Raw genomic sequence first — 67,670 nt, forward strand, 5'->3', positions numbered from 1 at the left:
GCAGCCCATCTGGATGTTTTTGTCTTTGCCCTGGTGCATCTTTTGAGCATGTGGCAGCTCTTTTCAATTTGTTGAAGAGGAGGAGGCAGAGCTCAGGGTATGCAGTTTAAAAGATAGTGCATCCCTTTGCCGGGTTTAGTCTGTTTTAGCCAAGTCAGCGACAGACCAAGTTTACCTCTGAGCTGAAAAGATTAGTATTTTTGTAATACATTTAATTTGTTGCCTATTCCTTTGCAGTATAATGACCAATGGTGTGACCGTCAGTGGGGTTGAGTACCATTTTTTTTTAGGAGTTTGAGAGAGAAACTGTTGTGCAGGGCTGGTTCTGTTCGTGCAGAGATGGCGTTGTGTTGTGTTGACACTTTTGGAGTTGATTATTACTTGCAGGGTATGTAGGTAACGTGCCTTTGATGAGAATATGATAATATGCAACTTGCAGTGAGGCACTCAGCAACACTAATAATGTCAAACTTTTGTCACTCTTGGGACTTGAGCTCAGGGTCATAAAATGTTGAAATGATTATTTTATGGTTTCGTATTTCTATTGACTGACAGTATTTAAAAAAACAACACACAAACATAACGTCTAGCTCAACAAGGCTTTTTTTACCCACTAGTAAGGAACATCTCACTTGTAAATAGGAGATGGGTCAAGTTTCTGGTGTTGGTTTTGGTCTTTAAACCCGGGAGACACGGCTACCTGAGAGGTGATGGAGGTGAATTAAATAAATGCCTGTCCATTTTCATGACAAAATGAACTGACAGTTTTTCCAGCCTGTTACGTACTACGCTATGATTAAGATATGAGTGATTCCTAATGGAAAACATGACTTTATTCTTCTATCTTATCTGCTTCTGAACTTTGAGCTATATTGTTTTTCAGGAGTGACTATAAAAGTTCTTCAGATCTCTGTCCTTACAGTCTGATGATGTTATTTTTTTAATGGGCATATAATGCTTTTCTTTTTTTTTCTCTCTCTCTCTTTTTTTTTTTTTTTTTTTTTTTTTTTTTAACTATCTGGGGGGGCATAGTATGTACTGCTGAGCAGAAACCTCACGTCAAGTTGAACCCTGGATGTGATCTGCATCCAGGTTAGAAGAGCATAGAATGGAGGTATGTTAGAACTGATGGCCACGTGGCTTTGAAGGATGATATTTTTATGTTAAAGGCAGTGAGTCTGGCACTACGTGTTCTCCTGAGTAGTTATAGATTACCTTATCACGGACTACTTCTAACAATTTGGAATTGCCGTTCGACTTTTCAGACATCAGCATCGTTGTAACTTCTTTGGCTTGGAAGTGGTAAATGCCATACCTCTCTAGACTATGTAGTAAATCTTCACGTACTTCAAAGGCAGGAGAAAGGTACATTGAAAATGAATGACGATCAGATGGTTCACTCTTCCGCAGTTTAAACTTAAAAGCACGAGTGTCACTGTGCAAGTTTTGATGTGGGCATTAACATTTAAACAGTCTTTCATAGCACATCGCTTGCCGGCTTCCATCAAATGAATTTGCCTTTTACCATAATGGTTATTTTACTCCTATCTTGAAAACATTTTTGTACTATTTCACCATTTGATTTCTTCTGTAGAGTGCTCTTTCCCGTCAATGCCCAGGGAGCGTTCTCTTCCAAGGGTGCAGGTGGGGAAGAAGAACACTCACTTTCCCAGGGCTCGTGTGCATGTGAATGAAACTTGATGACTTTTTGTGGAGAGTTAAGGGTGATCAAAACTGGAATTAAACTCAAATTAGCAACTTCCACTGTTTAAGCAGACAGAGGGCAGTTTTTTGAAGTAATCTGGCACTAGTAAGTGGTATTGTCTTGCTGGCCTTGGGAGGGATAAATTAATTCATTCCTGTATTTTGATTTTAGCACATTCATTGTGCTACAAATAAATGAAGTAATATATTGGAGGCGTGTCAGAAGAATTAAAATCCACCCTTAAGGAGAGAGAGGTTCAAAAGAAAGGCAAGCATTTGCATTTCCTATAGAGGCTAGAAGAAAGTCTACCTTAGGGTTCACAGATATCCTTAATAAAGATTTTTATTCTGGCAGCAACAAGATTTTTTTGCAATTTTTAAGCTTCTAATATAATTCTGAATGAGAAATGAGGATTACATTAATTTCATTACCGCTTTCTGACCCAGCAGGGTAATTTCTGCCCGAGTTGACCTGCCTGAATTTCTGCTGGTGCTTAAGAAAAAGTTGGTCGTGGATCGAAGGGGGCACCCTCTGCTCTCGGAAATAAATCAGTGCTTTTCTGGGGACAGTGCTGCCGCCTTCTGTCTGCTTAGCTGTGCCTTTTTAAATGAGGATAAAGATTTGAAAGGGATGTGGTGGTTTGGGGTTTGGTTTTTTTTTTTAATTTCCATTTTTAAAATCAGCCTGTCCCTGTATTTTTATTTTTTTTTTAATAAATCCTCTTGCTTTCTGAACCTGTTGCTGCTCTTACAGATTGTAATTAGCAGATATCTTCTGATGAAATGTCTTTGAATATTGGGAATAGCTGCCTTTGTACCGAGTCATGGCCTACGTGTATGTACGGAGTGGACGTACTTTGCGACACAGGCCGTCTCTGTGTGTACTGAGAACGTAGGTACACAAGCACTGTAGTCAAAGGAGGCTCCCCGAGAGCGGCAGTTGGTTTAGATGTTTGCAATCTGTCCTCTTTTTTCATCACATATTGCTAAATATTTCATTCACCCGTGTCTTGCTGATCCCTCTAATTTAGCATGAAAATGGGGGGGTGTGATAAGTGCTTGCGTTTATAATTCTTACGCTGTTTTCCATGGTCTAAGGCTCTTCACCGTCTACTGCGGTGTAAGAGCCTTGTGATGCACAAACACATTGGAAGGTGAGAAATTCTCTAAAATTTTCCACCAGAAAGGAAACACAGCTTTTGTTTGAATTCCCTCTCCTGAAAAACTTGCCAAACTCCTGGGCAGAGTGCGCAAGCAGACTAAAAGTCCCCTGTTGAAGTTGTCTATTAATTATTATCTTTCACTTGGAGAACTCTGAACGGGGTCATTACTGTTTATTTTAATCAACATGTACAGCAGTACATAGTTCCCGGAGATATTTTTAATCATGTTTCTGCACAAAGGAGAAATTTGTAATAATGCTGACACGGATCGGTTGAGGATGTCTTTCCAAGAAACTACACATCTAACTTTGCCTGAACCAGGTGTCTGGTTTCCCAAAGGGTCGTTAAAGCATTTTAAGCTGAATTAAGCAGTTAGAGAGACTTGGCTTAATGGTTGGTAGGGAAACACCCCCACCCTTTCGGGGATTGATTGATTTTTCTGCTAGCCTGAGCTAATGCGCTTGCCTAGGATAAGAAGAGGCATTGAGGGCAAAAATGAAAATCTAATGAACAGTTTAAAGACACGCACGCACGTAGCCTGTTCAGAGTTAATGCTGTTGAAACGATTACCCCTACAGAGAGGGCAGTTATCGATCCTGCTGGACAGGTGGACCGAGTGCGTTAGAAGTACAGGAATAAACCATGGTATGGCCTGGAATAATACAGAAGGTCACTGCTTTGGGGGGATTTTTTCATGCGCGTATCGCCTCTAAACCCACAGAAGAAACACAAAGATTTGATGGAGGTTCTTCAGGTGAGCTGCAAGAGAATGAAGTTTTCTTCCTGGTTTAGAGCGGCAGGTATCATGAAACCATCACGAGAGCAGAGATTCTGTTTCTCCTTGTTGTTTACCGTGGTCCAGCTGGGAAAAGCGGCTGTAGGCAGTGTTCAGGGAGCCACTTGGCTGTTCCCAGGCATGTGCAGGCTGTCTCGGGGCTTTTTTCCCCTAACACGACTGCAATTTGAAACCCAAACTTCATTTGTTAAAATGGAAGTTTTGCGGAGCGCTGCTTCACTCCGGCTGCCGTGCTGCTGATGCAGAGCTTGCAGCCCTCCTGCCCAGAGGGTCTGGCGGTGTCGCACCTTGCATTCTCCAACCTGCAACTGCAAAATCAGTCGTGGGAAAATTTTGGAGATTTGTCATGCGTGTGGTTTGGGAGCTTTTTGTTCGGGTTTGATTTTGTTTTTAATGAAGCAACAACTAATTAGTAAATATCTTGAGTAGCATGGGAAGGTTATGAAAATAAGTTGTTGCTCCATTCGAAAGTCATAACGTAGCACATTTCTCAGAAATGCATAGTCATAATTCTTCCCTCCGTGAGAAGTTGCATAGCGCGAAGAGAAAGGGGAAGGATGGGTGCGGAGGGAGCTAAAATTTTCCGACTTTCTGCTTTCTTCTGAACCCCCGTTGGGGTTAACGCATTGACATTTCTGATGAGAGCTGGTACTAGCAAGGACTAAAAGGCATTAACAAAGTGAAGTCGGGAGAAAGCTGCAGCGTAGACCTCACGTAGCCGAAGTGGTGACAGCCCCACGCCACCGGTGACGTTGAACCGAGAAGTGAGGATGTGCAGTTGCTGCTTGTACCCGTCGTCTTATTTGACCTGAACAAAAGCGCGCGTGTTATGGCTAAGTGCTGTTTCTGTTTACAGTCTTAATTTTGCAATCAGATTGCCTCAGCTCTGTTTTGCCTGTAGTCTGAGAATAACGATCAAGGGGCAACTGATAGCGGAACGTCACTTTGTCCTTCTGGGTCTTTCACGTGTGCTGCCACCACGCGCCGCATGCTGGAGGGGACACGGGAGTTAAGACTGTGGGATGTCGTGCTCGTGTCTGTGAATTGTGAGCCGCAAAATAATTCTGCGGCCCTGCGCTGGCACGTCTGAGAGCTTGCAAAATGAAAGACTGAGGCAGCGTATTGCAAAATAGTTTCCAGTTTTGCTTTTCAGACAGGAATCCAGCCTTTCTTCCCTCAGTAACTCGATGCAGGGCGATGAATTGAAGTGGTGTTTGCGTACTTTCCCTATAAAATATTGGTATGCTTTCATCTCCGTGATTAAAACTCTCAGCCTCCCTCCTCTCCTGCGAGAATTACTTAATACCTTTACCAGGAAGACAACTTGCTCAGTAAGCTCTGATAGAACTAGGAAGCTTATTAGAAAAGAACTGTCGTAAAAGAGAACTTACTATTTAAGGGTTTCCAGTGGTGGTTACTTGTGTGCGTACTGGAGCAGCCTGTGTGATTAAATTCAGTGTATTACAGTCAGATGAGCAGATATCCCTGTTCTGCAGGTGCGGAGCTGAGACCTGCCTGGCTTTATGTAAGCGGGTGGCAGCTGGGATCAGCGCTCCGGGTTATTTCTGGTCCGGACTGCGGCCCTGGCCACAGGATCACCATTTCCCTGTTCAGTTCTTTCTAGATTTTCTACATATAAGGTTCTTCAGACAGTGGATAGTGTGTATTATAATAAAGGAGATAATCGGTCGCCTCTCCGTGGCTATACGGAAGCTACTACATACAGGCAAAAAGCTGTGAACGCAGAAAACAGCAATTGGGAAATCTTACTCATCTCACGATGTGTTTCTGATGGCTTAAGCTGAGCAGGGAACAGAACGGAGCCAGCGTTTCAACTGGAGACGTCTCCGCATAATGATCTATAAAATTAGTTCAGACTGAAAAATGATTCCTTCCCAGACAGCTCAAGCACGAAGGGATCGGCTTTCTGTTAAGCCTCAGATATCATTAATAGTCCAAAGGTCTTGTGACGCTTAAAATTGCTGCCCGTGTCCTGTTCAGCCGCGGGTTTGGTAACCGTGCTCTGATTCTTGTGTAAACCCTGTGATTTCAGCAGGTTACGGTGTCCTCGCCTCCCTTTACGGTCGGGTTTCCGGCGGGCACTAAAGGGCGAAGCGCCGTGCGTCAGCGGAGGGGTTGAACTTGATCTTGGCTGGGGCCGACCCAGTTCCTGGGGCCAGGAGGAGGAAGCAGCGCCTGGGGAGCGAGAGCCCCGAGGGAGCAGGTGATCTAACTGCCCGTTGGGGCTGCAGGTTTGTCGGGGCAAATGGTTCATCGCCCATCACCGCGGAAACCAGGGAGTGTGTCAGAACATACTACTTTACCTGGAGTCGGAGTTTGTGCCCCTTTCTGTGAGAAATCGGGTATTTGAGGGGGTTTAATTCATAGGTACTCGGCCTGAGACGTTGTCTCATGTTCTGTGAAAATGTGAGCTTTTTGCTACTAGCAGAAAACTGGATTTTATTATACGGTGTCTCAAAGATTTTAATTTACCCATTTTAGGCATATATGTTCACTGATTACGGTAACCCACCCTGCCTACTGTTTAAAGAAAGTACAGAAATAATGTTAGATTGTCACGGAAGGTAAATTCAGTGGCTTAAATCGATTTAAGCTAGTGCAACTCGCGATGCGTTCTGTTGCTGTCGTAGCTCTTGGCCTTTCCCATCCCACGGAGAAATCATTCCCCAGAGGGCTGCGATTTAGTCTGGGTGCTTGCGGATGTGGAGGAGACGGCCGTGCGGGAGGAAGGGCCTGCGGAGGGTTAGCCGGGAGATGGCAGTGGAGGGGATGAAGGCAGGCAGCTTGCTCCGCTGACGGTGTCAGTGCTGGAATCTGGGCGTGCAGTAACTTTCTGGATTAGAAATCGTTTCCAGCTTGTTTCTAATTAATTGCTAATGTCTCTGGTCCCTCAGACTTTCACATTGCTTAAAGTTGTATTTCCCTGACTAGAGGCACTGAACGCCGTAAGTCCGTCCGTGTTGTGGTTGCAGCGACTCTTCGTCGTGGCTCTCGCCGGCAGAATTGTCCGAGCTCCTTTGAGTTGTGCTGAGACAGAGCCCGGGGAGTTTTGTTCTCCAGTATTTTCTAAATCCGCTCAGGAGCTTGAGGCTGCGGTGAGCAATTTGTCACCTCTGTCAGTCTCTTCACAAACCGTTGCGGTGGTTGGTGTCAGTTGGGTGGGATGACTGGCAAGGAGTAGGAGGATTTTTAGGCTTGGTTTATGACAAAGTAGATGGAGATTGAACTCGCTTCCCTGCGCAAGGGTTGGGTTTCCAGCTGAAGGAGCGCAGCGTGCTTCACAAGGTGGGCTGCAGGTCCCGAGAGCATCGCCTGGCCCCGCTCACCAGCGCGGTGGTGGGAGGGCGGCCAATGCCGCTGGCCTGGAGTGCGTGGAGATCGTTGGCGTTATCCGTGCCTCTCCTGTGCCACTTCAGCAGAAGCTTATCCCACCTGATAAAAGCCGTGTCTTTCCTGATTTCTTCTTGGCGTATAGAACAGAACATATCAAATGCTTCGACTCCTGGTGGGTGGTGACTCTTCTAATGAGTTTAGGACAGGGAACTGCTGGAGAGGGGACAGCAAAGGGCTGCAAAGCTGATGAGGGGACTAGAACCTCTCTTACGAGGAAAGGCTGAGGGACTTGGGTCTTTTCAGTCTGGACAAGAGAAGGCTGAGGGGGATCTTATCAATGCTTATAAATACTTCAAGGGGGGTGTCAGGAGGATGGGGCCAGGCTCTTCTCAGTGGTGCCCGGGGACAGGACAAGGGGTAACGGGCACAAACTTGCCCCTGGGAAGTTCCATCTCAACACAGGGAGGAACTTCTTTGCTGTGAGGGTGGCAGAGCCCTGGCACAGGCTGCCCAGAGAGGTGGGGGAGTCTCCGTCTCTGGAGACATTCCGACCCTGCCTGGCCGCGTTCCTGTGCCACCTGCTGTGGGTGACCCTGCTCTGGCCGGGGGTGGGACTGGGTGGTCTCCAGAGGGCCCTGCCAACCCCTACCAGTCTGTGACTCTGTGAGTTGCTCTTTCTTCCTTAGTGACTTTTAGCAGTAAATACACAACCGAAGCCCACGCGGAGAGGAGGAGCTCGGGGAGCCCTCAGCTTGGACTGGTGTCACCCGCACTGAGCAAAGTTGGCCATTTTCTGTGCCGAGTGTCCCGACTGCCGCACCGGGGGGGGACACAGAGAGCTGTGTGGGGAAGTCACCCCCTGCGGTGAAATGAATTTAAATAAATGGAGTTTGCTGTCGCTTTGCTTGTTGGCTCTTGAGGGTTTTCCTGAAATTGACTGTGTAAATATTACTCGGCCACCAGAAATTTATTGGTGTTTGCCAGAGTACTGTGTTGAGGAGGTGGCAGGAGGTGAGCAGCGGGGATGGAAGTTTCCTTGTCCAGGTGCCGTAGGGATTAGCTCAGCTCCTTGTGAGTAAAGGAGAGCTTCGGTTTTACTCTGAGCTTCCCCGAAATACGAATCGCAGACCGTGGGCGCCAGCACGAGGAGGTCTGATGAGGGCTACGGAGCTCGTCTTAACCCAGGTTCTTGGTGCGGATGGAAATGAAGCATGGGGGGGACGGGACGGCCAGAGGGACAGACGGTTACGTGGCCATTGTGGGCTCAGGGTTGCTTCTGTGCCGATGCCATCCGCTTGGTGGTGAAAACACCAGGACAGCCTTGGAGAGGAGCGTGCCCCGGTGTATTTCGTGTAGCGCGGGGCTGTTACACCCATTGGGAGGGATCCGGGTGCTCATGGCAGGGTTGTCGTCTATTCAGGGGTTGCCAGGAGCCAGGTCAGGCCAGTGCAGAAAGCGCTGTCCTCGCTTGCTCTCCAGGGTTCTTCACAGTGGAAAATCACTGGGATACGGGATCACCCTTGCCAAACTCCTCCGGCTGTGATGTTTCTGGAATGATCTTTGCCCCGCTGCCTTTCAGTGGGAAGGAGACAGAAGGCAGCGGAGAATTTGCCCTTTTGAGTTTCCCACTTGCCTCGTACCCACTGACGGATGCCTCGGACGTGGGCTGCTCTGTTCCCGGGAGCTGGGGGGGACTCCGAGAGGGAGGGGAACCGGCAAAACCCACGCAACGGGGTGCGCTCTGCATCAAAAAGCCAGCGTGTCTCAGACAAAATAGTGGATAAAACATTTCCTTGATAACCAGGGCTGTTTCTCAGGAGAGCTGGTGCCTGCAGGCAGCTATCGGCACCTAAAGGTCCCTGTCCTTTAACCGGGAGGAGCCGGGAATGTTGGGAAAGGTCCTGGAATAGCAACTCTGGCTGCAGAAGTGCTCCCAGCTCCGCTTGGACTGCGGCTGGACCTGAAATTTTGCCGAAACGGGGAGATTTTAGAGCGTTGGGTGCCAGGGCTTGAGCGCTGGGCCGACGTGGCGCTCCCCGGAGCAGCCGGCACAGGGAGTGCCCGCGGTTTTTTGCAGCCCGTTTTAAATCTTGTTTGCCCCTTTCCATTCTTAGCCACTTATAATTAAAAAGCAAGACAAAACTCAACCTCTGGTGGTCTCTTAACTATGTGTTTTTAAGGCCACGCTGCTCCGTCCCCTCCCTGCCCACACCCTCTGCCTCCAGCCTTTCAACAAGCTGCCCTTATTTTAGTTTTTTTTATTTATTTTTTTTTATCACAGGCGACTCCAGTAGAAATTAGACGTCCTGCAAAACCAAAGATACCACTTAAACACCGCCCAGGAGGGTATTTCGGGGTGTGGACACGTCTGTGCACCCTGCAATTCCCTGGGCCAGGGCAGAGCCAGCCCTAAAATTACCCCCCGGCTCCCCCCCCCCACCCCCCAACAAGCGTCCCCGGGGGCCGGTGGCTGCCCGGTAAAGGCTCCTTTCCCTGCACCAGTTAAAGCCCCCCCCGGGCTGTGGTTTGGGGAGCGTTCGTGCATTTTTGAGGTCCCTTGGCATCAGGGGCTGCCCCTTTATTGGGGGGCAAAATCCTCCCCCCCCCCAATGGCTAAATTACAAAATTGGCTTTTTCCAGGAGGAGGTTTGTTCCTTATTGCCCGTTGTTCAACTTTTGGGAGCAAATCGGGCCGCGGCGCTACCGCGGTATCGGCGTGGGGGGAGCAGCGCGTTCATCCGCCCCCGCCCCGGGGCTGCATTTTGGGGACCATTTGTGCGTTTTTGGGGTCCCTCAGCCTCGGGGGCTGCCCCTTTTTTGGGGAGAAAATCCCCTCCGAAGGGCAAAATTACAAAACTGGCTATTTCCAGGAGGGGTTTTGTGGCTTATTGCCGTTTTCCAACTTTCGGGAGCAAACGGGGCCGCGCCGCTACCGCGGTATTAGCGCGGGGGGGGGCGGGGGGGGGCAGAGCGCTCCCCTTCCCCGCGGGCTGGGGGCGTGGCTCCGGCGGGCCCCGCCCCTCTGGTGCGCGCCGGCGCGCCTGCCATTGGCTGCGCGGGCGGTGACGCGCCGGGACTGCGGCTGTTCCGCGGGGCCGCGCGCGGCCCCGGCTGCGTCGCTTTAAAGGGGCCGCGCTGGCGGCAGCCCCGGCAGCGGCCCCACCGCGCCGCCACCCCGGCTGCCTGCGCCCCCACCGGCGCCAACCGGGCGCTCCCGGCAGGTTCCCACCCGGTAAGGAGGCTCCGGTGGCCCATCAAGCGTGAGTCTGCACCGGGGCGGCCGGTACCGGGAGGTGCCCACCCGGTCGGGGGGTTCCGCTGACCGGTACCGGGAGGTGCCCGCCCGGCGGGAGGCTCCGAGGACCGGTGCACCGGGTGTCGGCACCGGGAGACGCCGATCCGCTACGGCTGGTGGCGGTACCGGGAGGTGCCCACCCGGTGGGGGTCTCCGGTATCGGGAGGTGCCGGTCCGGTAGGACCCCGTGGGGACCGGGGCGGCGGGTGCCGGTACCGGAGGGTCCCCACTCGGTTGGACCCTGCGGGGACCGGGGCGGCGGGTGCCGGTACCGGGGGATCGTTGTGTCCCCCCGCCGGTTGGACTCTCGGGGGACCCGTTGCGGCTGGTGCCGGTGCCGATCGGGCGGGAGCCTCCAAGCACCGACGGTGCATGAGTCAGCCCCGTTGCGGCTGTCGCCGGCACCGGGGGGACCCGGGGAGCGGCCGTGCCTGGGTCGGCGCCGGTCCCGCTCCCCGGGCAGCGCGCTGCTGGCTTGCCGGTACCGGGGCCGGAGCAGCAGCCACCGTCGGTGCCGGCACCACCGGCCGCACCGGGCTGGCACCGGCGCCGGTCCCCGGGGGGGCGAGAGGCCGCGGGATGCGTGTGCCCAGCGGCGGAGCCGGGAGCCGGTGCTGGATTCCCGCAAGCCAGCCGCCGATCCGGCACCAAACGCAGCGTTTTGGGGACAAACCCACCTGTTTTAGGGGGTTTTTGGTGGCTATTGCAGAGCCGGGAGCTCCGGCCGCAGCGGGAGCCCGTGACTGCGGTAACGCCGCGGCTGCCGGCAGGAAAAATAAACACCATTAAAAAAATCATAATGGAATGTCCCCGGTAACCCCAGGTGACCGACCGCGGCGTCGCGGCCGTCCGGCGGGACAGGCCCTTCCCGGGGGACGTGGAGGGATGCGGGTGCCGGGGGATGCGGACGAATGGACGTGGAGGGGGTCGGGGACCCCTCCGAGCTCTGCTCGCCCCCGGTTTGTTATTAATTCGCTCCTTTGCTTCTGCTTCGGGAGCTGTGTCGCGGGAGGGCGGCGGGAGCGGGGCGGGAGCGGTGAAATGGCCTCACGATCCCGGGGGGGCCGGGAGGGAGCTTTTCCCTCCTCCGCGCTGGGGGCAGCAGGACCCCCCCGTCCTCTCGTTTTGCCCTTAAAACTTGTCCTAAGGGCTGGGCGAACACCGTTGCCAAAGGTCAGTGGTTGGGTTTTGAGTTAAAATTAAAAAAAAAAACCCAAACGTTGTATGCACCAAAAAACATCAAATTTTTTTTTAAGGTTAAAAATATTAAAAGCAGGCAAGAGCGGAGCACGCCGGGGGGGTGAAAACCAGCCCAGGGGCTGTGCCCGCGATGGGGAAATGCCCCCGCGCCCCATCACTTCGGAGACTCCGCGGGTCCCGGCCCCGAAATGGGGTGCTGGTCCCCGTCCCGGCTCGGGCGCGGCGGGGGCTGGCGGGGGCCCGATCCCGCGGGGGGCGGCAGGTGCGAGGCGCTGCTCCGCGCTCCTCCTGCGCTGAACCCGCGACGGCGTTAAACCCGAAGCCCATCTGCGGAGCTGACGGGGGCGGCCGAGGTTGCTGGGCTCCAGCCTGGCCTCCCTGGGCCTCTGCGGGGCAGAAGAGCCCCAGGGATGGCAGGGGGTACGGCCAGAGCGGGGAAAACGGAGATTTTGGGGATAAACTACCCTGAGGAATCATTCTCGCGGTGAGCCCAGCACCTCCCCGCTTTTATCGGGCATATTTTGACCCTCATCCCAAATTAAGCCCCTCCGTTTGACGCGCTTAATGAGCAAATAATTTGTTTTATTTTCTGTTTTCGACGTTCAGGCTTCGCATGATGTTAGGAGGCGCTTCCGCTTCTCTCTTCTTTTGGAGGGAGTCCCTTTTTTGCAGAAGGTGGACGGACGCGCTCCCGGGAAGCAGCCGCCGGGTGAGTCATCTCGGCGCAGAAATAGCTCTGCCGGCAGCGGCCACACGGTCCTGCTGGGATGGCGCTTCCCCCACCTGGGTTCAGCGGGGTAATTTAGGGCTGGGAGATTTGCAAAGTATATTTTTCTTTTTATTTTTCTCCCCTCCGCTCCCCTCCTGCGCGGGGCCGGGGGTGGCGCTGCCGGAGCCCACGGCTCACCCCGCTTGTCTTAGCCGGAGAGGAGGAGCGCGGGTTCGTGCAGTCGCTCCTAACGCCGGCATCTCCCGTTTCTCTATTGTAAGGGGGAAAAAAAACACATGGGGGAAGGATGGAATTTGCCCAACAGCCCCCGGGGGCGAGAAGTCCCATCCCAGACCTTTATTCACTAAATAACGCCGGCTTAGATTTTAATTTCTCCTTTGAATAAAAGCCACGCGTATTTTGGTAACAGTTAACAGCAGCGTTGGGACGGCCGGGAGCAGAGGGCAGCTCTTGCGGAAGCGTGGCGGGATGCTCCCATCGTCCTGCCGGTACCTGGGGGCAGCGATTGTCCAGACCCACTTCAGGGATTGTGGTTTTCCTTAGAAATCCTTTAAAAACCGGTCCGGTGGCCTCTCTCCTCCCCCACGCCGGGGAAGGAGCCGTCGGGGCCGGGGAAGGAGCCGTCGGGGCCGGGGGAGGTTCTGGGCAGCCAGGAGCCTGGCAGAGGAACCGACAGCATTTTCCAGCTCTTGGGAACGGCTGGATTTACCCCCGCTGGGGCTGCTGGTGGCCACGGCGCTCCGGGGGGAGTGCAGGGATGGCGGGGAGGTGGGACGGGGAGGGGGGAGCTGGCGGGGAGCTCGGGGGGGGACAGGTTAAGGTGAGATGCTGCTTCCGACCTCCGGCTGGTCGGCAGCTCCGCAAGGAGCCCCGGCTAAAACAAGGGAAAAGAGAGCAAAGTGGCTCTTCCCCGTCGTCGGTCAGTTTTTTATGTACGTGACGGAACGTTAAGGGCTGGGGGGGGGAGCTGAATGGACGGCGTTTGGGGAATCTCAGCGGAGAGGGGCTGAAGGGACCGTACGTGGGGCGGAGGCGCTGCTCAGGCCTGTCTTTGACCCCATCTGCCCGGAATTCAAGCCGCGCTGTTCGCCATTCCTGCCTGGCAAAGCGCAAAGCCCTTGGGCCCAGGAGCGCTTTTCCGGGGGCGGGATGGCTCCTGTGTCCCCCGTGTCCCTTACAGCTGCCCCGGTGTGTCCGCGGGGACGACCAGCCCTCCCAGGGCTCCTGCCCCGCGCCGCTGCCCGGCTCCTTCGGGCTCCCGCCCAAATTTCTCACCGCTGGCAGCTCTTCGGAATATAACGACAAAAAAATTACAATTACTCTTTCATCTGTTTCTTTCCCCTGTTTCCCTTGGTTTGGACCTGAAAATGGCGGTGGCTAATCCCGCTCCCAGGCCGGCTGTAGCGTTATTTGGCGTCAAACCACGTCTGTAAATAACCGTCGGCTTTTGGTGGAAGCTTCCGCGCAGAAATAACTGGTGTCTGGCTTGAAGGCTTCCCAAAAGGTCGCTTTTACGAGGTTCCGAGCCGGGGTTTAACTTTGAGCGCCCGATTCCTCCTGCCGTGTGCCGCCTCAGAGCCGCCGTCGGGGTTTATTATTTTAGCAGAGTCACGAATGGCGTTTGTGCCCAAAATAGGTCAGTGCTGGGCTTCAAACCAGGCAAATCCCCCACAAATCACCTTCAGCTGCAAAACTCTTCCTGTTGTCATGCTGGTGGCCAAAAAAGAAAAAAAAAATCAGAGTAATCCTCCTAGCCCCGGCTAAGCCGAGCGACTGGTGCCCAGTTAAAATTTCCCGTGTCCCAGCGCGTTATTCCTCCCGCTGTCCCGCGTTTCCAGCCGGGTTTTGGCTGCGAGGTTGGGGCTGTTCCGAGGTTTCCCATCGCTCTGCTCCCATTGCTGTGGACCGCAAGAGGTCGGCAAAAATCCGGAGCCGTAACCCGGGCGCTGCCTGCGCTGCGGGGCAGCCTGGCACGTCCCGCCTTCGTTCTGGGATAATTACTCCATTAAAAAAAAAAAAAACCACCCCAAACTAATTACACTGGAAGAAAATCAGGGCGATTTTGGAACGGGGCACGTCTGTCAGCGAGCCCTTCTGCTTGGCCGCTTTCCCCTGCGGCAGAGCCCGGGCGCTCGGGGAATTGAGAGGGATGGGAAGCATTAAAGGGGCTCTGCCGCGCTCCCGAAACTCCTTTAATTCCTCCGCTCCTGGCAGGGAAGGTCCCGAGGTTGGGAATTGGCTGCAGGACGCAGACCCTGGCCGAGCCGTGGTGGTTGGTGCCGTGCCCAAAGGTGGCAGCCGGGGAAAACCCAAGCCATTAACCAAAAATCCCCCTTTTTCTATGGTTTGCAGCCCGGCGAGCCCTGAGCGCCGCCGTCAGCCAGGCGCGGCCTGCGGAGGGATGGTCTTAAAATGAGAAGGTGCTGCGAGGGCGTCGGGCTGCCATGCCTGTTTAAGGTCAGTGCCGTTGTCCCCTCTCCCGTCCCCACTCTCCTCGGGGTCGGCAGCGGGAATCGGGTGCCGTCCTGCGATCCGCCGGCCGGGGGGAGCGGGTGCTGCGGGGGCAGCGTGGCCTGAGCCGCGGGGGGTCGGGCTGGGGCTCCCCGGCGCTGCAGAGCGGGTTTGCGTCGGTGTTCGGGCAGGGCAGGAGGCGGCTGTGAGTTATCCCGGGCGTCCCGGGAGCCCGCGGTGCCTCCAGAGCCCGACCCGGGGCAAACTGAGGGGGGTGAGCCCCTGGCCCAGGTTGCCCAGAGAAGCTGTGGCTGCCCCATCCCTGGAGGGGTTCAAGGCCAGGTTGGACGGGGCTTGGAGCAACCTGGGCTGGTGGGGGGTGTCCCTGCCCGGGGACTTCAAGGTCCCTTCCCACCCAAACCGTTCTGTGATTCTCTGATTCGCTGAAACTGCACCCAGGTGATGGAGCAAAAATCAACCTTTTCCCCTTGGAAAAGTCCTCCAGGCTTGTCCTGGCATCAAGAGGGGTCTTCACGGGCACAGACCCCTTTCCAGAGCTGGGACAGGAGCAGGTTAGGGGGTAAATCCAACCAACCCCCGCCCCAGGATCCTCCCTGCACAGCCCCCCCCTGCCCCGAGGTGTCCCCGTGTCCCTGGGGAGGACGTGTGCGGTGGTGGCCCGGCACAGTGACCGCCGTGATTGCGGAAACGGGATTAGCGCTGACAAAATGATCTCTTTATAGGCAGGATAAACGCCTTAGGGCCGGGGCTGAGGTATGTCAGCAGGGGATTAACCCCCCCCAGGCCCAGCTGGGCTAATGAGCTGCCTGGGGGTGAGGTAGCCAAGGAGCATCGCTCTGCGGGGCTGGCAGCCTCTTCTGCTGTGGTTGCCACCGTCGCTGTGCCAGGGCCGAAGCCAAGTGCATTGAATTAACAGCTGGGCATTATCCTTCGGCCTCGCAGGGTGTGGGCATGGCCAGCCCCCGGCCTCCCAGGTACCTCCTCGTCTTCGATTTCGACGAGACCATCATCAATGAGAACAGCGACGACTCCATCGTGCGGGCGGCGCCGGGGCAGGCGCTGCCGGAGCAGATCCGCCAGACCTTCCGCGAGGGCTTCTACAACGAGTACATGCAGCGCGTCCTGGCGTACATGGGGGACCAGGGGGTCAAGATGGGCGACTTCAAGACTGTCTACGAGAACATCCCCCTGTCCCCTGGCATGCCGGACCTCTTCCAGTTCCTCTCCAAGAACCACGAGCTCTTTGAGATCATCCTCATCTCTGATGCCAACATGTTCGGCATCGAATGCAGTCTGAGGGCAGCCGGTTTCTACTCCCTCTTCCGCAAGATCTTCAGCAACCCGTCCGGCTTCGACAAGAGGGGGTACTTCACCTTGGGGCCCTACCACAGCCACAAGTGCCTTGACTGCCCGGCCAACATGTGCAAACGCAAAATCCTGACGGAGTACCTGGCGGAGAGAGCCCAGGAGGAGGTGGAGTTCGAGAGGGTCTTCTATGTGGGAGATGGCGCCAATGACTTCTGCCCTTCCGTGACTTTGACTTCCGCTGACGTGGCTTTCCCGCGGAAGGGCTACCCCATGCACCGCATGACCCAAGAGATGGAGAAGAAGCAGCCTGGAGCCTTCCAGGCCACTGTCGTCCCCTGGGAGTCAGCTGCGGAGGTCGCCCGCCATCTCCAGGAGCTCCTCAAGAAGAAGTGTTGAGGATGGTTCGGAAGAGACCTGCTCACTCTAAGCGGTTGGGACAGGAGAAGCCTGGGGGGTGACACGCTGTGCCCCGCGCTCCTCGGGCCCTGCTCCTGGGTCGCTTTCCTGCCTTTCTCCCCAGTGATTAAAGCACTTTCTCCAGGTCCCCCCTTCTCCGTCCCCTGCGGTGTTGAGCTGAAGCCTTCTCTATGCAGCTTGGACACCGACTCCACTGGGGGTGTTGGCCAACAGCGCTAACGGTGGTTTTTGTTGTTGGGGGCTTTTCTTCCTCTTTTCTTTTTGACTTCGCAAGAGTAATTCCTGAAAGACCCGAAGCCGGCCCCCCGTGGGCCGGGCCCTGCACATGCTTCCGCCAGCCGTCGCCCCCCTCGCCTGCCCGGCCTCCGCTGGCCGCGCCAGGAGCTGCGTCCTGGTGCCTTCAGCCTGGTGCCCGAGGGCTCCCTCGCCTCTTCGTGAGGCCACTGGAAATTCAATCCGGGGACTCGGGGCTCCCCGGCTTGTCCTCCACACCCCGCCTGGGGCAGGGCAGCCCCCCCAGCCGCGGAGCCTTGCGATGGAGCCAGTTGTCCCTTCAGACTTTATTCTCTGAAAAAAGGTGACGCGAGGGACAGGAAACCTTTCGGAAAGTTGGTACCTTGGAAAAAAACCCTCCTCCGGCCCATCCCACCCACTCGCCCAGGGCAGGGGCACGGCGGCCGCGTCCCGCTGCGGGGAGGGGGACCTGCCCTTGCCTTCCAGTCCCATCCTCTGCTTCTGCGCCCAGGGCGAAGTGTCCCCGTGTCGGACAGGTTCCTCCTTGCCCCCAGCCATTACCGGTGTCTCCTCCTGTTTGCTGGATCGTATGGACTGCCTTTTACCCCAGGGGGGGAGGAATTTCTCTCCCGACCTGGTGGAGGGGTGCCGAGCCTCCCCCGGGAGGTTGGTGCTGTGACGCTTCTGACTTCGGGTCCCCAGAGGCCAAACCCCCCCCGTCCCTGTGCCCCCTTGCCCCGCTGCAGTATTAATTACCCCTTCTAATTGCACGCTGCAGGGGGGACCTACAGTATTCGCTGCTCTCTGGTGTTGGCTTCTCCCGGATTTATCCGCAGCCTTACCGGCCCCTGAGGGCAGCTCGTGATCCTCCAAAGCGCAGAAACCCCGGCGGCAAACCCGAGCAGTGAGGAAATAACCAAAGCAGCCCTGAGTTGTTCCTCCTCTATTTCGTTTCCCTTCTCTCTGTTCTTCCTCCTCCAGACCCCATTCAACTGTGTGGAACTTAAAGCCATGGAATTAAAAAAAATACATATATATGTATATAGATAGAATATCTATATATTGCAGATACACGAGTAGTTTGTATCCAGGACATAAACCTGGGTGTGAAACGGCTCCCCGAGTCGCACAGACGTGTTGTTTCTCTTCCTTGGGCTGGGGCGAGGGGGGGACGGTGTTGGAGGGGGAGCAGCAGAGCGGGGCCAGGCTGCAAGCGACGCTCTGCCAGGGACGCTGTGGGGACCCCTCTGGGGCAGGACGGGGCCCTGGCTCATCCCCCGCTCTGTCTCTGATGGGGACAGCAGGCAGGGTCCCTGGGGACGCGGCCGGGTGCGGCTCTTCTTGTCCCTGCGGGTGTTTGGCCCCGTCTCCTGGTCCTGCGCTTTGGTCCTGCGCCGCCCTCGCTCCTCCCGCAGGGCCAGGGGCATCGCCAGGGTCAGACCTCGGCCTTTCCGGCGGCCGCGGGGCCCCGGGGCTAAACCTTCCCCGCGGCAGCAGCAGCCCGTGCTGCCCTCGTGGAAAACGTACGGAACAGGGAGACGGGAGAGCGGGCGGCGGGGGATGCTCTGGGTGACGGATGCTGCCGGGATGCGGTGGTACCCAGCGGTGGTACCCAGTCCGGCTGCCCACACAAGCTGCGCGAAACCCCAGCTGCGCAAAGCCAAGGTTCAAAGGCAAAGCGGAGTCGGAGCAGGAGCAGGATGCGGCCGAGTCGGGCTGGGGGTGCCGGGGGGGGCACCTGTGCCCAGCGCTCAGCAGGGCTCCACGTAGTTGCCGGGGAAGAAACCCGCTTCCTCGCCCATGACACCCTCGCACCAGCCGTCCGAGTAGCGCCGCGTGACGAAGAGGAGGGCGCCGGGCTGGAAGGAGAGCTCGTTGTCCTTCTGCTGCGTGTAGGGGTAGAGGGCCACCACTGCGCGAGGAGGGAGAGAACGGCCTTGGAGCCCGGCGAGGCCACCGCGGGGGACAGGCCACCGCCGGGAAGGGCAGGAGGGGACATGAGCAGCCCACGGCATCGCTGGCCATCCCAGCCCCGGCCACTGCCAGGGCAGAATTGGGCCCTTGGTGCCATGGCTGTGGGCAGGAGCTCAACCAAAAGCACCGTGGGGAGGGGATCTGGGGACCCACCGCACCTTTCCCCAGGTAGCTCTCCGGGGCCCAGGGGGGGTCCTCTGCGACAGGTGGCGGTGGCGGGGCCAAATCCTCAAAGTCGGGCAAAGCTGGCGGCGGCGGCTCGAGGTCATCGGGGCCTGCAGAACCCCCCCAGCAAGACCCATGGGGGATGAAGTGGCTCCATGGGGAGCAGAAGCCACGCGCAGCCCCCACCTCCCCACTGCCCTCCCCAAGCCCAGCATCCCTGGAGCACCGAGCACTCACCTGGGGGCAGGAGGTCCAGCGGGGGCACGGGCAGGTCCCCCGGGGGTGGTGGGGGCAGGTCCCCGGGCAGCGGTGGGGGCGGCGGGATGGCAGCCGCGGGCGGTGGGGGTGGCCCCGGCAGAGAGGGGGGCGGCGGGGGCGCGGGGATGCCGTCACCAGGGGCTGCCGGGGCCCCGCTGGAGCTGGGGGCGGAGGAGCGGCGGTGTCAGGGTGGGGGGCTGGCTCTGCCCCCCGCTTTCTGAACACAGACACTTGCCCCGTGCCAGGACGGGGTGTGTGGTCAGCGTGGGGGTGTGTACGTGCCGGGGTGTGTACCCACACAAGCCCTTTCCCCACTCTGTGCCTCAGTTTCCCCGTTGGGGACCTTCTCTGTAACAGGATTTCGCTCTAGAAATACACACGGCCCAGGGCGGCCGAGCTCCTGCTCCCCAACCCCCTGTTTTCCATATTTGCAGCAGAACGTCCCCGAGCAGCGGGGTGACGGTGGCTGCCCCGGGCCCTCACGACCCCCACAGGCCCTCCCGCCCCCCGGGCAGTGCCGGTACCTGACGGATACCAGCGAGGCGGTGGAAGAGGCCGCGGAGAGCTTGCCTTCGGGGACCACGGGCGGCTGGATGGGCTCGGGGACGCGGGCGCTTCTCCTGCGGGCAGAGCGGGCGCTGAGCCCCAGCTCGGCACGGGGGTGGGGAGGGGACCCCCATGGCCACAGCACTGGGGGAGCCCGTGGTGTCCCTGCCGCCGTCACCCGCTCGGTGACACGGAAAGGCGAAGCGCCCCGCACCCGTCCCCAGCCTCACCCCAGGGTGCCTGCGGCCTGCGCCGCCGACTTGGTGCCCTTCCGCGCCAGGGTGCCCGTGCGGGACAGCTGGGTGCTGTGGTCCTGCGGGCACAGGGAGACACGGAGACGCCACGGGTGAGGGCAGCTGCAGCCACCCCACGAACTCGTTGCACCCCAGAGCGCTGTGCTCCCCCGCCTCTGCGGGCAGCAGCACCCCGAGGTCTCTGCTGGGCCCCCCCCGCGCAGAAGGAGGTGCCGGTGCGGCAGTGCGGAGGCGGCCGAGAGGCGCCTGCCACCATGGGAACCGTGGCCCCAGCGCCGCCACTTCCCCCCTGTCCCTGCGGTGGCTTCGCCGGGGCCCGTGCGGCTGCCGACCCCCCCCTGACCCGCGGGCGCCTTCCTGCGCGGGTGGTTTCGGTGCTGGGAAAGGTGCTGTGGGGGTGAGAGAGTCGCGGTGCAGCGCCGGTCCCAGCGGCGCCAACGGCTTTTGCTGAGCGTTGTGTGCCTCGGTTTCCCTTTGCTGTATTGAACCGTCCTCCCCCCCCCCCCAGGCTGGGACCACCGAGCCCCCGCGGGATGAGTCCCCAGGTGGGCTGTGGGGCAAGGACAGACCCCGCGTCTCCATCCAGGAGGGGTTTGAGCCCACTCGTGCGCCCATCAGTGCAACGCTGGGGACCTCGGGGACCGAGAAGGCCCATGCGAGCCCCCTCACCCCTGGGGGACACCCCCTGAGCCCTGGGCTGACCTTTATGCCGTGGCCGATGTCATCCAGGACGCTGAAGTTGAGGGGTTTCCTGTAGTAGGGCTCCAGGCAGGGCTGGCTGGGGGGGGCCATGATCTTCTGGTAGGACGGGAACCTCTTGCTGATGGTCAACGAGCCGATCTCCCGGCGAGACACCTTCTCCTTGTGTATGTCAACCCTCTGCGGAGACGGCACTGTCCCCACTGTCCCATCCCAGCTTCTCCTCACCTCCCGCTGCCCCCTCCAAGTCCCACCACCCTCCCCAGCCCCCTCTCCCTGCCCGTAAGGGGAGGGCTCGCAGGGAAGGATCAGGATTGAGCCTGAACCCCCCACCCTGGCCGAAGCTGCAGGGACAGATCCCGCTCTGCTCCGTCATGGCAGGGCCAGTGGTGCCCTTGATGCCGCCGCAGCGGATCTGGCCCTTCCTAAAGGAGGGGAGGGGGCAGTGGCGGGGGGATGCACGAGTCTCGGCTGCCCATAAGTTCTTTTCCTGCTGCTTCCAGCGTGACCACAGGGTCCCGTCTCCTCCCATGGCTGGAAAGGCTCCAGGCGCCTTCCAAGTGCCAGGAAGAGGGCGGGTGGCCATGGGACTCCGCATCGGTGTCCCTAAGCTCTGGGAGGATGAGGCCAGGCCCCAGTGAGGGGACAGCGTGACAGCCCAGCCAACGCTCCGAGCCCCATCACTCAGCTTCGGCTCTTCTGAGGTTTCCCGGGCAGTTCCCGCGGTCCCCCTCCATTGGGATTTGCAAGTGCCCAGACTGGGAGAACTCCTGGAGACCAGTTTGGTGGACTCATGATGTGTTGGGTGCCCCCACCATGCCCCAAGCATTCCCAAGGCGAGGAAGGGGATGCTACGGGGGGCCGCCGGGCTCTTGAAGGTGTGAGGAAGGAGCGGCTTCGGCCCCTTCCGGCTGCCCAAACCCCCTTTCCCAGAGCCCACCCCCTTCTCAGCACCCAAACCCCAACACGTGCCAGCCCCGGCCCAAGGATGGTCCCACCTGGGCCACGCAGCTGACGTCGGCCTCCACCTTCCGCAGCTCGGCCGCCTGCAGGTCCAGCAGCCGGAGGAAGGCGGTGGCCAGGCTGTTGATCTGGTAGGTCACGCTGGCCAGGGACTGCGTGCTCAGCGCCATCGTCTCCTCCAGCGCCTTCCGCTTGTCGCTCGCCTGGAGGGGGAAACCCAGCCGGTGGGACGAGCACACCGCCGCTGCCCTCCATCTTCACGCCGGAGTCACACGCTAGCGAAGATGCTTCCTTCTGCTTTCCAAATGCATCAAACTTCCTCCGGCTCTGCCGGCGGGACACAGGGACACCCGGCGGGCAGCGGCCCTCAGCTTTTCCAGCACTGGGGATTCACCGTGATTTCTCCCCGGGATGCTGCCACTGGTGACAGCCAGCCATGCCACCAGCCGGCCATGTGTGGGGACAGCTGGCCATGCCACCAGCCAGCCACGCACGGTGACATCCAGCCATGTGTGGGGACAGCTGGCCATGCCACCAGCCAGCCACACGTGGGGACAGCCAGCCATGCATGGGGACGGCCAGCCGTGCCACCAGTCGTGCTGGGGACGTCTCGGCTCTCTGACCAGTTCAGCGCGTTGCCCCTTCAGCCCCGCTCCGGCGCATCGGCCACCACCAGCCCCTTGGGAGCAGCATCGGGGGCTGGCTCGAGCCAGCAGGGCCACCGAGACAGGCTCTGCAATGCACATGGGGACCCCTCCGGCCAAACATCCCCCCCCGCAAATAGGGCCAGAAGAAGCCTTTTCCCTCCTATTTCATCCAAAAAGCTCTTGCCCCCCACTTTCCCCGGGGGAGCCAGGCAGGGAGGAGGAGGAGGAGGCAGAGGAGGGAGGCTGACTGCGGCAGAGCTGCACACTTGCTCCGCGTGTGCAGGCACCCAGCTCACCTCTGCCCAGCCAGGAGACACCTCCGAAACCCTGGGGACAGCCTGGGGACAGCCCCGGGCAGGGCTGGTGTCCCTGGTCCCCTCCCAGGGCACCTCTGGAGGGACCAAACCCCCGGAGAACTCGCCCTTCGTCCCAAACCCACCCTGAGAACTGAGCAGAAAAGCTGCTGTGGAGCAAAAGGGGAAACTGAGGCACAAGAAAAAGCAACAAACAGCGGCATGCAGTGCTCGGTAGGAAGCAAACGGGGACGGTTGGGCTCCCGTCTCTGAGGGCAGAGCCTTCGTTGCCACCCACCAGCCGCCCCTCGGGGACCACCATCTCACCAGTGGTGGTCCCCCCAGCATCACGCCCAGCCCCAGAGCCACAGCTCGTCCCACGAGGTCCCCTCCCGTCCCTGTCCCCCTCACCTGCAGGTAGTTGCTCTCGCAGTAGTCGGCGACCCTGAGGAGGTTGCAGTGCTGGTCGCGCAGGACCTGCCGGCCGGCTGGGATGTTGCGCTGCTGCAGCTGCTCCAGCTCCGCCATGGTGCCGGGCTCGGCTCCCACTTCCTCCCCGGCCGCCTCGGCGCCGCGTTTTGAAGCTCGCGGCGCTGATGACGCAGGGCCCGCGGGCGCTGCGGTGTCCCCGTGCCGCCCCGAGGGACGCCCCGAGTCAGGCGTGGAGCCCACCCCGGCCACCTGCGCATGGAGGCCCACAGGAGAGCAGCGAGGAAAGGCGGGGGGCTAGCGGGGTGGAAGCCATCGTGGCCCCAGCCCCACAGGGGACGTGCCGGGGCTGCGGCTGGTGGTCACCCCACTGGGGCGGGGGATGAGAGCGGCTGCGACGGTGAAGGATGTGAGTCACGGAGGAACCGGTGGTGCAGGGTGGGGGCGAGCGACCGAAAAAGGTCCTGACCCCTGTCTCGGGACCTCCACGAGCCACTCAGGAGGTGTGGGGCTGAGCCGGGCTCGGGCGCATCCCAGGAGGGTGATTCCCTTCCCTTTGCAGTTATCAGTTGGGCAGGAGATAGAGCCAAGGGCAGCGCTTCGACTGCCAGGCCCTCCTCCCTGGGAAAGCCCCGGGCACCCCCCACGGCATCGCCCCGGGCACCGGGACCTCGCTCAGCTCAGGGGACACTGAGGGATGTGACAAGTGACCCTGCGGAGGTGCCTGTCCTTCCCTCGCCCGGGACAGTGTGTCCTTCTCCGTGCTTTGCTAACAATGATGTTCCACATCCCCGTGGGTGAGGCTGTGCCGAGGGCAGGAAATTCCCACTTCCACAGCGCTTGGAAATCCCCCTCCACCCTCCTCCTCCTCCTCCCGCTTCCTCGGGGCCTCCCGGGCTCAGCCCCAGCGCCTTTGCACCGTCCGGACAGGAGCAAAACCCACGTTAGGGCTTGGCCCTTCCTGAGCCCACGGCCCCACCAGCACAAGGACGAGGGAAATGATGAATTTCCTCCAGCACCGTCCCAGCTCCTCACACCCTGAAGGACCAAGAGCTGCTGGAGCTGCTCCCGGTCCCCGCCGAGGCTGCTCCAGCCCCCGGACGTCCCCTGGAGGTCCCCCCGCCCCTGCTCCCCTCCTCTCCATCCCCTCCTAAACTCTGTGAAAGCTGCTCTGATTCCCACAGGGGTCCGGTCCCTCCATCCCAGCAGGACCCAAACACCCCACAGGCTCAGACACCCATGGCCAGGGGCTCAAGGGCTCCCCGCGTACCCCAGCCACCCACCCGTCCTCCCCCATCCTCACCCTCCCCGCAGCCCCACCACCGATTACCCCAGGGCTTTGAGGCTAATGCCCAACACCTGATCAGCTTATTCTCCTGAGTCTATTATCAGCTTAAGGACAAAAGACATCTGCTCCCCACCGCCCTCCCAGAGAGCTGAAGGAGCCTTCACGCCTGGATCAGGAGAGCGAGGGTCCAGTTGACGGCGTCTCCTCTTGGATGGATCTCTGAGCATCTCACTGTGAGAGGGGCAGCCCCTCGTCCCCGGAGGTAAGTGGCTTCGCTCCCTCCAGGTACAAATGGCATCGTGGGATCCACCAGGTTTGGGAGCCACCTCCTGCGCGGGTTGGTGGCACGGCTGGGCTGTGGCTCTCGGCTCCTGGTGCTCTGCCACAAGCATCTCCCGGGGCATCGGTGGGGAGAGGAGCACGGGGCACACGCCATGAGAGCAGCCGCAGAAAGCCAGCGGCGCCCAGGGCCCACAGCTTGATGCCTTCCAAAGCAGGGCCAAGGCATGTTTCAGCTTAATCACAGTTATTATTTTTTTTATTTAAAAGGTTGTGGCCAGGTTTTCAAACCCAAGCCTAAACACAGGGCGAGATCTCAACCAGCCGTGTGGGAATCTCACATAACCCGTGGAAAAGTGTTGGGTTTTTCCAACCCACGCGGCCCCAAAATCTTTCTGTCGCAGCGAGCAATTTGCCTCTGCGTGCAAATAGCCGAGTCCACAGCAATGATGGGGCCTCAGTCCATGTTAGCACTTACCAGGGGCTGGGGGGGTATAAGGAGGGGAGGGAAGGGGAAAAAAAAAAAAAAGGAAAAAAAAAAGGAAAACCAGAAGATACTAAAGAGATTTAGTTCCTTAGAAAACCTGCAAAGATGCTCTTGCCCAGGCACAGCGCAGAGATCAGGAAGGTCGAGTTTGCAGACGCAGGTTCTCCTCCGAGACCGCTGCTCCGAGAGCCCCGAGGCAGCGGCTCTTCTCCGTGCTCAGACGGCCCCGCTGAACTGGCCACCCCCTGTCTTGGGGAAACAGCCTCTGCGGTAGCAAAAACCTCCTTAAAAACCAGGCTGGATCCTCCTCCGCTGCCCTCGAGCTGCATCTGTCGCTCGACGTGCCTGCTGAGAACTAGCAAACGAAGATCTGGTTACAGCAGATGTTACAAGAAGGGTTTTGAAAGGTGCCTTCAGCCTCGGGTTATTTTTTTAGCATCAGCCCATGTCTCGCCGTGGGGGTAGCCGAGACATCAGCGGTGTTTGCAATATTCTTAGGGCCAAAGCAATAGCCCTCATGTGCCTTAGAAGCCCATCTATATACTACTAATGCGCCGTTTCCCTGTGGTTACAGGGCAAAATGGCTCAGGACATGACAGAGAAGGAGCTGCTGAAGATGGAGCTGGATCAGCTGAAGAAGGAGGTGAAGAACGAGAGGCAAATGGTGAGTTTTTCCCCCAAAGCACAAAGGGGCCATTCCCCGGCGTAACTTCCTGACCCGATTGTGCTGCAAAGATAAAAAAACCCACAACCCCTGAAATTAAACCTCAAATACAGGCACAAGCACGTGTGTTTGCACCTCTCCCCTTGAGGCAAACAGGTCCCTCGGGCTGGGAATTGCAGCCCCACACGCAGCGAGGTGCCCGTAGCACCCCAGGGGTGCTCTCGGGGACACCCCCCGCTGGGTGGGACGGTCACGGCCGCGGTTTCCCCTCTCCCGGCCGCACGAGCGGGTTTGTAGGCAGCCGAGGAGGGCGGCGAGGGTTCGTTCCCGTATCCCACGCAGAGCATCTCCTTCCTTGGCAGGTCTCCAAGACCGGCAAAGAGATCAAGGAGTACATCGAGTCCATGGCGGGCGAGGACCCGCTGCTGAAAGGTGTCCCCGAGGACAAGAACCCCTTTAAGGAGAAGGGCGGCTGTACGATAAGCTGACACCCCCCCGCTGCTGTCACCGCGGGGGACAGGGATGCTCCCGTGCGCAAGCCAAGACTGTCAGAAACCTGCTTTCCCTGTAGTGTGACCTCAGCGCTGGAGAGTTGAGAACCAAAGCGTAGCGCATCTAAAGGATGGTAAAAGGAAAAAAAAAAAAAAAAGAAAAGAAAAAAAAGAAAAAAAAAGAAGAAAAAAAAATGTACCCCACTGCCACAGGAGATGAGGTTCAGCAGCCAGCGCAGCGTCTGCTCTCGTGCTCTCACGGCTGATTTACATTTGGTTTCCTGCAAGCAAAACTTCTGCATTTTCAGCAGCCAGCAGCAAACTGGGCTTTAGCGAAACCGCGGAGCTGTGTCTAGTCTCAGCCTTCTCCAAGCAGCCCAGCGCCGGCGCCGAGCCCTGGCTTGCTGCAGAAGAGCCTCCCAGCAGAACCTTGCTCAAGCCATTTCCTCTCGGTGCCTCGGTTTCCCCATCTGGCACAGGAGGGCGATACCCACCCTGCTGCCTGGAGGCTTCCAGGGGTCTGAAGCTTTCTTCTCTTTATTCCTACACGTCCCTCCAGCTGGTGCCCACCGCTGCCCACCACTCCTGCAGCCCGCGGCTCGCACCCACCAGGCACCCTGCATCGAGAGGCGGGGGATGGCCAGAGCGGGGCTGGGTGAGCTTCACCCGGCGCAGGGCAGGGCACGGGAAGGAGTAAAGCCCCAGGCAGCTTGTTCAAACTCTCACCCCACCTCTCGGTCTCGCTTCCTCCCCTGGAAACCCCCTGGCAGCCGTGGGAAAGCAAGCCCAGGGCTGTCAGGTCCTGCCCGCGACCGTGGTGGCTCCAAGCGCTGCAGCCCCTTCACCATCATCTCCTCTCTGCTGCCACGACCGGGCCCCAAAGCCTCGTCCCACCGGTGACGGGGATGACTGGGAGCAAGCGGTTTGGGGTGGCAGCAGGTCCTTGGAGCAAGACAGGACCCGCCAAGCCCCAGGCGAGCAATACCCCGGCCATGATCCTCCTGCTCCCAAGGGCAGCTTTTTTCTAGGACAAATTTCATCCTCTGCCTGATAGAAAAAAGCACAGCAGCTGGGGCACGGCCCGCTTCTGAGTTCAGCAGGGTGATACTTCGGGGACGATTTGTGGGGTTTGTTGTTCGGGGCTTTTTGGAAGTTTTGGGTTTTTTTTAAATCATACAAGTACTTTTTTTTTTTTTTTTTTTAAAAACATACATATTATCGTTGGGAACTCTCCAAAACATCCCCAGATGGCCAACCCCAAAGGGAAGCAGCAGCTCTTTGTATTTCTCAGAGCCCTCCAGGTCCCACCGAGGCCGCACTCTGTCCCCATCCCGCTTCTGCTTCATGCCAGCCCCCCGGGACACGCTCCCCCGGGCCCAGCCAGCTGCTGCTGGGGGTGACACACGTCCCACGGCTGATTGAGACACAGCAAAGGCACCGGCTGCGAATGGAGGGCAGGAACGAAGCTCCCCCAGCCCACGGACGAGGCTGCTGGGGAAGAGGCGCTGGTGCAGCAGGTCGGTAAGGCCGTGGGTCCATGATGACACTGGTGATGGCTGCCAGGGCTCCGGCAGTGCGTGGAGACAGGCCTGGGAGCAGTTTAAACGCAGGGAAATGGCTTTCGACCCCAACCGGAACGGTGTTCTCCTGCCTTCCAGGCTGCCACTTGGTGCCATCGCCAGGCCGGCCCTGCTGGGCACGGAGGCCTTGGGGCAGAGGGGTCCCAGCCCCACAGACCCCACCATGGCAGAGGAGGGACACAGGAAAAGGCTTTTCCTCCCTTCCCCACCGCTCCCCCGCCGCCAGCGCCTCAATATCACCTCCCTAGCCAAAAAAAAAAAAAAAAAAATTAAAAATAAAGGTGGTTTTGTTCTTGCTCGCAGACGCTAAATAAACCCGCCAGCTCGACCGTGGCCTGTGTCTTTCTTGCGGTGGGGCTGGCGGCCCTCAGGAGAGCGGCTTCTCCTGGGCCCAGGCGGCGCTGGGGAGCCCGGCCTGCCCCTAATCAGGCCGGGGCTCCAGGGATTGACCCGTTAATCGACGTTAAACGGCTGGAAAACTGCGTCAGAGCCGGCTAAACCGCTGCTGAAGGGATTCGGGGCGCTTCAGGCCCAACAGCGGCTTAAACCGCGCCGTTCCGACCCGAGGCCCCTGAGACCGCCCACCCGCGTCCGCGAACCGGCGACACCGGGCTCCGCCGCCCTCCAACCCTATAGCGCAGTGGGAGGCGGGGCTGAGCGCGTTTCCAGCCAATAGTAGCGCCGGGAGTCGAGAGTGTCATCCCGTGCGCCCAATCAGCGCCGGCAGCTGGGGGAAGAGCCCACCGCCCTCTGCCCCGCCTCGCCGCTCCCACGCATGCGCGGTGAAGAAGGGGCGCCCACGCACAAAATGGAGCCCGGTGGGGGCGCTGAGGCCGCCGGGGGACAGACCGGGTGCTGCCCCCCCACCTTCGCCCGCCACCGATTGGCGGCCGCCTCCCGCCGCGTTACCGGAGGGGAAAGAAAAAATGGAAGGCACACCGAAAAGAGGCGCGAGGTCCCACCGAGATTTGAACTCGGATCGCTGGATTCAAAGTCCAGAGTGCTAACCATTACACCATGGGACCGATACGTGTGCAACCCGCAGCTGCACCCTCAGTCTGTCTCCCCGCCGCCCACGCGCGAATTTCCGCCCCCCGCCGGCCTGAATGAGCATCCCCCCCACTCCCCCCAGCCCGTGATAACGGGGCTCTGCTTCCCACACCCCCCCCCCCACTCCGGTGTCGCCCGGTATCCCGAGGATGGCCGCCGCTCCGCTCCACACCCGGCCTTGGCGGGGGGGGGGGTCCTGTATCCCCCGCCGTGGGCAGCCTCCGGTCCCTCCCGGGGGGGCTCAAGGGTACCGAGAACGACCGGCCGGTCGTTCTCGGTACCCTTGAGCCCCCCCGGGAGGGACCGGAGGCTGCCCACGGCGGAGGGGTGGCAGCACCGATGCTGCATCCCCGGGGGATGGGGGCGGGGGGGGGGAGGTTTGCAGAGGGTCCATCCCCCGCTCCCATCACCCCCCGACGAGATAATTATACCAATTATTCCTCCAAACCCTATTAAATCCTCGGTACCGGCCCCGTTCGGCTGCTACCGGCACAGGCCGTAGCATCCTCCGGGATGGCCCCCACCGTCACTGCTGCCACCCCCACTCCTCGGCCCCAGCCCTCGACACACGTCCCCCCTTTATTTCTCTATTTTTTTCCCTCTATTCCCTTATTTTCCCCCACCATTTCCCTCCCCCCCCCCCCGATTTTTCCCTTTCCCCCTTTGATTTCCCTATTTTTCCCTCTATTCCCCTATTTTTCCCCTCTATTTCCCTTTTTCCCCTCTATTTCCCCATTTTCCCCCAATTCCCCTTTATTTCCCTATTTTTCCTCTATTTACCTTTATTTCCCTATTTTTCCCTCTATTTTCCCTCTATTTCCCCTTTATTTCTCTATTTTTCCTCTATTTCCCCCCTTTATTTCTCTTTTCCTGTTTCCCTTTATTTCTCTGCTTTTCCCCTATTCCCCCCTTTATTTCTCTTTTTCCTCTGTTTTCCCCTTCATTTCTCTGTTTTTCCTCTGTTTTCCCCCTTCATTTAATTTCCCTATTTTTTCCTCCTCCCAACTCCATAAAAACACCCAAACACGATTTTTTTTTTTTGCATCTTTGTTTGTTTTTTTTTTCTCTTTATTTTTAAAAATGAAACAGTGGAGTAAAGCGGTTTGTGGCAAAAAAAAAAAAAAAAAAAAAAAAAAAGAAGAAACAACCTCGCTGGAAGAGAAATGGGAAATGGAGCCCACGTCCATCCGTTATCCCAACTCCACCACACCGCCTCGCGCGAGGGGACAAGGGAAGAACACGGATTAGGAGAGGCAAGGAGGAGAGGGAGGGGGAAAAGGCGAAAAGAAACAAATCAGCTGAACAGAGGAAAAACAATATCATTATAGGAAAGTACATTTTTTTTTTTCTTTTCTGAATTGCCTGAAATTGTATTGGGGCGGCCGCCGGGAGCAACAGCACCCTTGGGTGCTCCCGGTGTGGGGGTGCAGAGTGATGCAACACCCCCAGTTCAGCTCGGTCACCCCCCTCCTGCTGCCACCAACCCGCTGCCACCGTCCTGCCCCAAAAACCCGCTGGAAAAAGGAAAAAAGAACAAGAAAACCAACCATCGGCTGCGATTTCCCCCAGCAACAAACGGGGTTCAGCCCCAGCGGCCGGGGGAGCGAGGAGGCTGGAGGTGAAACTGCTGATGGAAGAAGTAAATATCCAAGTCCAAAAGGCCAAAAAAAAAAAAATAATAAAGAAATGGAAGATTGAGCATTAAAAAAAAATAATAAATCAGTCACAACCAAACATTTTGGACTGCTGAGGTCTGGAGCTTTTACAACTAATGGCCACTTTAAAGTGAAAAAGAAAGCCCATAAATTCTATTTTTAAAGAACATTTTTCTTTGGAAAAAGAGAGTAATTTTTAATTTTTTTTCTTCCCCTAAACTACAGCATGTGGAGTTGCCACTACCTAGTTTTTAATCTATTGTTGCTAAGAGGTAGATAAACAAAAATGAATTGGTTATACATAAGGTCGTGCCCCCCGGGTCTGACGTGGGGTGAAGCTGAGGGACTCCATGGGCACCGGCTGCTCAGGGCTCCCGGGAAAATCTGGGGTTTCCCAGGAGGTTTCACCCCCTCTGGAGCCACCCAAAAATTTGCTGCGTTCAATTCGGCCGCAGGAGCCACCAGACACCGTGGTGGCACCAGGGGGGTCGCGGTTTAGGGCCAGATTTCCTCCTGAAGTCAAAGAATTTGATCCCGAGCTGAATCCAGATGCGCTTCGAACGAACCAATGCAATTAAGTGCTGTGTAACGAACGCTCACGCCAATTACGGGCCGTTTTAAGGATTATTTTCTGTCCCCATTCCGGTCAATCCCATCGATTTCCCGGGATGATGTGCTGACAGCGACGGGCGACGCCGGTGCCGGTCCCTGCCTCCCGTCCCCCCCGCGGGCAGCTCTGCCGGGGCCGGGCTCGGATCAGCCCTTCCCCACCCTGAAACATCGGCAAACTCCCTCCCGCCGGACTCGGCGTTGCTTTGCAGAGACCATTTCCCAAACTGGTCCAAAAAAATGGCTTCAGTTGTGTCGTACATCCCAACTCCTGGGGCTGAAATTATTAATTCGTTATTTTTATTTTTTTTAAGCAAAAAAAAAAAAAAAAATCCCTTTCGGTCTTAGCTCGCGCTGATCCGCAGCACCTGGGTATTTTCCACCGTTCATAACCCACCGCTCTGCCGTGCTGGCGGGGGCAGGCTGCTGCCGTGGTATGGCAGAGCATCTCACTGCAGTCCAGCAGAGCATCCCAGCATGGTCCAGCAGAGCATCCCACCACCTTGGCAGAGCATCCCACCACGGTCCGGCAGAGCATCTTGCCGTGGTCCTGCATAGACTCCCACCATGGTCCACCAGAGCATCTCACCATGCCCTGGCAGAGCATCCCACTATGGTCCAGCAGAGCATCTCACTGCGCCCTGGCAGACCATCCCACCGTGGTCCAGCATAGGGTCCCACCACGGTCCGGCAGAGCATCCCACCACGGTCCGGCAGAGCATCTCACTGCGCCCTGGCAGAGCATCCCACCATGGTCCAGCATCCTACCATGCCCTGGCAGAGCATCCCACCATAAGCTGGCAGAGCACCTCGCCGTGCCCTGGCAGAACACCCCACCGCGCCCCGCCGCTGCTCAGAGAGGTATTCGTTCATCTTCAACAAAAAAAACTCTAGATAATTCTGTAACGTACAGTAAAGCAGCAGGGATCCACCGCACACCCGAGTCAGCCTGGGGCTGACCTCTCCAGGGGTCCCACTTGCCCACTAGCCCATCCCGGCACCCCGGGAGCCTTCCTCACCGGCCCTCCTCTTCCTCCCGTACCACGCAGCTCTCCCTAACCGCGGGGAGGAAAGCCGGGACGCCAGCACTGCCCCCCCGGGCGGGCGAGAGGGTCCCTGCTGAGCGCAGGGGGTGCAGATCCTGCCACGGGGGTGGCGAGGGACCCCCCCGTCCGTCCCTCGGGGCTCCCCGTCACCTCTGAGGTAGTTTGCACGTGTACGTTTGCAGCTCGCAGCACCTGCATGGTCTCCAAAAAAAAGAAAAATTCATGATTTAAGAGCCTCTGTCTGGTTTCGCTCTGCTCTGGATCTCATCCGCAATCACAAATGAGTTCAAAAATGAAAGAAACTTAAAAAAAAACCCAACAAAACTAAGAAGAAAGGCTGATTCGACCGAATGGGGACGCGTGCCTCTCCTCCCCACGCACAGCCAACGCGGAGCTGCCGCCGGGCATCCCGAATTAATTAAACCATTCTTGACGAGCCCCCGCTGCGAGGCCGTGCCCAGGCGCCAGGTCCCCGGCCCGTGGCCACCCACCAGCAGATCGACGCCTCCCGAGCTCAAGCGCTGCTCGTTCCTGCTTTCCCGTCGCCATTCCCGGCTCCCAAAAGCAAATCCGAAGCCAAATCCTTCCCTCTCCGACTGGGAAAGGCCCCGGCACAACCCGAGCGGCCGCCGGAAGCCAACGCGTTTGGAAGATGCTTAAATGTTCCCGTGCCCTCTCCGGGGAATACGCGTTTCACAGGATCACACCGATTTCATCCAAACAAAACAAAAAGCTACAACGGAAAAAGGAAATTAAAAACGACCAAAAAAAAAAAAACAAAAACAAAAAACAAAACAAAAACCACCAACCTCAGAACCCCCCCCAAAAAAACCCAACACCTCGGTTACTAAATTCTCCAAAAACAAGAAAGTTCCAAAAATATCAAAAGCCTATGTTGCATGGACCAGCAGGGGACAGGGAGGGAAGACCTACATCAATAAAGAGAAATTAAATTAAAGAAATGTCTTCAACTGTCGTATAGCAAGTCTGCGTTTCTGGTCTTTTCTTCAGAGTCTAGAAAACACTCAAAATAGTTGGAGCTAGAAATTAGAAAAGAATTTCTTTTTCTGACGCTGATTAACTATCTGACTAACTTTTACTGCTTTTTTAATTTTTTTTCTGCGCTAAAAAAATAAAAAGAAACCCAAAACCTAATGCCCAGAAAACATAAAATGTAGCTTAGAGGCAGTTTCTTTTCAGTATTTACAATGGATTTTCCTCTAGTTTGACTCCGTAAAACCCCTCCGCGCTCGTCGGCCGGCTCGGGCTGCAGGGAGGGAGCCGGAGCCCACGGATGCTCTTAGCGGCCGAGAAAACACTCTGAGCTTGGGAGAGAAGAAACATTAGCTGGGATTTGGGGATTAGTATTTTTTTTCTCCTTTTTCTCTCTTTTTTTCTCCTTTTTCTCTCTCTTTTTTTCTCCAGCTGGATGGCAAAAGATGACCCTGCCAGCATTAAAATGAGGCGAACCCCCAAATGCAAGTCTCTCCGGAGCGCGATGCTTCGCATGGGATGTGGCATCCGGGAGCACCGAGTGCTTCCGAGCCGTGAATTTATCCATCCTCCCCCCAGCCCTGGGAGCAGCATCGCCCCATGGGGGGGGAAACTGAGGCACAGAGCTGTGTTTTCGCTTGCTTTCCTTTCCCCCCGGGGCAGGAGAGGCAGCCGGGGCACAAGCTCTGCCCGTGGCTCCTCCCCATGAGCACAAACCCCTTTCCCTGTTCCCAAATCCTGCCCCGAGGCTCCCCATTTTCCCTCTGCTCCAACTTAAAAACCCCACATTCCTCCTCACCCCGCGGACAAGGACATTTTCTTTTGGACAGCATGTCCCAGGATGGGGCAGGGGCCGGGGCTGCTCCTTGCTCACGGGGGAAAAACCTCCAAAATTAAAATTAAAAATAAAACCCAAATTATTTCTGCTCGGATAAAAAAAAAAAAAAAGACAGAGAGGAGGCGCGGGCGCCGCTCACCCTCCGTGAGGGGTTTTCCCCCGAAATTACCTTGTCTTCTGGTGCACGGAGTGGGTACAGCGGGGCCGGGGATCCTTCCTGCTTGGTTTTGGGGTTCACTAGAGCTTTTTTTCTTTCCTGCTTATCCATCCCGGGGCTCCCCCACGCCTCCTGCCACCCATCGCACCGGGGATCCCGCTTTATCCCGCCTTCAACTATTCCCAGCTCAAGCTCGGCTCCGGAGAAACACAGGAGATGCTCAGAGGCGTCTTTTCTTCCTTACTGCAAAATCACTTTATATAAATAAATTCCCTCGGGAAAACAAAGACCTTTCCCAAAACAAAAAGCACCGATCGCTCCTGGGTTACGGCAGCGGGACCGGCTTGGAGCGGGGGGAGGAAAAGCATCAAAGGTTTCCCTGAATCATCAGATTTTAGGTCAAGATCTCACTGCAACAACCAGATGGACAGGACTGGGGGTGCTCGGGGGCGGGGGGAAATTTGGTGTTTTGTTTTTTTGCTTTTTTTTTTTTTTTAATCCCTCAATGATACAGTTTGAACCAGTTATCAAAAATGCTTGCTGTCGGAAAAAGACAATTATAATCACCGATGTCTGAATACATTTGTTCTGTGCAAGGCTGGAATAATATTTATAAAAAAAAAAAAAAAAAAGTAGAGAGCCAGAGATTTCAAGTAAAAAACCGATTTTCCCTAGGACAAATGCCAGTCTTCCTTAAAAAAAAAAAGAAAATTAAAAAAGAATGAGGAAAACCCCATGGAAGTCCCTTTCCCACCACCCCGAGGGGCAGGAGCTGCCGGCCGAGTGTTGCCAGCCCCAATTTTGCTCCTTTGACCCCACATTTATGGGGAAAAAAAGGGGTCAGCGCTTCTCTCTCTCCAGTGACGGCCGGATCCTGTGCCGATCCCTTCCCCACCCCCAAGATTTAGGGGCTGCGGGATGGGGACGGCAGCGCCCGCCGCTCCCAAATTCACCTCACCACCACCAAATTCCTTTGTATTTTTAACTAACGTGCGAAACAGGGTCTTTTACCTGCAGGTACGGTGAAAAATAGCAAAATAGCACTTAAAAAACCCTCCCCGTGAACCTTTTAGAGCGGGCAGAGAAATTCAAGCCCATCGGTCCTCAGGGCTGGATTCACGCTCTCTCCTCAATGTGCGTTTATAATAAAAAAAAAATTGGCTCCCATTAATTTCTCTCTCTCTCCTTCTCACTTTTTTTTTTTTTCTTTTTCTCCTTTTTTAAAATTGCTTGTCCTCGGTAAAACGGAGGCAAATCTCTGTAAAATACTTTAACAGCATCATAGTGGAGAAGATGGTTCGACGCTGCCTCCGTGGCAACACAGGAGGCCGATTCGTTTGGGTTCTGGGATATATATAAATATATATAAATATATATATATATATGGCTTCCAAGTGTTTGAAAAAATATCGCCTGAGCTGGTGCGGTTTGAATACCAGCAAACCCCGTGTACCCCACTTTGCATAGTCAACGCTGCCTCGGAGTCCGTCCTCGCATCCCCGGGAGGGAAAGGTTTCTGATCCCAAAGCTCTTCCATTATTTGATTTCTCGCTGGAGTTGGATTGAGAAAGGCCTTTCAGCCAGTGGCAGGTTTTGGTTCAGATTTTTTTTTTAATTTAAAAAAAAAAAAAAAAAAAAAAAAGAAAAAGAAAAAAGAAAAAAGACAGAAATTAAGTTTTTTTCCAATTGAAAAAGTCGGTGGGCTCCAATTTGCCCATGGTCTCGAAGAGTCGCGACATCTGACAGCTCTTGTGTTCTGGTGAAATTCATTAACTGGCTTGAAAAGGCCAAAAGAACAAAAAAAAGAAGCTGCTGCCATCTTTTCCACTATGTCTGAAATTCCTGTCGTTCTCCATAGAGAGCTCATAACACTTGGTTACCTGCACATAACTCCTGGCTCATAAGAAATTATGAAACTTAACTTCTCTTTTCATTAAAAAAATAAAATATTCAAGACTATCAGCTTTTATATAAAATATCAGCAAGCCCCAAAAAAAAAAAAAAAAAAAAATCAATTGCTGAGGTAACTTCATACCTTGAGGTAGCTTTTTTTTTTCCTTTTCTCTTCTTTTTTTTTTTCTTTTTTTTTCTCTTTTTGTGTTTTTTTTTTCCTCTCGTTGCTCAAACACACAGCAATACCTGGCCTTCCCCCACATCTCCCTGTTGTTGCAATGGTTTAAAGGACAGTAACTGCTGCCGTGGTCCCGCCTCGACGGACCACCCGCCTTCCCGGTGCTGCGCGGGCTGAATTCCAAGCCGGGTACCGGGAGGGCCACTCTCCGTTTCCAAAAATAAATGATTAAAAAGCATCAGTGCGAGGGTTCGGTCCAAATTCCCTCCTTTTAGCCCCAAATTGGCTCGCCCCGGGGACGGGGGGGGGTTGCTCCCGGTTCTCCTCCCACCCAGCGGGTGCGGGATCCGACATCATCCTTCTCCCCCCAGATTAATCCCAGTTTTGCTTTTCCACCCTCCCGCTCCGATTTGCGGGAAAATCAGCGTAAATCCACGTTTTGGCTGGATTCGCAGCAGAAAACCGCGGCGCCGGGGAGGCAAGGCCTTCCCCTGCCTGGAGGAGGCGATGGCAGCAGTTACTGTCCCTTCCAAATACTCAATATTAAAAACAAATCATTAAAATATATCTAAAATATAAAATCCACGTAAGAGTGACGGGAATCAGTAACCATATTACATTCGTTTGACGCGTCTATTTGGTGTTGTCTCATGAGAACGTGGTTGTTCTTCCTGCAGAAAGGAGGGTGGCGGTCGGTTCCTTTTTTTTTTTTTAAATAATGAAAAAAAATACCTTTATATACTATTAAAAAAATGTGCCAAATTTCAAGAATATTTTTTCCCCCACCTAGAGAGATTTGGGGGGGCGGGGGGGAATAAGTGCCGGGCACAAAACCGGCCCCGGATCAGCGAGAAAGCATCTCCCCTCGACCCCCCCAAACCCTTCTGCGTGCATTCAGCTCCCATGATGCGATTACTTGAGACGAAGATTAATTTTTAATTAATTGCGATAATTAATATTTCCTACCAAGCAGGGGGTTTTTTTGCCTTTTTTTTTTGTTTGTTTTGGTGGTGGTTTATTCCTGTTGCTGGAAGGGAGGGAGAAGCGACAGCCCTTCCCTCGCCCCTTCCCTTCCCCGGACAATTCGCCTGGTCCCTGGGACGGGTCGTCACCTCCGCAGCGGAGATCGCTGAGAAAAAAAATGGTCGTGGTGTCCCGCTTCTGCCATTATTTCATAGGCTTAAAAAAAAAATTAAAAATTTTTTTTTTTTAAATTATTTTTTTAAACTAACCTAAAATGAAAAGAAACATTCAAACAACTGAAAGAAAAAAAAAAAAATATCCTGGAAAATAGAGGTGCTCTCCTGGCTTCTAAGGCGTTTCAAGGCACTGCACTGCAGGCAGCGCGGGCAGGAGGAATCCTGCCCCCCCACCGCCGGTTCCGGGACCGGAGCGGTGCAAAGCTCCCAAGGGACCCAAATCCATTTTGGTGCTCAGGTGGGATTTATTTTTTTTTAATTTTTAAATTTTTTTTGCCCACAACGGGTCTCGTTACCAAAGGGGGGTTTGGTAAGAATCCACCGGAATTTCTCTTAAAAAAAAAAAAAAAATTAAAAAAGGGGGAAAAAAAAAAAAAAAAAAATCAAAATTAAATGCTCCAAAAGGCTTAACGTCGCTCTGGGAATGTCCACCAGCCGCGGGGGGGAAGGAGGGAGGGAGGGAGGGAGCCGGGGGTCAGGGAGACGCAGCCCCACTGGGTGCCCCGGCTGGGACGGGACCTCCAAAAGGCTACTTAAATGAGAGGGGCAAATGCTGCACCCGCGAGAGGGGACCCGGCGCCGCCGTCCCCGCGCACCCGGCGCCGGTCTCGGCTGAGCCGGCGTGTGGCTCAGCACCTCTCGCTTCATTTAAGTAGCTGTCCCGGCACCTGGAGCTAAAAACGGATCCCATTTTTGTATTACCCTAGCCATCTACCCTGGAAGCCAATCAAACTGCCCTTTAATCTCGATCGGTTAATGAAACAAATTAGCATCTGTCTACGGTAACTGATTCCCAGCCACTCTTAAGCCCGGCATTGGCTTGTTCCGCGTTTTCACGTTGGTGTCGGTGCCGCTCTTATTTCCTCCGCGCTTGCGTCTGGCCACTCTGTCCCTTCTGGTGCTGCTGCTTCACCTGGGCCAGGATGTCTCGGATCTTGCGCTGAGCCATCTGCGGGGGACAAGAGCAAAGGGGGGAGCTGGAGGGGGGCACCCCGGGGCCGGCCAGACCCTGGGGACGAGGGAAACGGCTTCGCGTCTCGTGAAAGATGAGTTCAACGGGGCTGGGCTGGGCGAGGTGGCTCCTGGAAATCCCGTCCTGCCTCAGTTTTCATAGAATCACAGAATGGTTTGGGTTGGAAGGGACCTTAAAAATCATCCAGTTCCATCCCCTCCCCCTGCCCTTTGGGCAGCCGGGCTGGTTGCTCAACCTGGCCTTGAACCCCGCCAGGGATGGGGCAGCCACAGCTTCTCTGGGCACCCTGGGCCAGGGGCTCACCCCCCTCACAGCAAACAATTTCTTCCCAATATCTCATCTCAATCTCCCCACTTTTAGTGTAAAACCCTTCCCCCTCGTCCCATGGCTCCCCTCCCTGCTCCAGGGTCCCTCCCCAGCTTTCCTGGAGCCCCTTTAGGGACTGGAAGGGGCTCCAAGGTCTCCCCGGAGCCTTCTCTTCTCCAGGCTGAACCCCCCCAGCTCTCTCAGCCTGTCCCCACAGCAGAGGGGCTCCAGCCCTCCCAGCATCTCCGGGGCCTCCTCTGGGCCTGCTCCAACCATTTTAGCGTGGTTTCCTCCACAAACTGGGTTTGGGAGGTCACACTCTGCGTGTGCACACACTCCCACAGCTCCCCCTGCTTCCCCCCCTGTCCCTCACTATTACCCACAGCAAAAGGCGCAGCTCCCCATCAGCCATCCCGCAAACACCACCAGCCAGGCGCGGAAAAAACGTCCACAGGAGAATACAGACATGGACACAACCCCATACGAGCCATCAGAGAATCCACCAGTGCTAGCGCAGGAGCTGCCGGGGCCATACCTGGCTGGCGTAGAAGTGCCCGATGATCTTCACGATGACCTGCTCGTTCTCGTCGGGGGTCTGGTCCCGTGGCACCACCACCTCTGCCGCCGTCAGGTTCTGCAGCTCGTTGACCTGGGCAGAGACCACCCCGTCGTGCCATGCCCCTCGGGAAATGCCCTGGATGGCGCTACATGTCCCCGGCCACCGGCACCAAGCAGCCACCCTCCCAGGGACGTCCCACCCCACCCCAGGGTGCTCCCGTCCCCATCCGAGAACGGCTTCTGCTTACGGTTTTGCCCCCTTTGCCGATGACCCGGCCCGCGGCCGAGGCAGGGACGCGGATGTGCGTCTCCAGCTTCACTTCTTCCTTCGGCCCGAAGAAGTTCTCCTCCTTCAGCTTCCCGTAAATCCTGCCTTGGGCCTGCGCAGGGGAGGGAGCACAGAGTCAGGCATCACCCGAGATGTCCCACCCCTGCGCGTCCCCAGTGGGTCTCCATCCCCAGGACCCGGATGGGACAGCATCCCATAAAATCCCAGTTCCTCAGGGTTTCACACCAGCTCGGCCCCGGGGAGAGCCGATGCCGGGTTTACCCAGCTGCAGACGGGGCTCAGAACTGGGGTCACAGCCCTGCTCCTCCCCTCCCAGCTCCGCGAGGCCGTGGAGAGGGACACCCCGAATCCCCCGCGGTGACGGCAGTGCAGGGGGAACCTTGAACTGAGCTTCTGGAGGGCCCGTGATGACGACCATGCGCACTTTGGAGTCCGGCGTCTCCGGAGGGGCAATCTGGAGGGGGGAGAGAGAGGGCGGCTGCGGCGCGGCACGGGCAGGATCGGGCCCCCAACCGGGGCTTTGCGGGTGGTTTTCCCAGCCAGAACGGCACCCCTTGAGCGGGTGCTGGCAGAGGGAAGGTCCCCATGGGACAACCCTACCTTGATAGAGGCACTTGCGAACCGGGAAAGCTGCTTGATGTGCTGGCCCTTCTTGCCGATGATGGCACCGACCGCCTGCGCGGGGATGAAGACGTGCACGGTCTCCTGCTCCGGAGGCTGCGGGTACAGTGTCACCAGTCAGGCTAGTGTCACCGGCCAGGGCTCGGTGCCACCATGGGGATCAGGCTTCCAAGCTCCCCCCCACAAGCGACGCCAACACCTCTCCCAGCGGTGGAGGGCTGAGCCACCCCCAGGCCCTGTGGGGTCTGAGCACCTGCTCCACCACGTTTGCAAGAGTTTAAAAGAGCAGATCCTGCACCCACGCTGGACCTGACCCGCCTGCTGGCAGCAGGAGATGCCGAAGGCATATCCCTGGCCATTGCAAGGGTCCTCTCCCACAAACAGCCCTGACGCTATCCACCCCAGGGTGTGAAGAGAGCTGGCTGACATTGTCGCAAGGCCACTTTCCATAATCTTTGAGAAGTGGTGGAGATCAGGGGACGTTCCAGAAGACTAGAAGGTGGCTAACGTCACCCCCATCTACAAGAAGGGCTTAAAGGAGGATCCAGGAAATTATAGGCCCATCAGTCCCTGGCAAAGTTATGGACCGAATCCTCCTGGGGGCTATCACAAGTCAGACGAAGCCCGTGATTGGGAAAAGCCAGCACAGTTTCACCACAGATACGAGTTACTCCTGGGGAGATTCTGATTGGACATAAGAGGAAAGAAGGAGGAAATCCTTTCATGAGGAAATCTTTTCACAATTCAGCCATTGGAATAATCTCCCGAGGGAAGTGGTGGATTCCCCAGCATTGGACACTTCTGAGATTCAGCTGGGCAGGGAGCTGGGCCACCCTATCTAGAGCGTGCTTTTGCCAAGAAAGGTTGGACCAGATGGTCCTTGAGGTCCCTTCCAACCTGGGATTCCATGATCCTGTGGTGCAGTTTGAGCTGCCGGGGGTTCACTTACCATGAAGGAGCTGTACGGCGCGGCCCCGGAGACGCTGCTCGGCGGAGGAGGTACAGCATTGGAGGAGGCAGGGAAGAGGCCAACCGCAGCCAGGTTAAGGCCAGGGATGAGGTGAGATTGCAACTGAGGGCGAGAGAGGAGAAATGCTCGTTGCCTTTATCGGGGCAACCTTCTAGAGAGCTCCCATCAGCCGAGACGCAGGGCAGGACCAAACCCCACTCACGCTCATGGCAGCCACGTCGTTCTCGTAGGCTTCCCTCACTTTCTTCATGATCTCCTGCTCCGCTTTGCAGCAGTTCTCGATGGAGCCCTTCACCGTGATGGTCCTTTCCGGGTTGTACAGAGTCAGGTCCTGCAAGCTGATGGGAAAGCCAGCGTCAGCACCGAGACCCTGCCCTGCCCGACCAGCGCTACGCCAGGTCCTCTGGTCCTTCTCATGGGTGCCATTGGCATGCTGGAGACACGGGGTGCCACTGTCACCGTGTACCGGGACTGCTTGGTCCCAGACAGAGCAGGGACCAGCATCACGGTTGGCACTGGGAAGTCCACTCTCCCCAAAAACATGGCTTAAGAGTAAACCCCAGTCCCAGCCATCAAACCAGCGGATCCTGAGCTCTGCAGCCCTGGAGAGACTGGGAGGGGACATCGAAGGGACGGGTAGGGGAATACAGAAAATATAAAGCCAAGATTTTTCAAGAGAGCTCTGGGGAGTAAAGCACCCACACCACGGCTGGCTTCCCAGCTGAGACAGACATCTCAGCCCACTCATCACATCACCCGCTTCCTCCTCCTCCCCCCGATCCGCCCCGGCCTGAGGAAGGTCTGCCCTGGTTTCCCCAAAGGGCGCGAGGAGCCTTACGATGAGATGGTGATTTTTGTCTCCGTGTCCTGCTCCACTTTCTTCAAGTTTCGCCCTTCTTTGCCGATCAGGCGCCCCACGAAGTTGTTATGGGCCAAGATTTTCAGAGGCACTTCATCAGCTCTTGAGAGAGGAATGGGGAAAAAAACAACATGAGGGATTACTGCGGCCAGAAGAGGAGGGATTTGGTACGGAGGGATGGGGGGGAAGCTCAAGTCCCCTTGCCTGGAGTCCCCCGGTCCTCCAGGCCAAAGCTCCTGCACACACGGGAGCATCGCCTGGTTCCCGGTGTTGGGACGGTACCAGACCCCAAAGAAGAGCCGCGGATGGGATACACGTGCACAGAAAGGCGGGGGGAAACCTTACGTCTTGGTGTCCTTCGCCTCCTTCTGCATGATCTCCAAAATCATCTTGCAGGCGGCGGAGCAGCCCTCGGGCGTGGAGTGGATGCTGATGGCTTTTTCTGCAGCTCCTGCATTTTCTTTCCGGTGCACGTCGATCCTGCAAGCAAAGGATGGGCGCTGGGGCCGGGGAGCAGCTCTGCAGCTTCCCGGCTGCTCCGCACCCCCCACATCCCCATGGACCGCCGGGAGCTCACGCTCGAGCGTAAGGTTACATGCACCCAGGGAAGGAGACAGGAGTTAATTCTGGGCTCGCTACTCGACATGGACGCGTTGGCTAGAAGCTCAAATCACAGCAATCCAAATAAGGCATCGCCCTCTATTTATTTTAAGCAACAGGAGCGATTAAGTGGTGGAACAAGCACGTGCCTGGGGGACGGGATGGGCTGTCCATCACTTTACATCTTAGATAAAGCCTTTCCTGGGGGACAAGAGCCGTAGCCAACACAAGCTCATGGGCCAAATGCAAAGAGCCGGCGGGTGACGCTCAATAGGCTCGTGCTGAATGAGACTGGCTGAAGCAGCGACCCCCCCACGTGCCTGCCCCCAGCCAGGGCAGCCCCGGCAAAAGGACACGCGTGGGGAAGTGCAGCCAAGAAATCCTGGCTGGGGCAGGGTATGGGAAGGTGGCTCTTAGACACACCACCCTGCACAGCGGGAGAGATGGAGGGGCCTCAAATAGCCCATTCTCCAAAAAAAATTCAACCTCACACATCCCTGCAGACCGGCTCGTGGGAGAGCGGACTCACTTGGACTGCGTTTGCTTGGTGATGTTCCGGATGGTGGCCCCTTCCTTGCCGATGATGGCGCCCACATACTGGGTGGGCACCAGGAGGCGGAGGGGGATATCCACCGGCTGCTGCTTGACCGGTGCCCCCGCGGTGACTGGGGAGCCCTGTCTGGGGGCACCGCGCGCCCCGAAGCCGCCCCGCCGCCCGTTCTCTGGCCCTTGCATGGACTGCTCGTCGGGGATGTAGGAGACCTTCAGCGCGTGGTTCTCCAGCTGGTGCCCGTTCAGCTTCATGATGGCTCTGGAAGGGGAGAAGGGGTTGGGGTGGGGGTCCCTCCTGGCACGGTCCCATGGCAAGCGGCAGCGCATGAGCTCAACCTAAAACGGGTCAAGCCCTCCCTGGTGTAACGCCCAGGAAGCACCGGGAGAGGGGAAAGGAGATGCCATCGATGCTACGAGGACCTGGCAGGACGTTGCACCCAGCCTGGATGAGCCAACGCATTGCAAGGAAACTTCTCCCAGCACCCATGGGATGGGATGGGAGTGATGGGTGCAGGACAGGACGGTGCAGGGAGCGATTCCCACGTCTCCTCCGCCTTACAGGATTTTTGGCTGGTAATTCACACCCCTCTCCCGGCGGGACCTCAGGGGCTGCGAGAGCCGAAAGCTGTCGGTAGATGGAGCTGGCAGCAAGAGCAAGGCAACGGCTCTCCGCAGCTCCTTCAAACTTCCCTGGCTTTCTACGGAGAAAACCAAAACTGCAGCTCTCCAGAAACCAGTCAGTGACTCAACTCTTGCAAAAAAAAAAATAATTAAAAAACAAAACAAAACACCTAAAACTGGCTCGAACAGAGACTTTTCCTGCTAGCAGCCCTGTCCCTGCGGGATGGGAACAGACCAGAGGAAGGTGCTCGACGAAGCATGCGCACCCCGGAGGAGAAGGGCAGAAGGGCTGCAGATCTAAGAGCAAAACTGCTTGCACAAAACTCTTCTCTGGGTGCTTCCAGGTGAAAGAAACCCAAAATATTTCACCTCACGGGGAGCAAAGTGCAGGGCTGGTGCGGATGGACAGGGGACAGGAGGACAAACCGGGAGCGTTCCCCTTGCCGGGGTCTACAGCCGGACCCTGCCCCGTGTTATTACACAGAGTAAAACAAGACGGTGGCTCCCCCACCAAGTTCTCCTGTGGCTGCGTGCACGACCACAGCAAATTTGGGTTTGACAGTTGAATCGGCCGGGCAGCTATTTGGAAGCTGGAGCTTTGGTGGAGTGACCACGAGTGACATCCCCAGGGCTGTCGGTGCGGCCACGGTGGCCACATTTGAGACGTGGCCGCCTCGGTGACGGAAACCTTCCCGGATGAAAACCTATCAATCAATCCCCGCGTTCCTCCAGGCTGCTCTCCAAGGAAAGGGCTAATCCCATCCCTTTTCCACCTTTCCAGAGCCCTTCGTTGGTGCAAAAGGGAAGTGAAATAAACAGCAGTGAAAACACAATGAGTTTTCCATTTGCAATTAGTGCAAACTCCCGTCTTCTCCAGGCAGGATGGGGAACAGAGCTGACAGCCCCCCAACGACACCGCCATCAGCCAGAGAGGACACGTGTTGCCTGACCTAGCTCCTACCAGCTCCTACGAGATTTGGTCTCATTATTACTTTTTCTGGAGACATAACTCCTGAAATCACGTTAAGTACAAGAAAATCTCCACTTTTCCTCAGCAAAAAGTTACGCTTTTACTCCCTGAACTGCAGAAAAAAGCCTAAAAATGCAGATGTCCGTCTGAAGGTGACAGAAAACAAATCAGAGTTCTATTGCGTTCCTCAAAGATTTGCTGCATTTTTAGCTAAAATTTAGGAATTCCGGGGTAATCTGACTCCCCGCACTGGAAAGCCTGTGAGCAGGGAGGGGGCCGGCGCCGCAGCAGGGAGCGCAGCCCGAGCGCCGGGGGGCCGCGGGGCACTTACTGCCTGGTCTGCTCCCGGTTGGCGTAGGTGACGTTGACCACGGCCGTCTCGCTGTCCGTGTTCACTGCGAGCAAGAGAGGCAGAAATTAGAGAAGCGGCACAAACGCTTCAGGCCAAGAGCCCCCCCAAAAAGCGTAGATCCCCCTCTCGGACGAGTCCCCGCCGGGGCTCCCCAGGGATCTGCAAACGCGCTTCTCCCGCAGGGAAGCGGAGCATCGAGGGCTCAGGCCACGCTGGGGCTCGCCCTGGGCAGCACAGACCTTCCTGCCTCATTTAAAGGATCCCGATACGCCATCGCGCTCCGCAGCAAAGCCACCGAAGCCAATTCCATCCTGCCATCCCTCGCCGGAGCCCAGGGACGGTCCCAGGAGCTCCTCCGAGCCCTCCTTTCCATTTCTAGGAGGGTTATGGTAACTCTACTCTCATTAAACGTCCCAGGGGCGACATTAAACCTCCTGTCTCAACTAATCGCCATTAGAGGCTGAGATAAAATCTGCCGAGCGGAGACAGATCGTCCCCGTCGGCCGTGGGAGAGCGTCCGGCACCTTCCCCTGACGCGGCGGCTGGTGGGTACCAAGGGTGCGGAGGGGACGATGCCGACCCAGCTCCAGGTGCAGGGGACACCCACACGCGCCGCCTGAAGCCACCGCACGGGACTCGCCTTTTAGCAATAGGGAACAGAAAAAAAAAAAGCCCCCGCGACCAGGCCGAGACCTCTTGACATCTTTAGCCATGGCTCCTGCTGACAAAGGAAAACCGCGTGTCTCTCCTCGCCCTCCTCCCCCTCCCTCCAAAAATAGCTGGAGCAGAAAATATCTGAAATAACAGCGAGTTGGCGTCTTTTTTTCAGTCCTACCTTGCTCGCAGTTTTCTACAGTGCCATACTGGGCCAGCAAACCATCCAGAACCTGGAAAAGGGAGGAAAAAACCCAACCCACCTTACACTGGGATTGTCAGGACAGAGCAGGGAAACACAATCAATCAATAAAGGCAGCTTTCTAGTCATTAAGATTTCACAAGCAATTAGACGAAGGAAGCTCCCGCCTGCCCCAGGACGCTGCGGGGGGAGAGTCAGGGTAAAGTCCCGGCGGCCGGCGGGAAGAAAGGATCCATTTTGTTCCTTATACAATAGATAAATCATATAACCCTGTTATTAACAGGGATTTCGTTGGTGTAGCTCACATTGCTTCTACCAGTTGAACTTACCCCTTTAATGGAAGAGGAATAAGCTATACGGACACACGGATCCAGTACAATTAGACCCAATTAATAACAAAGAAAAGGATAAATCAACTTTAACCCCAACTACAGAAACCTGGGGGGGGAAATTAGTCCTTAAACCTGCTCTTTACTTCTCCGCTTGCTCCTCTTACCTCCCATCGCAGCTGGGGTGGGATGTTCCGGATTTGAATTTTCCGGCTCCTGAAATAAAGGAAAAGTGATTAAAAAGCAGGTTTGGTGTCTGACACGCGGCCGCCTTGCGCTGAACTGCGGCACGGTGATGTATCTAAGCAAGCTTTGCATTTCCATACGCTACCGGGGTTTCTGATGGCTTCTGGCTAATTACAGCCAGCCCAGTGGGTGCTGGATTTACGCCGGGAGCTCCACCGAGAACAAGATGCCAAAATCCCCCCCGACCCTTCAGCACCGGCCGGAGCCCTGAGGGGGGCACGGCTGGGAAGGCAGGGAGTTCTGCCAGATGAAATAGAAGGATTAGAAAGCAAAAAGGGAACGCTGCGTTCAGGTAACTGCCCTCCTGCCCTGGAGGCACAAAGGGACAACCCTTGGATGCCACCGACGGCCAGTGGGACCCGCTGGAGCATCACTGCCGTGTCCAAAAACCTGGCGGAATCCTAACCGGGGAGACCAAGGCTCGGGCATCCCGGCTCCGCCACCCGGGATGGTCTCAGGCTGCTTCTCCACTCACGTTTTTGGCTCTTCCTAACCTCACTTTTCCCAAAATAGAAACTCTTTTTTTTTAATTCCGATGCCAAATTTACCCCGGGGGTGCTGAACCCCCCCCTCGCCCTGCAGCTGCCACAGACAGCTGAGCGCAGCCGTGGGCTCGTCCAGCCACGTCACTGTGGCCACCGTCGCCCTGAGGTGCTGCCGGACGCCCCAAGAGCCCCCACCCCAAGGCAACGACACCTTTGGGTGCCCAGGGCTTGGAGGGACGCGGCTCTGTGGGTGCAACCCACACGCGAACAGTGCCAACCCCCCCCGTGGATGGCTGGTCCCCCCCATCAGCCTCTGTTTTTCAGGAATAACCAAAACGACTGAATTTTCAGATGCCTAAAGAAAAGGAAGCTCAGTGCCATGACCACAGCGGGCAGCTCGGCGCTTACAGCACTTTCTCAGGTAAATACCCTCAGACCTGCTCACCACAGACCTGGGCTTCAAATTCACAGTATTTATGAACACGTGAAATAATGCAAAAAAAAGGAAAGAAAATGAGATTCCAGATCCTTATCTTCTGATTACACGACTTCAGAAGGTGGCTCAGCTCATTTGTTGATGAGAAGAAATCGTCTCGGCACGAACCGACCCAAAGCTGTCGGTGGGGTTTGGCCGCGCAGGGGAAGATTCCTCCTCATCCCGCCAGGGAAGAGCGGCTGCCTCAAGCATCCCCTCCGATCCGTGCTCCCCACGCAAACCCACACACACCAAAATCCCCCAAAGGGCTGTCTGGGTCGGTTGGTTTGAAAGAAAACCAGAACTGATGTTTCCCAAAGTCACCAAAGACTGAGCCCCGAGGGTCGGGATGGCCGGATTCGGGGCTGCTCTCCCCTCTAAAAGCCAGAATGAAGCACAACAATTAAGATTTTCAGTGCTCCCGGCGGCTCAGCCACCTGGAAGGCTCCAAACGCCAAATCTCGTCACTACTACAGACGAAACCAGGGTGGATGGGGAAAAAGAAACCAACCCAACCCTTAAACTGCCGCGTGTTGTGGGGGGCTGCAGGAAGCGAAGCCGGGGGAGGACACTCTGAAACCAGACCTCTTGTTTACATGCTAATCCGCATCCCAAAATGAATGGGAAAGAGATTAAGAAATTCAGAATGCAAAGAATGTCCCAGTCCAGGGAGGGTCAAAAGGATTTGAAGCGATGGAGGAAACCCCGCAGGTCTCCCACCGCCCGCCCCCGCCACGGAAACTTCTCCAGAGAGCTACAGGCATCTGCACGGGCAGGGCATGTGTTCGGCACAGACGTGACCGGAATCGAATGTGCTGTGGAGAGAAAAAGAGCCATTTATGTCCTCGCACCGTAATCCTGCTGGTGGCATCTAATTTTCTCCCCCTAAAAAATAAAATAAAATTTAAAAAATTAAAATAAATTGGATTTCCTTCGCTGAACTTTGCCGGAGCGCCTGGCCGGGCAGAGCATCGCCCGCATCCGCGCCGGCCGGGCAAGGCGAGGGGCTGCTCTGCGCCTCTCCGGGGCCGCTGGGCTTTTATTAATATGTTAATTAACCGGTAATTCCTCCCATCGCGACCACGCCACTGGGATTATTTGCCGCTCCTCACGGCCTCCATCGCTGACGGATATTAAATCCCCACGAGGCCACACTTGGAGGCAGAAGGGTCGTAGCCCAACCGGGCGAGCTGCACAAAGCAGGGCAGGATCCCGCGAAATCCCGGGATGAGCCGGCACCCTGAAAACGACTCCCAGCCCATCGCCATCGGTGCCCCCCCTGCCCCAGGGAGGGCAGAATCGGGGCCGCATCCGTCACCCCTCAGCCAGGTCCAGCTCGACGTGGAGTTGCCCCACGATGGGTGGAACCCCCCGCCTCCGATGAGCAGCTCCGAATCTGGCTCCGTCGGCGCGCTCGGCAGCGGCTGTGGTTAGAATTACAGAGGAAATCATGAATAAATAAACCCCGCTATTGGCTTTGCTAGAAGCAGGTCCCGCTGTACTTAAATCCTCATTGCGAAATGCCAACTCTTTGCACCACCAAACGTGACAGCCCGGTCCTGCTCCCACCTCCGCGCCGAGCCGAGCTTTACTCCAAATAAATAACTCCGCGAGACGGCGACTCCTTGGCTTTTTATTCACGATGTGCCAAAGGCAGGAGCTCCTCCCTCTCGTGTCGACGAAGGCAACCTCCGCTTGCCCGACCTTGGCTGCCAGCCGGGACCGGTAGCTGTGCCCCCCCCAGACCAGCCCCAGCATCCCCGGCCCACGGGAGACGCTCACGGATGCTGCTCATCTCATGCCGAAGGCAGGAGCCTCCCAGATCCTTGGGGTGAGCCGGAGCGGGCTGATCGACCTGGGTAAAAAAAATGTCTGTTTGCAAATCTGGACGGTTTTTGCCTGCGTGCTGGTGGATTTTTTTAAAATTAAAAAGAAAAAAAATAACGGGGGCGGAGAGAGGAGGGCGAACGGCTGCAGGGCTGTAAGGGGAAAGAAACTGCAAATCCCAAGGACGGACCCAGGCGTCACCCTCCTCCTGCTCCGTGGGCTGTGATAACAGGATTTCAGCATCCCACTGTGTCCATCCCACAGCCCTCAGAGACCCCCAAGCTGCCCGGCAGCCCCCAGCGGATCTGCGGGCTCTCCTGCAGGGGCAGGAGGCAAAGCGAGACCTTTGAAGTCTCTTGACGCTCTCCGTAACCCCTCCCCGGCCGCGGGCTGGGCTCACCGAGGAAAAAAACACCCACCATGATGCCACTGGACTGTAACTGGGGGGAGCCGCATCACAGGGCCACAGCGCAGACCGGCACCTTGGGTCAGCCCCTCGTCGCCCCCGAGCAGTGGAAGCACCAAGCTCTGCTCCGTCGAAGCCTTTCCTTGGCTTTTCCTTCAACCAGCTCTTTGCAGAGCTCAACACGCCACCAGGTGAAACCTCGCTGGGGGGAAAAGCGAAGAGACAGAGCGAAGCGCCGCGGAGGATCCTGCAATAGCCGGGCACCGGGGAGATCTCTCGCACTGTGCCCACCGAGACCGCGGGGGTCCAACCCGAAGCGCACCAGGAGGAGCGTCTGCCCAGGAGGGAGAATACGAGGTGAAATGGGAAAAAGCAGCAGTTTTCGTTCAGAAAACCCCCACTGCTCGTTTCCAAAAGCCCTGGAGGCAGCTGGAAAAAGCCCTGTGTCCCGAATGCACCCAGAGCCCCCCCAGCCCCCACGGCATCGCTGGCCCCCAGTGCTGCTGCTGCGTCCTCGGAGCTGCGCACCCTCGGGGACCCACAGCACATCGGCAGCGCAGACGGACCGGTACCCGCTGCCGCCTTCACAGAAAACTCTGATCGCTAAGAGCAGGCAGAATCATCATTATTAAGAACCCCAAATTAAGTTTTGCATTTCTTTTTGTTTGGTTCTGGTTTTTAATTTTTAAATCTCACTGGGAGAGAGCCAGGCGCAGATTCAGCCGTCAGGATCCCTCTTCTCTCACCCCTGGATGCATCCCCAGAGATCACCTTCCAGAGGGGTGGCCAGAGCCTCCCACTTAATTAAGAATCTGCTGGTAATTCCCCGGAGTGGACTGGCACGGTGGCAGCGGTGGCAGCGACCCAAGAAAGGGGCACTTGCTCGTTAGGAGCCGGCAGCCTGGCCGGGGGCCAGCGGGAGGCTGGGGCTGGCCACCGCAAGCCGGAGCCGACGCAGCTCGAGGGTTCCCCTCTCTTTCGCATGAGCCCTGCGCGGTGTTTTCGAGGCGATGCTTGGGGGGGGGGCACGGACAACAGCGCTGCTCCTCGTCCCATCACCATGGGCGCATCCCTGCCTCGAGACTCGCTGCCGCCTCCTCCCGAGAAAGTTTTGGCCACGGGTTCCACCTGAGACGGGCTGCTCCCTCCCAGCATGGAACTGCCGGAGAGGCAGAGGGAGAGGAGCACCGCGGCACCCACAGCCACTGAGCAGGTCGGCAGCGGAGCTTGGGACAAACCCCACATCTCCCCATCACACCCCATGGACGCGCCTCCTTCCCCTGCCCCACGGCACCTCACGGCGCAGGCAGGGGCTCGCCGAAGGACCCGGGTTATTTTCCCAATGGGATTCAGCCCTGAGCATCGCCGGCAGCACAGAAGCAGCCGGAGGGATCGGTGCGGTGGCACAGGGGAGGAGAGGAGGACAGAGGGTGCGGGATGCTCAGGTCACCCCGACTATTGCCTTCTGAGCACTTAGCCCAAACAACATTCCCTGTGATCCACAGGGATCACAGGACACTCGCAACCGCCTGCATTGCCAGAGCTCTACAAGGCTCCCAACACCCCCCCGCACAGGGGATACCCCCATAAGCAAAACAGCCCCACGGCGCAGCCAGCCCCATGGATTTCCTTCCTCTTCCCCCGCTAGCCCAGGTTTTGTCTGGGCAGTTTGATTTCTCTTTAGCCCCAAAGCAAAAGGCTGATTTGGTGAACTTCTGCTAGAGCAGGGACCGATCCTGAACACCGCGGCCGGAGCTGCTGGTCCTTTGCCCACATCGCTCTGCTTTAGGGTGCCAGCCATCGAACCACAGAATGGTTTGGGTGGGAAGGGACTTCAAAGGCCACCCAGTGCCACCCCCTGCCCTGGGCAGGGACACCTCCCACCAGCCCAGGTTGCTCCAAGCCCCGTCCAACCTGGCCTTGAACCCCTCCAGGGATGGGGCAGCCACAGCTTCTCTGGGCAACCTGGGCCAGGGGCTCACCCCCCTCACAGCAAAGAATTTCTGCCTCAGATCTCAGCTAAGTCTCCCCTTTTTCGGCGTAAAACCATTCCCCCTCATGCCATGGCTCCCCTCCCTGCTCCAGAGTCCCTCCCCAGCTTTCCTGGAGCCCCTTTAGGGACTGGAAGGGGCTCCAAGGTCTCCCCGGAGCCTTCTCTTCCCCAGGCTGAACCCCCCCAGCTCTCTCAGCCTGTCCCCACAGCAGAGGGGCTCCAGCCCTCCCAGCATCTCCGGGGCCTCCTCTGGCCTCGCAATAGCTCTCCAGCCACCCCCGAGCCACGCAGGCACCAGACACACTTTCTGGGGGATGTTGGCTACAGCATCTCCCTACATCCAACACCTCCTGGACCTTCTCCATCCCCCACCACGTATTTCTCAAAGCAGAGGTGACCGATGGCACCAAGACGCGGAGGGCCCAAGCGCTGACGGCAGAGTGCGGCCACGCTCTGGGCTCTCCCCGGCCGCAAGCACCAACCCCATCCCGGCCATCTCCTACCGACACCACTTAGGCAGCTCCTCGGGCAGGAGGAGGAGGACGGCCGAAGCCAGAGACATGGGGGGGACCTACTAGAACAGAACAACATTAACGATGGCTTTTCAATCAAATGCAAATGTTATGCAAATTTGGGGGCTGAAAACACAGTGCATCCCTGATTCAATTAACAGCATTTCATTTATCTAGTTAGGCTTTGATTCAGGAAAGCACTTAATCCTGTGCTTAATGTGTTGTTGTTGTTGTTTTTTAATGTTTTAAACATTTTTAAATAGGAAAATGTGGTTGCTAAGACACAAACGTTGCCAGGGGGACTCAGAGAAAAGTTGTAGCTGAAATTACTTGCTTTTCCCTTATAAATTGATAGGCTTTCAATTTGCCGGCATCTCCGCGAAGCACCAATATTATCCCTAAACTCCCTTCTTTGTCAAGGAAACAAAAGCACAAACAAAGGAGGTACCTGCTGGAAGCCCCCAGCAGGTCCCCACCACGCCTCCGAGCACAGCCCAGCCCCGGCCGGACGGGATCTGCCTCTGGGCTTCAGCCACTTCACCTGGGACCTGCCACCTTCTGCGTTGCCCCCCAAGCCAACACACCTCTCACCCTCCCCAGTGCCGGACGGCGGTCACACTATTAAACCCACCGACACGCGGCCACCCCCAGGACCAGGCACGTGAGGTCCTCACTGGACCATTGCTCATGCACTGGTAAGGCAGGAAAAAAATGACATGCCAAATCCTCCAGATGAGGCTCAAGCAAGGCCTACGACCTTGACTCCTTCTTCAAATACATCATTACTAAGGTTTGAGACGGATATTTGAATTTTTTTCCGAATCCAAACTGCCTGACCCAGCTCCTCCTGGAGGTGCTGCAGGTCCAGGATGAACTTTCGGAGCCTTTGTGGTTTGGAAGAAAAATCTCAATATGGGAATGGAGAGGAACCATGGAAAAGTCCTCCCCTGAGTTGTGAAGAGCATAAAACCAGAGCTCCGAGATTTGGAGGCACCGCATTGGTTTGGAGCATTAACGCCACATCAAGAATGTTCAATACGAGCATATAAGCAAAAAAATGCAGATCTGGGCTAACATTTCCTGAAGGTTGGGGGGCGAGCCCTAAATTAAGGGCATTTTTTACAGCATTGATTTTTTCTGCCAGAGTTAAGGCCATCGCTGCCCTCTCCTGGCCGTGCCACTCCCCACCACTGGTCCCCCCACCGCAGCATTGCCCAGGCCCCTGTAACCCCCCCTTGGCCCCTCGATTCAAAGCCTGGTTTCACCACTGAAGCTGCTGATGGAGGTGGGTTTGGACTACAGCCCGGGCTGTGATATGGGGCGGGTCACATACAGCCCCACAGAGCAAGAAAAAACATGGTAGAACCCCATCAAAATGCTCTCAAACGCGCTACGTTTGAGCAGGATCCGGGAGGGATGGAATGGGAAAGCAGAAGAGCATCCCCTTTTTTGTCCTGAAAAGGGACCCAGCTTGCAGCCTGCTCAGGAAATACTGATTTAAACAATGGTTTTTCCCGTATCTCCCATAAAGAAAAAGCAAAGGTCTCCCAGAGAACCATCCCCCTGCCGCCAAACCACCACCTCCCACCACACCTCCACCTAATGTCATCAGTGCAACCAGCTCTTCACCTCCAACACGCTTTCTTCTAAACGCATCTCGTGTTTTTTCGAGCTGCTATCCTCCTTCCTCCCGACCCCAGCGACCTGCTCGCCCTCACGTCCTAAATCTTCACAGAGAAACAACTCCTCTGGAACCACGCAGTGGTGAAAAGCCCCCGTGGCCACAGTGGCTGCTGTTTGCTGGGGGACCCGGCCAAGGCAAGAGAGGAGAGTCCCAGCTGCAGCCAGAGCTGTGGGGTGGCTGACGGGAAAGAGATTTGGGGGTGGAATGAAAGGCAGAGGAGGCCGAGAAAGAAATAAGGAAACACATACAATGACAAGATTAAAGCAGCGGTAGCAGGAAGAAAAGCAGAGAGAAAACGGGGCTCATCCTTGGAAGAGAAACGATGCAAGAGGCCCCTCCTGAGGAGATCAGGCCAAGCCAACGAAGACATTTGGCTTCTGCGTCCCTCCAACTGCAAAAAGTGAACCGGCCATGGGATTCTGGAGTAACACATCATCCACGCAAGAGTCTCCTCCAGACCCACTCGCCTTGGCTAGTAGCTACCTCTGGCAGGCAAGCACGTCGTGATTAATCCTTTCCATCAATCATCTCAGCAACCACAATTTGATCTTGGGCTAATAAATCCATCTAATTGGTTTCTCCCCGTTAGCTCTTTTTTGGAACCGTGTTGTACACGCAGAAGCACGCCTAATAATTGATTAGATTTTTTCAGGGAGCTGCCGAGAATGAGAAGTCGTCCATGAGCATCCCTTTGAAAGCCTCGGAGAACTCACTCCTGTTCCTAGACGACCTGCTGCATCTTGGGTGCAGAAGGAAGGGGCCGGTTGATGCCCAGAGCAGGAAAAAGGCTCTGTCTTATATTCCCTCCTCTATTAAACCTCTGTGCCACCTTCCCACTCCTCTTTCTCCCCCACTGATCCCAGGTAGATGGTGCTGGCGCGGAGCACACCCAGCTACGCACCAACCTCCCAGAGGAGTCAATACCTCGGTGCTTCAAAAGATGCAAGAAATCTCAAAACCCCTTATCCTCAACTTGCCCAGAGGAAGACTCCAATCATCCCCCAGAATTCTGCAGTTAGTCCTTGCCAAAGTCAATACATCAAGTATCTGCGGGCAGGACAAGTTTAACAGTAAGTAATAGAGAGGAAAGATGGATGAGTTTCAGACAATGCATCCATTTTGCATTATCTTTCCATTCTAATTTGCTGGCAGGTTGCCACGGATTGAAAGGCTCTTTCTGATGCTCTGAACATGCCCCAAAGCCAAGCCCAGCGAAACTCGGTGGGTTCCCACAACCCGCAACCCAACCCCAAACCTCAGCGGGACGCGCCCCCTCCGACAACGGAGCGGCAGGAGAAGCCCCCAGTTCCCTCCCAGCCGCCTCCAGCCGCGGGGCAGCTCGGTCCCACCGCGACCCAGCAGCCAGCGAGGCACGGTGAGAGACGTTCATCCCTTTAAGAAAAACGTAAAACTTCAATTCTCAAACTGCCCTTAATCAAACCTGACCCCCGAGCTGGCGCTGGCCACGAACACGCCAACAAATGTGATGTTTAGAGGTGAATTTCCTTGCAGACCACGACATGTGGAGGGGTGGCAGATGTGGGACTTGTTCCTCACCCCATCTTCTACCCATCGACTCTGGAGCGCTTCCGAGACCACCACCAGAGCGCACACAATGCCACAAACTCAAAGGCAGCTGAGCAACAGAACACACAGCATCATCTGCATGTCCGCAAGCGCTGAAGGGCGCACGGCCAACTCCGTGTGGGTGCCACATCCTGATGCCGATATAAAAACGTGAATAAAAGCACACACGAGACAAAGGATATTCTGCATTTTGGTGCGTTCTGCACATTTCAGAGCATCTCTCTCCACCCACCAGGGCCAACTCTGAATAGAAAAGGTCCTGAGCGTGGACCATCTGCCTCCAGGAGCTACAACATCAGCCAGCGACACGGATGTCTCAGCCCACCAGGTCTGGACTTCGGACCGTCTGGAGGATGGGCTTTGCCATCCTCCCCCAAACCCAACAACGCATAAAAAAGCTCAGGTGGGGTGAAACCCACAGCATGGCCACGCCGACGCCCACCCTTCGTTACTGCCTTCGTTAGGGTGCTGGGGACGGGGTTTCAGCCGACAGCCGGGTGCCACCCACAGACTTCTCTCCCACTTCTCCTTACCACGAGAGGGCACCTCCGTCCTCCTCCAGTGCCCGGGATGCATTTCTAACTGGTTTCCAGTGGCCCTGATGGCGCTGCGGGCTGGGGGACGCTCTGGGACGAGCTCAGGCTTCGCAAAGCAGCCAGCGGAGCTTCGGGCAGCTCCCAGGCAGCGGCGTCAGCGGGAACCCCGAACCCCGCCAGCACCCGCTCCCGGGCGCCTCTTACACCACTCTAATTTCTCAATAATTAAGCATCATTACCAGGGTGATTGACGGGTATGTTTCACCTAATTCTGCCTACAGAAAGTGGCCAGGGCCACCTTTTTATTCTGCATTTGCAGCCCCCCCGGACAGCGGGGCATTGGCCTCTCACTGCAGATCTCACAAACCCCACGGGCTCGGCGCGCTTCGAGCGGGGGAAACGAGGAGGAATTCGTTAAAACTGAGGGGAGAGGCAAAGACTCAGGGCCCTGACAACTTCAGATGCACAAGCACACGTCAGTGCGAGAAAGGAAGAGGAAACAAAACTGCCTGTGACTTCTGAGGGGGTTTTCTGAGCGAGGTCTGTGTCGGGAGGAGGAGGAGGAGAAGGAGGATGCAGCACGGGGACCGGTGGCTTTGAGGGCTCCTGTGCCACGACGTTACAGTGCCGGAGAGCGGCACGACCCCGCAGCCCCTCCTGCCTGGCAGATATGGATTGGTCAGATAAGACTGGATCAAAAAAATCGATCTGAGAGTCTCCGCGCGGGGCTCAGCGCCAGCGGCACCGAGCCTGTTCTGAGCCAAATCAGGTTGAACCAGTGCAGCGATCGCAGGCAGACAAGCCCTCCCAGATCAAAGCTGACTCGTAAAGGGAGAATCCAGGAGTTACAACACAGATTATCTTAATTCAAGGGTGGAGACCCTTTTACCAAAACTCAAGTTAAAACCCGTGACTCGGCCCCGCCAGTCCTCCCAGTTTGGGTGGGAAGGTGGCAGAGGGGGGGTTCAGACCTCCAGCAGCCCGGGCTGTGAGCGGCGGGCTGGTCCCCATCATGTCGGGCACAAATCCCAGCGCGGATCCCAGCCAGGAGCCCCCCAGAGCCCCTTCCAGCCCCGGCCCCGCGGACCTGGGGCAGGTTTGGTGGCGCAGCTGGGGGTGGTTTTTCCACTGAAAGCTACAAGTGAAATCAAAATGCTTCCGTTCTTCTGTTCAAGGGCAGGTAAAGAGAAGAAAGTAGCCGAGATGAAAAAGTACAAGTGAGGCTTTTTTTTTTTTTTCTTCTTCTTCATTTCCAGTAAAAACTTTCAATAGCAGAGCGGAGTTCTGCACCAAATCAGGTCGAAGCCAGACTCGCTTTCTCTTGCATTTCCTCTTCAGAAAGGAGGTGAGGGCGAAGCAAAACTCTTCTAAGAAAACGCGACGCAGTGTTTCCATTGGGAAAAAGTGAGAAATTAAGGTTTCTTGTGCGGAGCTCACCAAACAAACAAAAAAAAAAAAGAAAGTAAGTTACCCTTGGGGGGCAGGAGGAAGGATGCCCACGAGCCCCCCTCAGACGGGCGGCGGTGCCAGGGAGCCCGCAGGGACGCGGCCAGGCTCCTCCTCGCGCATCTGCGTGGGTCGGGAGAGGGACAACCCCCCCCAGCTGCTCCCTTCGTCCCACCGCGGCCGGACCAGCAGCAGAGGAGATGTAAAGTTTACAGATGGGGTGAGATGTCTCATTTTTGTTAGTTTTGGGGTGTTTTTTTAGCAAGGGGGTCGGGAATCAGAGAAGGAAAAGGCTGAGGCTCGGGTCGGACAGGGCAGGAGCTGGAAAACAGGAAAAATGGGGTTTTCCTACTCCACTGCCGTTCACCTCGTAACAGAGTACAGAGCGGCACGGAAGCAAAGCCATCTAAAGCCCACCACTACTTTGGCCCAGGCAACACGAAAAGCCAACCCGACAAACACCCCCCCCAGACAAATCCAAAGCATCGTTAGGGAAATCCAGCACAAAGCCGCCGGAATATCTGAGCTGGATTTTTTCCTGAGCGAACTCCCCTCGGACGCGCCCGTGCCCTCTCTCCTCTCTGCCTCCCACGAACCTTCCCCCCTCGCCAGGTTTTACGGGCACAAGGAGCGGCAGAAAGCAGCTACCAAAGTCGCACGGACAAGTATTTGGGGAAAATAAATATAAAATTTGTGCTGTGCAAACCCTTGACGGCAGGCAGGCAGGGTGTGCGGCCAGCCGGGCACGGGAACAGGATCGTGGGGTGCCCAAAGGCTGACCGGGGGAAGCTCTCCATCCCAGCCACAGCTTCTAAAGGGTCACAAAAACCCTCTCCCCCCAACGTCGTATCACATATAAAAGCCGCAGCCACTTTGCGTCGCTGCCTTCAGCAAGAAGAGGCTGCAGATGTCGGAGAAATTTGTTGCGTTATTAGTTCAGCTGTAACTGAACGCTAAACAATGACTATATAGAGTTCATACAAAGTTGTATATTTAGGCTCAAATTCAGCACGTGCCTCATTTTACCATCGAAGCAGCCCCGTTAACTTCAAAAGGATGGCTTCTCTGCTTAAAAGCGCATCCTTAGGAGCCTTGTGAATCCGAGCCTAAAAGCACAACATTTATACGAGGCTCTTGGCTTCTCATGAAATTACACCCCAACAAACAGCTCCATCAAAGCCTGCGGCAGCCACACGCTCTTCTTCCTCAGAGAGACGGCAATTTTCTTTCAGCCTTTGCTCATTCCATCGATTTGTTTATAAATACTTTTATGCCAGAGCATGGAAGCACAGGAGATCACAAAACACACGTGAATGCCTTCATAGCAAAGAAAACATATACTCACGCGTAGGCGTGTGTGTATACGCACAGGCGCACACCTCCCTGCACCGGGGACCAGGTCTGCTTGGACGGGACCCGGATTAACCAAGGAATAATTAGGCCGCGATGGAGAGCGCTGGCTGGAAGGCAGGACGGCAGAGCTCCCCCCATCGCCCATGGAGGATGCGGCGTTTCCCGACACCTCGCAGGCAAAGGCTGCTATTGCTCGCGGTACCTTAATACAGCCGGCGTTTAACTGTGGGTCATGCTCTGCGCGCCACCCAACCAGAAGGTCTGATCCCGTAGCCTTGGATCACGCAGGAGTTTCCCGGAGGAAACGCAGAGGCAGAAGGAGAACGGAGCATCCTGGGCATCGCTGCGCTCCCCACCTCGCCCTGCGGCAGCTCGGCCCCGTAGTCACAGAATCATCGAGTGCTTTGGGCTGGAAGGGACCTTAAAGACCATCCAGCTCCAAACCCCCTGCCCCGGGCAGGGACACCTCCCACCGGACCAGGTTCCGCACCTCATCCGCGGCTCCCCATCCCTTGCCCATGCGTATTCCCAAAATTCCAACAGTTCGACAAACTTTTGACCACAGGCACTAAACGCAAGGGCTCTCCACGCAGCCAAGGGCTCAAAATTAGGGGGACAAGTAACTCCTCTGGACCCACCGGCTGGTGTCCCCAGCGTCCAACCCCTCCTTCGGGGCATCGGGGGGCGAAGGAGCAGGACCCAGGGGAGGGGGGGTCAGGAACTGCTGAAACCTCCTGGCTGTTGGCTGGTGGATCCAAATCTCCAGAAATAAGAAGGAATCCCGACAGTCAGATTTCTTCCAAGAGCGCTCGGCACATCAGGCGCTAATCGCTTCTGAAAACAGAGCTTTTATTTAGACGCTTAAATGCGAGTTGGAAAAATCTGGCTCCAATTGTGGGTGAAAATCTGGCCCTCAGAGGCTTTTTTTTTTAATTCTCTTCCCTTTTATTTGGCTCTAGATCACAATTCTCCTGTCTCTCTTACACCCCGGTCCGGGAGGCTGCTCCCCCGGGATCTCCGCTTTTCACTCCGTTAAAAAAAAAGGAAAAAAAAAAGGAAACTACAGCGGAGTCTCAAAACTTTCTCCTTTTTGTGCAAATCTATTTCCCCGTAATCTCCAGTGCTGTTTACGCACGGCAATACCCCCGGACCGTGCGGGATTTGCATCTCGCCGCGCGCCGCGTGGAGCCCTGCCAGCTCCCGGCGGTTCCCGGTCCATGGGGCGGCTGCTGCTTTTATTATAGGCGGGCGGCGTTCATAGCATCTTAAAACTCAACCTGCTGGATTACTCTTTAAAAATAAAGCGCGGGTGGGCGTTCTGCCGGGGATGCCCGTGGATTAGGGTTTTATTTTCTTAAACCGGTTTGCTCCGTACGGGACCGGACAATTACAGTAGCCAGAAAAGTGTGAAATTTCAGCTCTGACCATGTCAGGGCTCCCAAGTGTCAGTTACAATAAAATAAATGACCCATTTCCTGACGGATCGCGAGGGCTCCTCCGAGACGGACGGACAGATTTTTTTTTATGTTTGTTTATTTCTCGCCCCCCCCCCGTTTTTTTTTTTTTCCCCTGGCAGGAAGGCTGCGCTCCCCGGCTTTTGCAGCAGGTGGGAGCGGAGCAGGGATGCTCTCGCCCCCGTGCCGCTGCCCTGGCAGTGCCCTCCCGCCTGCTCCCACCCTGTCCCCAGCGACGTCCCCGCTCCCTCCCGCCGAGCTCCACCTGCTCCTGGCCCCCCGCCTCCAGCCATAATCTCAATAAATTGTCCCTCCGCTCTTCGGGTTTTATTAGCATCCTTGGGGAAGCTCCCGTGTACCGGCAGCCGGAGCGGGCTCGAGCCGAGACAACGCCACGGGGAGGATGAACGGTTCCCAAAAGCACTTCCCAACACACACAGCCCGTCCCTGTCCCCTCCAGACAGGCTCCGGCACCCCAAAGCCACAGCAATACCGAAAAGCGGACGGCTTTGCTCCGGATGCTCCTGAAAGGAAGCCGAAGCCCAGGGAAGGGGAGGAGGGTCGGGCAGCGTCCCCGAGGGGAAGGGCTGGCAGGAGCCAGAGAGGGGCTGCAGGACCCCAGCCCTCGCCAGACCCTGCCCAGAAAGCCCCATCCGCTGCCAACTCTGTCCGGAGGAGAAAACCGAGCCCGTTTCAATTAAAGCATGATTTTTTTCTTTTAAATCTATATACTTAAGACTGTGAAGACGGCTCCAGCACCTTCAAGAGCAGGCTACGGACATAAACCAATAGGGAACTGGTTTCCACTCCCCTTCAGCGGTTTGTTCCACCAGAAGCAGAAGACGCACTGGTTTTCAGAAAACCAGCTTCAAACATCACCTTACAGTAACCTTCCCCCCGTTTCCCAAGGGCAGCACCGACACTGCAGTGGCTTAAAAGCCCCGGCGTGCTTCGGTCCCTCGGCTCGGGGCAGGACTCGGGTGGGGAGGGACCTCCTGAGGTCACCTCGGCCAAGCCCAAGGTTCCCCCGGCTTCGGTGCCACCTGGGCAGAACATCTCAGGGTTCACCAGGACACAGGCAAGGACCAGGACAGAGAGAGGGATGGAGATGGAGGGACACCCCCCGGCAACTCTTCCAGAAACAAGGAACACCTTCCAGCCCAGCCCCCTGCAATCCCCCCGGTTCCACCACCTCCGGGATAAACTCCCAGTTTTCGGGTAAAGCCCAGCAAATGTTTCTGAGCCGAATTCCCCGCGGGGTGCGCACATTTGAGCGGAAGCGCTGGGAAGGCAGCTGGGATAAAACACCGCACATCTCCAGTGGACAAACACCCCCGGGGGTCTGGGCTTCTCATTTCGTTAAAAAAAAATATGAAAAATCACTTTCCCGCTGAGCAGACTATTCCATAACCGCAGCGCTCCTTGTGCCTTTCCTTAGGAGCCATCCCAAGCAGACGCAGGATGATGTAGGACATCGGCCCCATCGCTGCTGAGTTTTTCTCTTGTGACACTCGTTTTCTCCAATTTTTTAAACTTTGCTGGGCAAGTGCATTTCTTGCCCTTGCACGTACTCGGTGCCTGGGTCCTCTCCACGCAGAGCAGGACTTTAAAGGTGCGGGAAGGCTCAGGCTCAGCGAGGAGCCTGGCAGGAGGAGGAGGAGCAGAACCGTCCAAGCTACTTTCTCTGCTGGTGCCTCCCCAGTATCCCCTGGTTTACGGGGGTCCAGCCGGTGACTGGGAGCGACTGGGAGCCCCTCTCGCCCACGCACCCACCGAGGCAGCTGGCAGCGATGTTCCCGAGTGGGTGATTTAGGAGCGCACATCATCACTTAAGCTTTTAAATGCCTCCAGTCGCGGGGAAAATGAGAGTTTTCACCTAAATCTTTGGAAAAGCTCCTCTCTGGTGAAAAAAACCACCACCAAAAAACCCTGCAAAAGTCTCTGCAACTTCTTTAAAAGGCTTTTTTTTTTTTTGCCTTTTTTATTTTTTTTTTCCCAGAAGAAACCAGCAACCTCCAGGTTTCGGGCTCCTCAATTTTTCCCTTTTCTCCTACTCCCCTCCTTAATTCTTGGGAAGGGAGAGACCCCAGCATTCCCCGGGGGTTCCCCCCACCTGCGCTTTAGGCTCCCGCTTCTCCCCATCAAAACCCTTCTATAAAACCAGTGGCATCATCAAAAGAAACAGGGGAAAAAAACCCAAAACCCCACACCTTCTGCTTCCATCGAGGGAGGCACCTTCCACTCCTAAATCCAGCAAACCCGGCAGGCGGGGGGAGCCGGGGGGAGCCAGTGTCCCCAACAGGGCAGAGGGGCCGGAGGTGTCACACACACCCCCCCCGGCCAACCTTGGACCCCCCCAACAGCCTGAACTCGCCCCAAACCCTCCCGGGAGCTCTGGAAAACGTTACCATCGCTGGGGGCTCGGGCTGGGGCGGGCAGAAATCTCCATTTTTTAATTTTTTTTCCTTTTTTTTTCTTTTTTTTTTTTTTTTTTAAATTCTGAAAGGTCTGGATTTTCAAAGCGAGTACTTCAACCCCAGCTTCCCTTCGCCATATCTCTGTTCGCTTGGGGTTTTTTAACCTAAAAGGCAAAGACAGAAGCAAATTCAACCGGAGAAGCGGGTTCAGCCCCAGCAATCGCCCCTCAGGTTCTCTAGGGAATTCCATTTATTCATTTCTTTGGAATTTAAAAATCCCCAAACTCTTAACAAAGGGCATCTACACGGGACGGGCTCCATTTTCAGTGGGTTCAAAACTTGAGGCTACAAAGTTTATGTTAAATTGCAATTTCTTGGCCATATTTGCCAGTTACGGCTCCTACATGGAAACGGGGGGAAATCAAGGCATTTCCCTCACTCCAGGCTGGAAATTGGGAAATACATTCCTTCTCCCAGGTGTGCTCGAATTGATTAAGTCGTCTCAGCTTTAAACCTCATGGATGAAATTTACTGGCAAATTGTTGACAACTAATTTAACGACTAATTATTTCTAGTTTTTCCAGCAGGAAATCACCAGAACGCCTTCATTTCCAAGGGGCTGGAGCTCTCAGAGGTGTGAGATCAGCAGCAGAGAGCTCTCGGCTCAGAGCTGGGGGCTCACGGAACCAAAGGGAAGAAGAACACAAGTTTATTTCCCTTTTTGGTAACCAAAAAAGTAGCAACAAACCGAATCCCATTAAACTCGACATCCTCAGAAAGGAGCATTCATCCCGCCTTTCCATTTCCATTCCCTGCTGCAAACAAGGGCGCTGCTAATTTTTTTTAATGATACTAAAACTTTGAAACCAGACCTGTTTTAAGGAGAAGGGAACGATCTGAAGACTGGATTAAAAGCATATTTTGTCTCAGCATTCGAGACAGCGTCTTTATTTTAATGGAAAAGAACTGGCAAGCTTTTTTTCACCTTAATTTTCAGAGAATCCAAACACCGGGCGGGAGAAAGGCGCATTTTTCGGTTCATGCTGACAAACAAAGAAATCCCACTCGCTGTTATCAAAAAATTCTAAAATATTTCGTTACAAACAATTAATTGCACGATTATGCACGGGTAAAGAGAACGTTTTGCCAGTGTGAAAACACGGATTTGAAACAAAGACTTGGGGGGAAAAAAAAAAAAAAAGAAAAAGCCAATTTTAAGATTTCTCCATCCATTTCTATCCACTCCACTCAACCCCTCAGGTCACTAACACCGACGAATTCCCACCTCTGCTCGGGAGCAGACGGACCCTCCGGACCCTCGGAACCTCCGAGGGGCTCGTGGGGAGCTTTACTGCAAAATACTCTTTTCCTTTTAAACCCACGGGCTGTTATCAACCCAAACCCCTCTCCTCCCCCCCCAATCGCTTGGTTTCATTCTCTCTGGTCGACTCACTTCCACATTCCTCATATTTGGAATGTCTGCTTGATGGATTCACTTTCCCCCCCCGCCCCCTCCTCCCCCCTTCATTCATTCATTCTTTCGACCCCACCGACTTCGGGCTTTTCAGCTTCCCAGCTCCAACCCCCCCCGACCGATCCTTCCTCTGAACTAGGAAAACTCAATTATTTTTTTTTTTTTTTACCCTTAAAGAATCTTTTCTTTTTTTAACCTTCTGAAAAAATAAAGCAGGCAATAATTTTTAAGATTATTTTTTTTAAAAATCTTCTTAAGTTTCTCCAAGTTTTCCTATCAGCACAGACAAATCACAACTAACTCCCCAACAGCAATCAGATGCTTTAAACAAAATCTAAACTAACTTTAAAACTCTTTTTTATTTTCTTTTAACAAAACGACGTATTTATCAGCACTGACTTTTCTTTACAGTCTGATACTCCGAAAGTATTTCATTAAAATGGTTCCCCGTGATCATTAACATAATTTGCAGCGTTAAGTGTTATTTGAAGAATCACTGTAATTAAACAACTCTAAAACACTTTATCCTTCTTGGCTATTTTGGTGCGGCAGCTACAGGCACCAATCACTTCTTGGGCCATATTAACACGTGCACTATTTTTTAATTAATTTCTACCACGGGTTTAGGGGACAGGAGAGATTTTAACGAAGGAAATACACCAGCGGGAAAGATTTATTTACAACACGCGATTTCACCGGCCACTTTCGTTTCCAAAAAAACACTTTTCCTATTTGCACTTTCAACCAGAAGAAAAGGCGACCGAAAAGCCAACTTTTCTTTTTTTTTTATTTTATTTTATAAATTAACTGGAAAACGCACCAACGCTCACGACTTGTTTTCCCACATTTCTAAAGGGAGGGAGGAAAAAAAAATAAAAAAATTAATAGCGGGTTGGGGGGGGGGGAGGCTGTTTGGTTTAGATCCCACCAAACCCATCTGATTTTGTCCTCCCTGCTCACACGTAATTAACCATTTCCTGTTCATGTGCCTTCAAACTGGAAAATCCAGTCTTAAAAACAAGCAGAAAGGAAAGGAGGAGAAGAAAAAAAAATAAAAAATAAAGTTGCTTTTGAGGCAGCCCCCCTTCCATCATCTCAGCCCTTATCCAGGGAGGCCGGGGGGGGGGAACAAAATACACCAGATTCCCCCCAAAAAAGCTCTTTTTGGGGGTGACCAACCTGCCAAGTTTACAAGCAGTTGCCAAAAAGTTGCTTTTATTCCGACCAGAAACACAAACGACTTCCCCCAAAGTGAGACAAAGTAACGGCGGCGGCTGCGAGGGCGGCGGGGACCCCCCCGGGACCGACACCCCCTCCCCGGGAACACCCCCCCCTGCCCCGCCGGGACCCCCCCGGAGCGACCGGCGGCGGACGCGGCTCCCGGCGCTTCAAAAGCGGCACCGGGGGGGGATGGGGGTTGTTAAATGAGCCCCCCAAAAAGGGTTTTAGCAGCAAAATGCAGGTTTTAAGGAGACGCGGGAGAAAAGCAAACCGCGACCTTCCTTCCACCTATTGTAAAGTTCCACACACACACACACCCCCCCCCGCATTTCTTTGCGTTAACCAGCACAGAAATAATCCCACTTTCAGTGAATTTTTCCCCGCATGCTCTTGGGGGACGAGACCGGCTCCCCCCAACCCATTGATTATCCAGCAGCACTGAGAAAAAATAAAAAATTGAGTGTGGCTGGGGGTTTTTTTTGCGCGTTATTCTGTTCCCCCTGCCGGGGGAATTTGCCTTTCCAATAACACCCCTTTGCTCACCGGTAATGAAGCCCCAGCAAGTCACCCAGCGCTGTAACGAGCCCTAGCGACCCCCCCTCAATGAGGTGATAAAAAATAAATAATAATAATAATAAAATCCTGTGTAGGAAATTATTAAATGGATTTTTTTTTCCCTTTTTGGGGGTGGGGTGCAGGGGGATCAGCCCACTCTGCCGTTATTAGCCAGGGCTGTGAAGTTGGGTATACCCCCCCCAACAAAGCCAATGGAGGGGGGACACCCCAAAACTGGACTCCCACCCAACGGGGACGGGAAGAAGAGAGGGGGTCATGGAGAGCCGGAGGAGCTGGGAGAGTTTGGGGAGGAAGAGTTGGCTTCGCCCCCTCCCTCCGCGCCGTAACCGCCTCGTCACGTGGCCGACGCGGGTTTCGGGCTGTGCGATCCAACGTGGACTCTTTGGGCTTGGGGACTAACTGGCCCACAGCCTCGGTGGCCACCCCTTGAGTTGGAAATGGGGAAGGTTCTCCACCCAAAAAAAGTAATAATAAAAAAATTAAAACCTCTTTATAATTGCGATTTAAGGCGGGGAGCGCGGTGGCGGGGCCGCTCCGGTGTCCGGCGCCCAACAACAAAGGGCCAAGAAGATGGAGAGGGTCGGGCTGGGCAAGGCCGGCAGTGGGCGAAGCCGCTCGGCAGGTAGATAGAAACCACCCAGAAAAGCATTTTTTGCCCCAAAATAAAATTTGCCGGTGGGCAGGAGCTAGGCCAGCGCCCCGCACTCACCAGGGTTTAAAGCCCTCCCCAGCATGGCACGGCGAGACCGGCCCCATGTGGGGCTTTTTCTTCCTTTTCTTTAGGTCCTCACCATCAAATGCTGGCAATTTTCACTTTTTTTAATTTTTTTTTTTTTTACTTTTTTTTCTTTTTTTTTTTTTTTTTTAATTTTTACAGTTCTCTTGGAAAACAAAAGATTTCGCCCATTTTGCAGCAGAGGAGGTGAGCGAGGTTTGGAAATTCTTCCAGTGCCACAAGTTTGAAAATCCCAACCCAAAACGCCTCAGCCATCCATCACCTTGGGCGAGCTGCTGGATAATTGTTTAACCATTTCTGGGTGGGTTTTCTTTTTTTTAAAGATAAAAAAAAAAACCAAACACAACCAACTTGCTCACAGAGGAAGTTTTCTTTTTAAGGAGGAAAAAAAAAGCAAACAAACAAACAGAAATTAAATGTTGAGCCTCAAAACTGCCTCTCACCTCGCTGGGGACGCGTCTGAAGCCAAATCACCAACATCTCTAATTTCACATGCACATATTTGGGTATCATTCTTTTGCCTTACATTAATTTATTTTTTTTCTCCCCCAACAGAAATTTAAAAAAAATAATTACGAAAAACAAAAAAAAAAGAAATTAAAACACTGTATTACCTTTGCTTTTTAGGTACTGAATGTTCAATCTCTAGCTGTTTTCCATGAAGCTCCACTTTCCCTAAAAACAAAATGTGGCTGTTTTTTAAAATCTGGGTGGAGTGGTCCGAAAGCTTTGGATAACACACTATCACGTGAAACCTCCCAATTTAATTCAAATTACGACGAACTACGCACAAATACATTTTCCGATTCCTTTACAAGTGCATTTTATTCAACATAAGGCTGGCTTCAAATGGGGAGCGCTGGGAGGGAGGGGGGAGTGAACCGGCCGGACAATGTTCCTTAGGAATATTTAATTCCTTAGTTCAGCCCGCTTGGAGCGCAAAAAAATGAGGAATAACGTTTTGAGGCCAGTTCTTCGCTTTTCTTTAATTCCGCCTTCTTTAAGCCCTGCAAGAAGTCCCTCGGGCTGATTTCTTCCGCCCCCCCCCCCCCCATTAAAAGGCTCAAAAACCGTAACC

The 67,670-nt window shown here is 55.6% G+C and overlaps 4 protein-coding genes and 1 non-coding gene across 15 annotated transcripts; 2 read left to right on the forward strand and 3 right to left on the reverse strand.

Moving 5' to 3' along the window:
• The first annotated feature begins 3,602 nt into the window (after window positions 1-3,602).
• PHOSPHO1 (phosphoethanolamine/phosphocholine phosphatase 1) lies at window positions 3,603-17,733 on the forward strand. 10 transcript variants are annotated; one of them, XM_063354977.1, is made up of 5 exons: window positions 5,869-6,026; window positions 12,119-12,221; window positions 13,636-13,878; window positions 14,595-14,699; window positions 15,657-17,733. In XM_063354977.1, exons 4-5 carry the CDS (start codon window positions 14,655-14,657, stop codon window positions 16,416-16,418), a joined length of 807 nt encoding a protein of 268 aa, XP_063211047.1. In that variant the 5' UTR covers window positions 5,869-6,026; window positions 12,119-12,221; window positions 13,636-13,878; window positions 14,595-14,654; the 3' UTR covers window positions 16,419-17,733. The 10 variants fall into 10 exon arrangements, with proteins under 10 accessions (XP_063211052.1, XP_063211046.1, XP_063211051.1 ...); XM_063354976.1 differs by lacking the exon at window positions 13,636-13,878 and having other exon boundaries at window positions 5,749-5,887; XM_063354975.1 differs by lacking the exon at window positions 13,636-13,878 and having other exon boundaries at window positions 5,778-5,915.
• On the forward strand, window positions 5,846-28,278 carry GNGT2 (G protein subunit gamma transducin 2). Of its 2 annotated transcripts, none has more exons than XM_063354983.1 (4): window positions 5,846-5,915; window positions 24,294-24,451; window positions 25,530-25,619; window positions 25,982-28,278. In XM_063354983.1, exons 3-4 carry the CDS (start codon window positions 25,536-25,538, stop codon window positions 26,105-26,107), a joined length of 210 nt encoding a protein of 69 aa, XP_063211053.1. In that variant the 5' UTR covers window positions 5,846-5,915; window positions 24,294-24,451; window positions 25,530-25,535; the 3' UTR covers window positions 26,108-28,278. The 2 variants fall into 2 exon arrangements, with proteins under 2 accessions (XP_063211053.1, XP_063211054.1); XM_063354984.1 differs by lacking the exon at window positions 5,846-5,915 and adding an exon at window positions 23,194-23,310.
• ABI3 (ABI family member 3) lies at window positions 17,935-23,127 on the reverse strand. The gene is made up of 8 exons (XM_063354971.1): window positions 22,884-23,127; window positions 21,568-21,735; window positions 20,573-20,749; window positions 19,847-19,929; window positions 19,595-19,690; window positions 19,050-19,231; window positions 18,806-18,922; window positions 17,935-18,585 (listed from the first exon to the last, which is right to left on the reverse strand). Exons 1-8 carry the CDS (start codon window positions 22,998-23,000, stop codon window positions 18,425-18,427), a joined length of 1,101 nt encoding a protein of 366 aa, XP_063211041.1. The 5' UTR covers window positions 23,001-23,127; the 3' UTR covers window positions 17,935-18,424.
• A 365-nt stretch (window positions 28,279-28,643) lies between the features above and the next one.
• Window positions 28,644-28,715, reverse strand: TRNAQ-UUG (transfer RNA glutamine (anticodon UUG)). The gene has a single exon. It is a non-coding gene; the product is annotated as a tRNA-Gln (tRNA).
• Window positions 28,716-37,773: 9,058 nt separating this feature from the next.
• Window positions 37,774-46,908, reverse strand: IGF2BP1 (insulin like growth factor 2 mRNA binding protein 1). The gene is made up of 13 exons (XM_063354783.1): window positions 46,332-46,908; window positions 45,815-45,866; window positions 44,959-45,022; window positions 43,014-43,295; window positions 42,230-42,364; window positions 41,864-41,986; window positions 41,228-41,363; window positions 41,005-41,127; window positions 40,035-40,151; window positions 39,814-39,888; window positions 39,394-39,525; window positions 39,123-39,236; window positions 37,774-38,257 (listed from the first exon to the last, which is right to left on the reverse strand). The coding sequence occupies exons 4-13, from the start codon at window positions 43,286-43,288 to the stop codon at window positions 38,165-38,167; spliced, it is 1,323 nt and encodes a 440-aa protein (XP_063210853.1). The 5' UTR covers window positions 43,289-43,295; window positions 44,959-45,022; window positions 45,815-45,866; window positions 46,332-46,908; the 3' UTR covers window positions 37,774-38,164.
• Window positions 46,909-67,670: the final 20,762 nt, after the last annotated feature.

Source organism: Chroicocephalus ridibundus, chromosome 17 (genome assembly GCF_963924245.1).
Source record: "Chroicocephalus ridibundus chromosome 17, bChrRid1.1, whole genome shotgun sequence".
Lineage (NCBI taxonomy): Eukaryota > Metazoa > Chordata > Aves > Charadriiformes > Laridae > Chroicocephalus > Chroicocephalus ridibundus.

Bases quoted from the DNA above. Each gene is read 5' to 3' on its own strand.
- IGF2BP1 (XM_063354783.1), bottom strand. From the start codon at position 43,288: ATGAAGCTGAACGGGCACCAGCTGGAGAACCACGCGCTGAAGGTCTCC. The intron at 41,987-42,229 runs GTAAGGTTTCCC...TCCTCTCTCAAG, and splicing joins GAGGCGAAGGACACCAAGAC to AGCTGATGAAGTGCCTCTGA. The intron at 39,237-39,393 runs GTAAGCAGAAGC...GTCTCTGCCCAG, and splicing joins TCGGCAAAGGGGGCAAAACC to GTCAACGAGCTGCAGAACCT.
- PHOSPHO1 (XM_063354982.1), top strand. From the start codon at position 14,655: ATGAGAAGGTGCTGCGAGGGCGTCGGGCTGCCATGCCTGTTTAAG. The intron at 14,700-15,656 runs GTCAGTGCCGTT...TCGGCCTCGCAG, and splicing joins GGCTGCCATGCCTGTTTAAG to GGTGTGGGCATGGCCAGCCC.
- GNGT2 (XM_063354983.1), top strand. From the start codon at position 25,536: ATGGCTCAGGACATGACAGAGAAGGAGCTGCTGAAGATGGAGCTGGAT. The intron at 25,620-25,981 runs GTGAGTTTTTCC...CTTCCTTGGCAG, and splicing joins TGAAGAACGAGAGGCAAATG to GTCTCCAAGACCGGCAAAGA.
- ABI3 (XM_063354971.1), bottom strand. From the start codon at position 23,000: ATGGCGGAGCTGGAGCAGCTGCAGCAGCGCAACATCCCAGCCGGCCGG. The intron at 18,923-19,049 runs GTGAGTGCTCGG...GGGGTTCTGCAG, and splicing joins GCTGGACCTCCTGCCCCCAG to GCCCCGATGACCTCGAGCCG. The intron at 18,586-18,805 runs GTGCGGTGGGTC...CTCCTCGCGCAG, and splicing joins GGAGAGCTACCTGGGGAAAG to TGGTGGCCCTCTACCCCTAC.